The sequence below is a fragment of the Hyperolius riggenbachi genome, chromosome 1 (genome assembly GCF_040937935.1).
Source record: "Hyperolius riggenbachi isolate aHypRig1 chromosome 1, aHypRig1.pri, whole genome shotgun sequence".
In the NCBI taxonomy this organism is placed as follows: Eukaryota; Metazoa; Chordata; class Amphibia; order Anura; family Hyperoliidae; genus Hyperolius; species Hyperolius riggenbachi.
The window spans coordinates 35,985,762-36,057,850 of NC_090646.1; the positions used below are offsets into that span (position 1 = coordinate 35,985,762).

Sequence of the window (72,089 nt, forward strand, 5' to 3'; positions counted from 1 at the left end):
CTACGGGATAACGTGTCTGCCTTGATGTTTTTATTGCCCGGCTTATAGGTGACTAGCTGGATACCCGGCGTTGCCCGGGTATGTATTTGGCTGGAATTGGCCCCACCCCTTTTCCTAATCCTAACACGCAATTACTTAATTACTTAATGACCAAGTTTGTGAGCTTTGCGGTCTTTAGCATCAAAAATTTGCATTGAAATAAAATAAATCTGATTGGCTGTGGCTCCACCCCTTTTCTGAATGTGAACCCAAATCACCCAATGGCCAAGTGTACCAGGTACAGGTGATTAACAGTGCAAGAGGCTTGTGCCATTAACAGTGCAAGAATGGCAACAATTAAATATTATAATAATAATAATCCGAACATTTGTATAGCGCTTTTCTCCTGTCGGACTCAAAGCGCTCAAGAGCTGCAGCCACTGGGACGCGCTCAGGAGGCCACCCTGCAGTGTTAGGGAGTCTTGCCTCGAACTCCTTACTGAATAGGTACTTGACCTAGCCAGGATTCGAACCCTGGTCTCCCATGTCAAAGGCGGAACCCTTAACCAGTACACTATCCCCTTAAAAATCAATAGGTGGATTTTGATTGGCTTTTGTACGCTCCACCCACCTTTCTGAATAATAATCACAGTCACCCAGTGACCAACTGAGCAACGTTTGAGAACCCTACCATTAATAGTGTAAGAATGGCTGCAGTTTACATTTTCCCTATAAAATTTGTATTTTGCTCCACCCACTAATTTCCTAACATTGTTTGGGTATGTATTTGTCTGGTGTTGGCTCCGCCTACTTTTTCTAACCCTAACACACAATTACTCAATGACCAAGTTTGTGCGCTTTGTGGTTTTTGGCATCAATAATTTGCATTGAGATTAAACAAATCTGATTGGCTGTTTTTGGCACCACCCCTTTGTCTAAATTTGAACCCCAGTCACCCAATAACCAACTGTACCAGGTTTAAGGCTTGTGCCATTAACAGTGCAAGAATGGCAGCAATTACATATTCTCCTTGAAAATCAATAGGTGAATTTTGATTGTCTTGTTTAGGCTCCACCCACTTTCCTGAATATTAATCCCAGTCACCCAGTGACCAATTGTGCAAAGTTTGAGAACCCTACCATTAACAGTGTAAGAATGGCTGCAGTTTACATTTTCTTAGTGAAATGTGTATTTGTCTCCGCCCACTGATGACCCGGTATTGCCCGATTATGTATTTGGCTGGTGTTGGCTGTGCCCACTTTTCCTAACTCTAACACACAATTACTCAATTACTCAATGACCAAGTTTGTGAGCTTTGCGGTTTTTGGCATCCATAACCTGCATTAAAATGAAACAAATAAGATTGTCTGTTGGTGGCTCCACCCCCTTTTATCAATTTAAACCCCAGTCACCCAATGATCAACTGTACCAGGTTTGATGCTTGTGCCATTAACAGTGCAAAAATGGCAGCAATGAAATATTCCCCTGAAAAATCAATAGGTAATTTTTGATTGGCTTGTATAGGCTCCACCCACTTTTCTGAATATTAATCTCAGTCACCCTGTAATTAACTGTGCAAAGTTTGAGAACCCTACAATTAATAGTGTAAGGATGGCTGCAGTTTACATTTTCCCAGTAAAATTTGTACTTGTCTCCGCACACTTATGACCCCGTGTTGCCCGCTTATGTATTTGGCTGGTGTTGGCTGTGCCCACTTTTCTAACCCTCACACACAATTAATCAATTACTCAATTATCAAGTTTGTGAGCTTTGCGGTGTTTGTCATCAATAATTTGCATTGGAATGAAACAAATCTAATTGGCTGTTTGTGGCTCCACCCCCATTCTCAAATTGAACCCCAGTCACCCAATGATCAACTGTACCAGGTTTGAGGCTTGTGCCATTAACAGTGCAAGAATGGCAGCAATGTAAGTAATCCCCTTGAAAATCAATAGGTGAATTATGATTGGCTTTTATAGACTCCACCCACTTTTCTGAATATTAAACCTAGTCACCCAGTAACCAACTGTGCAAAGTTTGAGAACCCTACCATTAATAGTGTAAGAATGGCTGCTGTTTACATTTTCCCAGTAAAATTTGTATTTGTCTCCACCCACTTATGACCCGGCGTTGCCCGCTTATGTATTTGGCTGGTGTTGGCTGTGCCTACTTTTCTAACCCTAACACACAATTATTCAACTACCAACTTTGTTATCTTTGCGGTGTTTGGCATCAATAATTTGCATTGAAATGAAACAAATCTAATTGGCTGTTTGTGGCTCCACCCCCTTTCTGAAATTGAACCCTAGTCACCCAATGATCAACTGTACCAGGTTTGAGGCTTGTGCCATTAACAGTGCAAGAATGGCAGCAATGTAAATATTCCCCTTGAAAATCAATAGGTGAATTTTGATTGGCTTTTATAGACTTCACCCCCCTTTCTGAATATTAATCCCAGTCACCCAATGACCAACTGTGCAACATTTGAGAACCCTACCATTAACAGTGAAAGAATGGCTGTAGTTTACATTTTCCAGTGAAATTTGTATTTGTCTCCGCCCCTTTTTGGTTATGGGAATAAAAAGTATCCTATACTTTATTCCAGGTAATGCACTATGCGTGTGCCAAATTTCATTCAAATCCGTTCAGCTGTTTTTGCATGATCGAGTAACAAACATCCAAACATCCGAACATCCAAACATCTGTACTTTCCCATTTATTATATTAGTATGATTAGTAGGATGGGAAAGTTCGGATGTTTGGATGTTTGGATGTTTGTTACTCGATCACGCAAAAATGGCTGAACGGATTTGAATGAAATTTGGCACACACATAGTACATTACCTGGAATAAAGTATAGGATACCTTTTATTCCATAACCAAAAGGGGGGCGGAGACAAATACAAATTTCATTGGAAAATGTAAACTGCAGCCATTCTTTGTAATAAACATGGAGGAAGCAGCTGCGGGCAGTTTGGCATCCTCCGTAGCTGCTTCCATTCCTCTGCCTAGCATGTCACCCGTGCCTCCGGCGTCTAGCACGCCGAAGACGGGGTTGTCAGCCGCACATAGGGTTGCATTGCCGCGTGCGCGCGCGCACAGACAGGGCCTTTATGTAGGGAGGAGGCGCGTCAGCTGACCAGCTGGTCGGCTGACGTCAGAGGAGACCTTCGCCGCTCCTTATTGGCTCAGAGGAGTGGGCGTGCCAATTGGGTCTCCTCTGCTTCTTAAGCCTCTCGGCTTCACTTGCAAACTGTCTGCTGTTGCGAATACTTTGTGTTAGCGCTCAGACCTTAGATAGATCCGGTGTGCTTCGATCCGGGAGGAAACCAGGGATCTCACACTAGATAGGAATTATTGTTATATTACTCTTTATTGATATTTGTGTATGACTCTGGCTTGCCTCTGACCTCTCTCTCATTTACTCACTCTGTACTTCTGCACATCTGATCCTGTTGCCGACTTTGCCTGTATAACCACTTTCCTACTGGTATCTGATTCTGTACTGTGTCTACCTGTCTGTTGCCGACCCTTGCCTGTCTGACCTCGCCTCCCCACCAGAGAGCCATGATCTCTGGTGAGGGCCTCTGTACTGAATCAGTTGGGCCGAACGGTTCGCCGGCGAACGTGGTTCGCGCGAACGTAGGTGGTTCGCGTGCGGATACCGCACGCGAACCTTTTGCGGAAGAAGTTCGGTTTGCCCCATAATGCACTGAGGGTCAACTTTGACCCTCTACATCACAGTCAGCAGGCCCAGTGTAGCCAATTAGGCTACACTAGCCCCTGGAGCCCCACCCCCCCTTATATAAGGCAGGCAGCGGCGGCCATTACGGCCACTCGTGTGCCTGCATTAGTGAGAGTAGGGCGAGCTGCTGCAGTCTCTCATATAGGGAAAGATTAGTTAGGCTTAACTTCTTCCTGGCTGCATACCTGTTCTGTTCAGTGAGCCCTCAGCCCACTGCATACCTGTACTGTGATCCTGCCACTGCATACCTGTTCAGTGATCCTGCCACTGCATACCTGTTCAGTGATCCTGCCACTGCATACCTGTTCTGTTCAGTGAGCCCTCAGCCCACTGCATACCTGTACTGTGATCCTGCCACTCCATACCTGTTCAGTGATCCTGCCACTGCATACCTGTTCTGTTCAGTGAGCCCTCAGCCCACTGCATACCTGTACTGTGATCCTGCCACTGCATACCTGTTCAGTGATCCTGCCACTGCATACCTGTTCAGTGATCCTGCCACTGCATACCTGTTCTGTTTAGTGAGCCCTCAGCCCACTGCATACCTGTACTGTGATCCTGCCACTCCATACCTGTTCAGTGATCCTGCCACTGCATACCTGTTCTGTTCAGTGAGCCCTCAGCCCACTGCATACCTGTACTGTGATCCTGCCACTCCATACCTGTTCAGTGATCCTGCCACTGCATACCTGTTCAGTGATCCTGCCACTGCATACCTGTTCTGTGAACCCGCCACTGTATACCTGTTCTGTTCAGTGGACCCGCCACTGTATACCTGTTCTGTGAACCCGCCACTGTATACCTGTTCTGTTCAGTGGCTGCTGCCCGCCCCAAGACTAAGTCAGTCCCCGCACACACAGCATCTCTGCCTGCACGCCGTGTGACTGGCTGCCTGGCCTGCCCCAAAAAGACTAAGTCGCTCCCAGTCCCTCCACACAGCATGTCTGCCTGCAGGCCGCTTCACTACCTTCTCCGCCACCACCAACAGGGTCCGGGACTCCAGGCGGATTGCTGAATTTTTTAGGCCGCTGCTAGCAGCGGCCGCTGTAATAATTTTTATGGTGCGTGTACATGACTGCCTAATTTTTCTGGCTGCACTGAGGGCAGCTGCAACAACAAAAGAAAAGGCATGTACATGCGCCCATTCCCCTTCGTGATCATTACCTTGCCGTGGTGTAGGGGCTTGCGTATCACAATGAAGCAATGACCGGCGCCTAGATTAGTGTCTCGGGGGGCACACAAAAGATAATAAGGTCGTTGCTTCATTGTGGTCAGACCAAATTTGATCAGCTGGACAGTCACTGTTCTGTCATTCAGCTACATCAGCCAGGCCGACCATATGGGCTGTAAAGCCACCAAAACCTGCACTCTCGCCATGGTGCGCACCAGTCCAGCACGGCCGTCACTAGTACAAACAGCTGTTTGCGGTGCGTTACACGGTGAGTTTGGTGTGTCAGTGTGAAGCAGTACCTTAATTACACTACCTGATTGATGTATACACATGCAAGATGTTTTAAAGCACTTTAGGCCTGTCATTTAGCATTCAATGTGATTTCTGCCCTTAAAACGCTGCTTTGCGTCAAATCCAGATTTTTCCCGGGGACTTTTGGCGTGTATCCCACTCCGCCATGCCCCCCTCCAAGTGTTAGACCCCTTGAAACATCTTTTCCATCACTTTTGTGGCCAGCATAATTATTTTTTTTTTTTCAAAGTTCGCATCCCCATTGAAGTCTATTGCGGTTCGCGAACTTTAACGCGAACCAAACGTTCCGCGAAAGTTCGCGAACCCGGTTCGCGAACCTAAAATCGGAGGTTCGGCCCAACTCTAGTACTGATAGTACCCACCAGCTCCTCTGGTGAGGTTCAGCTGAATCTATCAAGTACTACTGTTGCACCAAGCACTACACATTGCATACCTTCTGCGTGTTGCTATACTTGCATTATTGGTGATTCTGCAGATCACTATATAATCAGGTATAGTGTCTGAATTATTAGTGATACTGCAGATCACTCAATAATCAGACATCTGTTTTGCTGACACCAATTGTTACAGAACAGCAGACCAAAATGTCTATGGAGACACTGTGCAGTCAGGTCAAACTCCTGACAACGGCCGTTAACAATTTAACCACCACGGTAAACACCCAACAGAGACAGATAGACCAGCTGTCTGAGACGGTGCGCACCTTACGAACTCCCAATGCACTAGTGTCATCCCCTATTGTTATGGAACCCCGGATATTCCTCCCTGAAAGGTTTTCAGGGCATAGGTCTGATTTCCGAAATTTTAAAAATCGCTGTCTCTCCTATTTTAAGTTACGGCCTGCCTCTTCAGGTTCAGAGAGTCAGAGAGTTACTTTTATTAAGACGTTATTATCTGGAGATTCACAGACATGGGCCTACAGGCTCCCCACTGGTCATGAGGCTCAAAATTCAGTGCAGGAATTTTTTAAAACTATTATATATGATAATCCCGATTTAGCAGAGAGGAAGTTAAAAACTCTCAGACAAGGGCATAATACTGTTGAAACATACTCTGCGGAATTTAGAAGGTGGGCGGTGTCAGCCAGATGGGGACAGTATGCTCTTTTAGATTGTTTTTTATCAGGATTATCTGACGCTGTTGCTGATCCTATGTTGAGTCACCCAGAACAAATATCGGTGGATGATGCAATTTCATTAGCTGTAAGGATAGATCGACGAGTTCGCTATCAAAGGCAAACTCGAGGTAGAGCGCCAGTGAGATCTAATCCTATTGCGTTCTCTGCTCCAGCTTCTTCTCTTCCTTAAGATGAGCCGATGCAAATCACACAATCTAAATTGACTGAGGCAGAGAAAACTAGGAGACGTACTGAGAGACTCTGTCTATACTGTGCTGAGAAGGGTCACATGGTACAGAATTGTACTCAGAAGGCGGAAAACTGTATCGCCTAGGTGTAGCTGGAGGTACTACCCTAGGCGAACCTATGTTACCTCTAAAAGAAAATCGGTTACTGCTCCCGTGCTCTATCACCTGGGAGGATCAAGTCTAAGCCACTCAGGCCTTTATAGACTCGGGTTCCGCAGCCAATTTTATGGACTATGATTTTGCTGTTAAGTTTGGTTTTCCCCTTGTTTCCTTGGGTTGTAGAATTTTCGTTACTGCAGTGGACGATTCACCACTGCAGGGGAAACAAACTCTATCACAGACTCCTGTATTGTTACGTCAGGTGGGGGCACTGCATAAGGAACAGATACAATTCTTTGTTCTCAAAATGGCTACTTCCACAGTGATCCTTGGTATGCCGTGGTTGCAAAAGCACTTCCCTCAGATCGACTGGAGTTCCAGACAGTTGCTGAGCTGGTCCTCCTTTTGCCATCATCATTGTATGGAGAAAGTCACGGTTTGCGCTACCAAGGTTCAAGTGGAAGGTTTGCCAGTGCAGTACTCTGATTTTGCTGATGTATTTTGTCCCAAAGCGGCAGACAAACTTTCTCCACATTGGAGTTTTGACTGCCTCATTGAGTTAAGATCAGGTTGTATGCCCCCTAGAGGTCATTTGTATAACCTTTCAGGGCCTGAAAAGCTTGCTATGCAGGAGTATATTAGGGAAAACTTGGCCAAGGGATTTATCCATCCTTCTAGGTCTCCGGCTGGATCAGGATTCTTTTTTGTACAGAAAAAGCACGGTGGTCTTCGGCCATGTATCGACTACAGGGAGTTGAATAAAATTACTGTAAAAAATCATTACCCTCTCCCCGTAGCCTCCCTGACGGTAAGCCCGACCTGAGCACGGGCTGTGATTTCTATGTGCACAGCGGTAAGCCCGTGCTCAGGTCGGGCTGTGAACATTCTGCCTTCTGCTGTGTTTACCTGGGTCCCATGCGCGATCAGCGCTGCCAGCGGGACCCAGGTTTCTCCCCTTTAACCTTTTTTTTAAGTTTTTCGGCCGCCGGGATCCCCAAATCCCCTCTATTCTTCCGGTCACCCAGCGGCCAATCAGTGTGCGGTGGCGGCGGGGCGTCGTGTCGTCACGTGGTGGGGGCGGGGCTAAATCTTAAAGTAGACCTGAAGATGTTCAGGTCTGAAAGTAATGTAAAGGAAAGTCGCCCTCTGTGTCTGTAAATATGTATGTATATGTATATATACATACACATACATATATATATATATATATATATATATATATATATATATATATATATATATATATATACTGGCTGGATGCCCGGCATTGCCCGGGTATGTGTTTGGCTGGTGTTGGCCACGCCCAGGGGCATACCTAGAAATCCCCGGGCCCCCCTGCAAAAAAAAATTCGGGCCCCCCACCACCTCCCTACAGCCCGCTCAGGGACTTTTGTGGGGAAGGAGGGGTTGCAGCATAAGAGGAGAGCATGGCCACAGATCGGTGGGGAGGGGGGACATTCTCCCCCTCCATCACCTCGGGCTCTCCTCTCTGCACTCCCCCTCCTGCAATTATTGGTGGCAGTGGGCAGCGGCGGTAGGCAGGCTGAACACATACCTCCTTCTCGCCGGAGGTCTTCCGATCACTAAGTGCTTCATAGAACTTCCTGTTTACACAGGCAGTTCTATGAAGCACTTAGTGATCGGAAGACCTTCGGCGAAAAGGAGGTATGTGTTCAGTCTGTCTGCCGCCGCTGCCCGCTGCCACCAATAATTGCAGGAGAGGGAGCGCAGAGAGGAGAGCCCGAGGTGAGGGAGCGGGGGAATGTCCCCCCTCCCCACCGATCTGCAACCCCTCCTGCCCCACATAAGTCCCTGAGCGGGCCCCAGGGGGGCCCCGGGCCCCCCGCGGTGACAGGGGTCTCATCCCCTATTGTTACGCCAGTGGCCCCATCCCCTTTTCCTAACCCTAACACACAATTACTTAATTACTTAATGACAATGTCTGTGAGCTTTGCGGTCCTTGACATCAATAATTTGCATTGAAATAAAATAAATCTGATTGGCTGTGGCTCCACCCCTTTTCTGAATTTCAACCCAAATCACCCAATGGCCAAGTGTACCAGGTACAGATGATTAACAGTGCAAGAGGCTTGTGCCATTAACAGTACAAGAATGGCAGACATTAAATATTCCCCTTAAAAATCAATAGGTGGATTTTGATTGGCTTTTGTACGCTCCACCCACTTTCTGAATACTAATCCCAGTCACCCAGTGACCAACTGTGCAAAGTTTGAGAACCCTACCATTAACAGTGTAAGAATGGCTGCAGTTTACATTTTCTCAGTGAAATGTGTATTTGTCTTTGCCCACTGATGACCCGGTATTGTCCGATTATGTATTTGGCTGGTGTTGGCTGTGCCCACTTTTCCTAACCCTAACACACAATTACTCAATTACTCAATGACCAAGTTTGTGAGCTTTGCGTTTTTGGCATCAATAACCTGCATTAAAATGAAACAAATAAGATTGGCTGTTTGTGGCTCCACCCCCTTTTATCAATTCAAACCCAAGTCACCCAATGATCAACTGTACCAGGTTTGAGGCTTGTGCCATTATCAGTGCAAGAATGGCAGCAATGAAATATTCCCCTGAAAAATCAATAGGTCATTTTTGATTGTTTTTTGTAGGCTCCACCCTCTTTTCTGAATATTAATCCCAGTCACTCAGTGACAAACTGTGCAAAGTTTGAGAACCCTACCATTAACAGTGTAAGAATGGCTGCAGTTTACATTTTCCCAGTAAATTTTGTATTTGTCTCCGCCCACTTATGACCCCCTGTTACCCGCTTATGTATTTGGCTGGTGTTGGCTATGCCCACTTTTAAAACCCTTACACACAATTAATCAATTACTCAATTACCAAGTTTGTGAGCTTTGCAGTGTTTGGCATCAATAATTTGCATCGGAATGAAACAAATCTAATTGGCTGTTTGTGGCTCCACCCCCTTCCTGAAATTAAACCCCAGTCACCCAATTATCAACTGTACCTGGTTTGAGGCGTGTGCCATTAACAGTGCATGAATGGCAGCAATGTAAATATTCCCCTTGAAAATCAATAGTTGAATTATGATTGGCCTTTGTAGGCTCCTCCCACCTTTTTTAATATTATTCCCAGTCACCCAGTAACCAACTGTGCAAAGTTTGAGAACCCTGCCATAAAAAGTGTAAGAATGGCTGCAGTTTACATTTGCCCAGTGAAATTTGTATTTGTCTCTGCCCCCTTTTTGGTTATGGGAATAAAAAGTATCCTATACTTTATTCCAGGTAATGTACTATGTGTGTGCCAAATTTCATTCAAATCCGTATAGCCGTTTTTGCGTGATCGAGTAACAACAAACATCCAAACATTTGAACTTTCCCATTTATTATACTAGCTGGATGCCCGGCATTGTATTTGGCTAGTGTTGGCTCTGCCCACTTTTCCTAACCCTAACCCTAACACACAATTACTTAATGCCCAACTATGTGAGCTTTGCGGTCTTTGGTATTAATAATTTGCAATGAAATAAAATTAATCTGATTGGATGTGGCTCCACCCCTTTTCTGAATTTGAACCCCAATCACCCAATGGCCAACTGTACCAGGTACAGGTGATTAACAGTGCAAGAAAGGCAGCAATTAAATATTCCCCTGAAAAATCAATAGGTGGATTTTGATTGGCTTTTATAGGCTCCACCCACTATTCTGAATATTAATCCCAGTCACCCCGTGACCAACTGTGCAAAGTTTGAGAACCCTACCATTAACAGTGTAAGAATGGCTGCTGTTTACATTTTCCCAGTAAAATTTGTATTTGTCTCCACCCACTTATGACCCAGCGTTGCCCGCTTATGTATTTGGCTGGTGTTGGCTGTGCCCACTTTTCTAACCTTAACGCAAAATTAATCAATTACCAAGTTTGTAATCTTTGTGGTGTTTGGCATCAATAATTTGCATTGAAATGAAACAAATCTAATTGGCTGTTTGTGGCTCCACCCCTTTTCTGAAATGTAACCCTAGTCACCCATTGTTCAGCTGTACCAGGTTTGAGGCTTGTGCCATTAACAGTGCAAGAATGGCAGCAATGTAAATATTCCCCTTGAAAGTCAATAGGTTAATTTTGATTGGCTTTTATAGACTCCACCCTCCTTTCTGAATACTAATCCCAGTCACCCAATGACCAACTGTGCAAAGTTTGAAAACCCTACCATTAACAGTGTAAGAATGGCTGCAGTATACATTTTCCAGTGAAATTTATATTTGTCTCCGCCCCCTTTATGGTTATGGGAATAAAAAGTATCCTATACTTTATTCCAGGTAATGTACTATGTGTGTGCCAAATTTCATTCAAATCCGTTCAGCCACTTTTGCGTGATCGAGTAACAAACATCCAAACACCCAAACATCCGAACTTTCCCACTTATTATATTAGTAGGATTAGTAGGATTAGTAGGATTGGATGGGAAAGTTCGGATGTTTGGATGTTTGTCACTCGATGACGCAAAAATCGCTGAATGGATTTGAATGAAATTTGGCACACACATAGTACATTTCCTGGAATTAAGTATAGGATACTTTGTCTTCCCATAACCAAAAAGTGGGCGGAGACGAATACAAATGTCACTGCTAAAATGTAAACTGCAGCCATTCTTACACTGTTAATGGTAGGGTTCTCAAACTTTGCACAGTTGGTCACTGGGTGACTGGGATTAATATTCAGAAAAGTGGGTTAAGCCTACCAAAGCCAATAAAAAATTACTGATTTTCAAGGGGAATATTTATATTGTTGCCCTTCTTGCACTGTTAATGGCACAAGCCTCAAACCTGGTACAGTTGATCATCGGGTGACTGGGGTTCAATTTCAGAATGGGGGGTGGAGCCACAAACAGCCAATCAGATTTGTTTCATTTCAATGCAAATTATTGATGCCAAACATTGCAAAGCTCACAAACTTGGTAATTGAGTAATTGATTAATTGTGTGTTGGGGTTAGGAAAAGTTGGCACAGCCAACACCAGCCAAATACATAATCGAGCAACGCGGGGTCATAAGTGGGCGGAGACAAATACAAATTTTTCTGGGAAAATGTAAACTGCAGCCATTCTTACACTGTTACTGGTATAGTTCTTAAACTTTGCACAGTTGGTTCTAAGTGACTGGGATTAATAGTCAGAAAAGTGGGTGGAGCCTACAAAAGCCAATGAAAAATTAACTATTGATTTTTCAGGGGAATATGTCATTGCTGCCATTGTTGCACTGTTAATGGCACAAGCCTCAAACCTGGTACAGTTGATCATTGGGTGACTGGGGTTTAAATTTATAAAATGGGGTGGAGCCACAAACAGCCATTATGATTTGTTTCATTGTAATGCAGGTTATTGATGCCAAAGACAGCAAAGCTCACAAACTTGGTCATTGAGTAGTTGGTTAATTGTGTGTTAGGGTTAGAAAAAGTGGGCGCAGCCAACACCTGCCAAATACCATATATACTCGCAAGCAAGCCGAATTTTGGACCCACAAAAAGTGAGTCAAAAGTTGGGGGGTCGGCTTGCTTGTGAGTGATGTGCCTGTCCCCCGCTCCCCCTGCCCTCTCCCACCCGCTCCCCCCGCTGCCGCTGCTATTTCCTTAGCTCCGTGGCTTCCTATTCCCTGTCCTGCTCGTAATTAAACAGCAGCTCGCCCCACAGTGGCTGCTGCGTGACGGAGGAAGTGCAGAGAGAGGTTCCCATAGTAACCAGGAAGCCGCTCTCTGCGACTTCCTCCGTCATCACGCAGCAGCCACCGTGGGGCAGAGCTGCTGTTAAGAGCAGGACAGGGGAATAGGAAGCCGCGGAGCTAAGGTAATAGCAGCGGCCGTGGGGGGAGCGAGGGGGGGGCTTAAACTCGCTATCCTGGGCACTATACTAGCTATCCTGGGCACGATACTAGCTATCCTGGGCACTATACTAGCTATCCTAGGCACAATACTAGCTATCCTGGGCACTATACTAGCTATCCTGGGCACGATACTAGCTATCCTGGGCACGATTTTAGCTATCCTGGGCACTATACTAGCTATCCTGGGCACTATACTAGCTATCCTGGGCACGATACTAGCTATCCTGGGCACGATACTAGCTATCCTGGGCACTATACTAGCTATCCTGGGCACGATACTAGCTATCCTGGGCACGATACTAGCTATGCTGGGCACTATACTAGCTATCCTAGACACGATACTAGCTATCCTGGGCACTGTACTAGCTATCCTGGGCACGATACTAGCTATCCTGGGCACTATACTAGCTATCCTGGGCACTATACTAGCTATCCTGGGCACGATACTAGCTATCCTAGACACTATACTAGCTATCCTTGGCACTTTACAAGCTATACTGGGCATGATACTAGCTATCCTGGGCACGATACTAGCTATCCTGGGCACTATACTAGCTATCTTGGGCACTATACTAGCTATCCTGGGCACGATACTAGCTATCCTAGACACTATACTAGCTATCCTTGGCACTTTACGAGCAATACTGGGCATGATACTAGCTATCCTGGGCACGATGCTAGCTATCCTGGGCACTATACTAGCTATCCTGGGCACTATACTAGCTATCCTGGGCACTACCCTGGGCATGATACTAGCTATCATGGGCATGATACTAGCTATCCTGGGCATGATACTAGCTATCCTGGGCACTATACTAGCTATCCTGGTCACTATACTAGCTATCCTGGGCACTTTACTAACTATACTGAGGCACTACGTTCCCATACTGGGCACTATACTAGCTATACTGGGACACACTGGGGGGGGGGGGATCATGCGGCCAGCATTTTCTACCCCCGGCTTATATGAGGGTCAATCATTTTTTGCTGTTTTTTCAGGCAAAAGTTGGGGGGTCGGCTTATATGCGGGTCGGCTTGCTTGCAAGTATATACGGTACATTATGCAGGAGAACAGAGGTGCCAAAAGGATAAAAGGAAGCTAAATGAGCTTAAAAAACAAATTCTTGGTAAATAGAGGAGGTAGTGGTGGACTTACCTCCTCCAAGTAGACACACAACGACTGTAGTAAACACAGTCAATATATTTTATTTATGAACTCCAAATATGCAACGCGTTTCGCAGGTTTGATCCCGCTTCATCAGGCAATAACAACGGAGCAATAGCATATGTGGTCAGTAGAAGAGCCAGGCACCTCTTGCCAAATACATAATCGGGCAATGCTGGGTCATCAGTAGGCGGAGACAAGCAAATTTCACTGAGAAAATGTAAACTTCAGCAATTCTTACACTGTTAAAGCGGACCCAAACCAAACATTTTTTTAATTAAAAACATTTAGTTGCACCACTTTGACACATACAAAGATAAATAAACACTCCTTCAAGCCTATGAGCATTTCAGTGCATGCTTTTCACCCTTCTCTTTTCATAACTAGGATTATACTGGGGGCAGCCATTAGCAATTCCTCCATTGCCGGACACCTTCTACTCCACCAGTTTGCCGGAAAAATCCCGGCAATTTGAAAGGAAGGGAGGGGTTCCTCCAATAAATGTAAAATATGTTATATTTGTCATCAGGCAGCTGAAAAAGGATGCTATTTATTGTTATAATTTAGATAATAGATTTTATTTCTGAAATCTTGTATTTGTAATTTGTGTCCACTTTAATGGTAGGGTTCTCAAACGTTGCACAATTGGTCACTGGGTGACTGGGATTAATATTCAGAAAAGTAGGTGGAGCCTACAAAAGCCCAATGAAAATTCACCTATTGATTTTCAAGGGGAATATTTAATTGCTGCGATTCTTGAACTGTTAATGGCACAATATATTTGCACTGTTAATCACCTGTATCTGGTACAGTTGGCCATTGAGTGATTGGGGTTCAAATTCAGAAAAAGGGTGGAGCCACATTCAATCAGATGTATTTTATTTTAATGCAAATTATTGATGCCAAAGACCACAAAGCTCACAAACTTGGTCATTAAGTAATTGAGTAATTGTGTGTTAGGGTTAGGAAAAGTGGGCAGAGCCAACACCGGCCAAATACATACCCGGGCAACGCCGGGTGTCCAGCTAGTTAAATAATTAATGCAGCAACAGTTACCCCAGACATCAGAAAATAAACGCAATGTGGGCAACATTTCAGCAGAAAATAATGCAGTGGGCAACATTTCAGCAGAAAATAACGCAATGTGGGCAACATTTCACCAGAAAATAAATGCAGTAGGCAACATTTCAGCAGAAAATAAATGCAGTGGGCCACATTTCAGCAGAAAATAAACGCAGTGGGCCACATTTCAGCAGAAAACAAAAACGCATTTCAGCAGAAAATAAACGCATTGAGCCACATTTCAGCAGAAAATAAACACAGTGGGCTACATTTCACCAGATAATATATGCAGTGGGCAACATTTCACCAGAAATTAAACACAATGGGCAACATTTCAGCAGAACATAATGCAGTGGGCAACATTTCAGCAGAAAAGAAAGGCAGGGGGCCACATTTCACCAGAAAATAATGCAATGTGGGCCACATTTCAGCAGAAAATAATGCAATGTGGGCCACATTTCAGCAGAAAATAATGCAATGTGGGCCACATTTCACCCGAAAATAATGCAATGTGGGCAACATTTCACCAGAAAATAAACGCAATGTGGGCCATATTTCACCTGCAAAAAAAGGAATTTACTCATCTGACAGAAGTCTCTTCACCTGGTCGGCCTCTGGCTGCATGCTCTCCGGACGATCCTCCTGCAGTCTCCCGTGCTGACAGGTAGAGAGCAGGGCAATGGGAAGATGGCACCCGAAGCCCTGTACTGGAGACACAAAGTCTCAAGTACAGGGCTTTGGACGCCATCTTCCCGTAGCCCTGCTCTGCCTGCCAGAAGACTATGCAGGCTGGAGCGGGGCTTCGGGCTATGAACTGGCTCGGGGCAGGAAGTCACACAGCGTGCAAGCAGAGATGCTGTGTGTGGGGACTGACTTAGTCTTCTGGCAAGCCTGACCATGCTTTGCAGACCACATGGTCAGATGGATCCTTGACCCAACGCTGTGTGCCCGAGATGACACCACTTGGCTTTTTAACATCACGGTACAGTTTGGGTATCGCCTTATTTGAGAAATAATTGCGGCCTGGTATCATCCACTGCAGTGTGGGGCTTTGCTTTTGTGTGCTGCTTTTCCTCAGGTGGTCATCCCATTGCAGTTTGTGCTTTGCCATCATGTGCCTTCATAAGGAAATCTGAAAATATATGTAGCAATCTGCGCCTAATTAATAGTCAGCAGGTAATGTGGACCAGGCAATCCTCAAAAACCTACAATATAGAAATATAAAAAATGTCCACAGCGCTAAAAGATAATTCCTCTTTATTGATCCACAGTATAGTAAAACAATGATCTTCGATCCTAGGCTAAAATAAAGCACCTTCCCCTTTAATTCACATGCATTCAAGACATACAACACTCACTCAGCCTCACTGCAGTGAGCCCGTGCTCAAAAAATTGTCAAAAGTAGGGATCCTATTAAAGAATCAAAAAATCAAGTTTTCAAAAATAATTTCCCATATATAAACTACTTGATGCTATATAAATGTGCACAATAAGAATAGGGCTTATTACAGAACTTCTTAGGGTTCAATGGATACTATGTATCGCTCCTTAACTATGTATTCCACAGTTCATATGCCAGTAAAGCAAAAGAGGACCCACTGTCCAATCCTTAGTCAGTGTGTAGAGACCTCAAATCCGCATACGTTACCCTCCTGTAGTTCGGGCAAAGTCACAGCTGCACATCCTGCCCCAATCTGACCCGCTCTGGCCAGACTCGTGGGTGCGGAGAGGCTGGCGTGTACAATGGTGTCGGTGCTGAGTCCACTGGACAAGTTCCCGTATGTCCTATAGGTCGAAAATTGATGCGCTACACATCGGTGGAATGATTTCCAGTGACTAGAGTTGGGCCGAACGGTTCGCCGGCGAACGGTTCCAGGCGAACTTCGGTGGTTCGCGTTCGCCTCCCGCAGGCGAACGTTTGCGGAAGTTCGCTTCGCCCAGTTCGCTTTATAAAGCAAAATTTTTCCCCTCCATTTCACTGTCAGCAGACATGTTATTGTCAAACACACTGCTTTCAGTGCTAGAGATTCCGCCCACCCTCCCTTCAAGCTAGGTCCTTTATACCATTTGACTCAGTTGTCTGCCTACACTAATTAATTATGGGACAGCTGCTACACACTCTGCTAAGGAGATTTTCCCTCCTCCCTCCACCCTCCAACCCATTCCCTCCTACCGGAGGGAGGAGGGTCTCTTCTGGCAGGGAATGATACTATTTTAAAAGCCAGTATACATCATACCATAGCTGGGAATCGAACCAAGATCTCACTGTGTAGTGGACACGTCACCCTAAGCACTGTACCACTACAGTAGTAAGTGAAGCTAGCCGAAAATGTACCATTAATGCTCAATGCAATAGAACCATTAGGTTGCTTAAAGGAGAACTGTAGTGAGAGGTATATGGAGGCTGCCATATTGATTTCCTTTTAAGCTATACCAGTTGCCTGGCAGCCCTGCTGATCTATTTGGCTGCAGTAATAATAATAATCCAAACATTTGTATAGCGCTTTTCTCCTGTCGGACTCAAAGCGCTCAAGAGCTGCAGCCACAGGGATGCGCACAAGAGGCCACCCTGCAGTGTTAGGGAGTCTTGCCTTGAACTCCTTACTGAATAGGTACTTGACCTAGGCCTTAACCAGTACACTATCCAGCCACTGTAGTGTGAATCACACCAGAAACAAGCATGCAGCTAATCTTGTCAGATCTTACAAAAATGTCAAACACCAGATCTGCTGCATGCTTGTTCAGGGTCTAGGGCTAAAAGTATTGGAGGCAGAGGATCTGCAGGATAGCCAGGTAACTGGTATTGCTTAAAAGGAAATCAATATGGTAGCCTCCATATACCTTTCACTACAGTTCTCCTTTAAAGGGAACCTTAACTGAGAGTGATATGGATGTTTCCTGTAAACAATACCAGTTGCCTGGCAGTCCAGCTGATCTTTGTGACTGCAATAGTGGCAGAATCACACCCTGAAACACCCTGGCTAAAAGTATCAGTTGGTATAGTGGTTAGTTATTTTAAAAGCCAGTATACATCATACCATAGCTGGGAATCGAACCCAGATCTCACTGTGTGTTGGACACGTCACCCTAAGCACTGTACCACTACAGTAGTAAGTGAAGCTAGCCTAAAATGTACCATTAATGCTCAATGCAATAGAACCATTAGGTTGCTTAAAGGAGAACTGTAGTGAGAGGTATATGGAGGCTACCATATTGATTTCCTTTTAAGCAATACCAGTTACCTGGCTATCCTGCAGATCCTCTGCCTCCAATACTTTTAGCCCTAGACCCTGAACAAGCATGCAGCAGATCTGGTGTTTGACATTTTTGTAAGATCTGACAAGATTAGCTGCATGCTTGTTTCTGGTGTGATTCACACTACAGTGGCTGGATAGTGTACTGGTTAAGGCCTCTGCCTTTGACATGGGAGACCAGGGTTCAAATCCTGGCTAGGTCAAGTACCTATTCAGTAAGGAGTTCAAGGCAAGACTCCCTAACACTGCAGGGTGGCCTCTTGAGCGCATCCCTGTGGCTGCAGCTCTTGAGCGCTTTGAGTCCGACAGGAGAAAAGCGCTATACAAATGTTTGGATTATTATTATTACTGCAGCCAAATAGATCAGCAGGGCTGCCAGGCAACTGGTATAGCTTAAAAGGAAATCAATATGGCAGCCTCCATATACCTCTCACTACAGTTCTCCTTTAAGCAACCTAATGGTTCTATTGCATTGAGCATTAATGGTACATTTTCGGCTAGCTTCACTTACTACTGTAGTGGTACAGTGCTTAGGGTGACGTGTCCACTACACAGTGAGATCTGGGTTCGATTCCCAGCTATGGTATGATGTATACTGGCTTTTAAAATAGTATCATTCCCTGCCAGAAGAGACCCTCCTCCCTCCGGTAGGAGGGAATAGGTTGGAGGGTTGGAGGGTGGAGGGAGGAATTAAAATCTCCCTAGCAGAGTGTGTACCAGCTGTCCCATAACTAATTAGTGTAGGTAGGCAAATGGTACTATAAAGGACCTTGCTTGGAGGAGGGAGGGTGGGCGGGTCCTCCAGCAGTGATGTGTATTCAACTCAGTTAGGTGTGGCTCCAGGCATTAGATCTTTTGAAACATGTTTTCTGTCATTTTTGCAGTTAATAGAATTTTTTAAAACTTTGAAAGTTCGCCTCCCCATTGAAGTCTATTGCGGTTCGCGAACTTTTTAGCGAACCGAACCTTTCGCGGAAGTTCGCGAACAGAGTTCGCGAACCTAAAATCGGAGGTTCGGCCCATCTCTACCAGTGACGTCACTGTTACGTTCGGCGTGAGGATGCTAACGTTTCAAAGGGGTCGGATTGAGGCAGGACGTGCAGCCGTGACTTTGCCCGAACTACAGGAGGATAACGCATGCGGATTTGAGGTCTCTACACAGTGACTAAGGATTGGACAGTCGGTCCTTTATTGCTTTACTGGCATATGAACTGTGGAATACATAGTTAAGGAGCGATACATAAGAATCGAAGATCATTGTTTTACTATATATAGGATCGAAGATCATTGTTTTACTATGTTGTGGATCAATAAAGAGGAATTATCTTTTAGCGCTGTGGACATTTTTTATATTTTTTTATATGTCTTCATAAGGAAGTTGTCCCTACACGGGTCTTGGTCTTTCCATGGCTCAATTTTTGGTGGCAGAGAGTACAGATGGCATTGCTCTCATCTGAGGCAGACACACGAAAAAATTTCCACACCGCTGAGCCAAGTGGTGATGGCACTTTGGTGGTAGCGGCCGACTGAGTGTTAAGTGGGATGCCAGAATCAGAGCAGGAGGAGGAAGATATGTCATGCTTCCATGTGGAAGCTGAGGAAGATGAGGTGTTCTGTGTTAAATAGTCAACTACGTCCTGACAATCATGGGGGTTAATGGCACGCGCCTTCTGAACATTGTACTTTGGTCCAGGGCCGCATGAAATCACAACGGCAAGACTTTAAACAAACCTGTCGGGTGTCTTGCATCTGCCTCTGCCTGTTTTGCCCATATTGTGGGTAGGGGGGGGGGGGGGGGTATGAAGTGAAAGGACTTGACTAATACAGTGTGCAGTCACACAGGTGCAGTGAACAGGTATGCAGTGACTGGTGGTATATAACACTGTGTGCGCTCACATAGGTAGGAACATAAAAGAGGTAGGTATGCAGTGATTGTTTTTACAAATGTGCAGCGGTCACACACACACACACACAGGTCCTGTAAACAGGTACAATGACTTTGAAAGAAAATAAAGCAGAGGGACACCAAGAGCCCCAATAGTGTAATGCGTCTTGGGGACAACAAATAAATGAGAAGTTAAAATGATACTTACAAACCAGGGTTACCAATAGGCAACCACTGTATAGGCAGGTGGGGAGAACAATCCGGACCCCACTCAGGAATAAAAAGTTGCTCTCTGTAGACAGGAAAATAGGGTAATAACCCTCCACCCAGGATGGACTCAATATAGTGTACAGGATACAGAGGCGCCAAAAGAATAAAAGGTAATTAAATGAACTTAAAAAACCAACTGGTTAAACAGAGGAGGCAGCGGTGGTCTTACCCCCTCCAAACAGACACAGGCAAGGACTGCGATTCAGACAGTCAACAATTTATTCGGAACTCCAAAAAACAATGCTATTACAGTGACTGGTGGTATTAAATATCACACTGCCTGCGCTCACGTAGGTAGGTGGGTGCACTGAACAATGGGTAGGTATATGCAGTGATGGGCATGACACATATGCAGCTGTCTCACACACGTACCGTGAACAGATACAGTGACTGGTGGTATTAAATATCACACTGCCTGCGCTCACATAGGTAGGTGGGTGAACTGAACAACAGGTAGGTATATTCAGTGCTGCTGGGTATTACAAATGTGCACCTATCACACACACACATGTACCGTGAACAGATGCAATGACTGGTGGTATTAACAATGCGTGCGCTCACGTAGGTAGGTAGGTAGGTGCACTGAACAGTGAACAGGTCCAGTGATTGGGATTACAAATGTGCAGCTGCCTGTCACACACGCAGGTAGTCACTGAATGTGCTGGGCGTGGCAATAGCACAGTAGGAATTACCACCAAGGGGCCAAAGGCCAGTTGCGACTGACTGACAGGGCTGTATATAATGCAAGTGGGCCACACACAAAAAAAAATAGATCACATGAACAAGATTAGCTCTTAAAAGAGCAGTTGAGGGGTGTTTTTTTTAGCAATAAGAATCAGCAAGGAACAAGCTAACAAGCCTACAAGAGCCTAACTAAGCTTTCCCTATATCTCTCTCTGCAGCAGCTCTCCCTTCTCTAATTACTGCAGGCACACAAGTGAGTGAAATGGCTGTCTCTGCCTGCCTTTTATAAGGGCGAGGTGGGGCTCCAGGAGAGAGTGTAGCCTGATTGGCTACAATGTGCCTGCTGGCTGTGATGTAGAGGGTCAAAGTTGACCCTAATGATGTACTATGGGGGCGAATCGAACTTCCAGAAAAGTTCACGGTTCTCCGCGATCAAGAACCTCGGAAGTTCACCGGGAACCGTTCACCGGCAAACTGTTCGGGCCATCTCTATTGTTCATATGTTTCTACCAGCTTATTGTGCTCCTCTGAAAGCACAGCTCGTCTGTCCTCATGGGCCCACATGCAAATAGCATTTTCTCCTGGGTTCTCTCCCAAATGATATATTCAAACTTGTCAATAAAATGCCCTTTAATCACCAGCAATCAAGAAAATACTTAAAGGGACTCCGAGCAGTACAGAAACTATGGAAAGATGCATATCATTTTAAAGCTCTCTTTCTCCTCTTTCCAATGATATATAAATCGCTGCCCTACGCCTTTTAGTTTTCGCTATTTTCGCGATTGAAATTGCCGCGGATGTGATTTCGATCGCGAAAATAGAGAAAACTAAAAGGTGTAGGGTGACGATTTAGGGGTCGTCAGAAAGAGGAGAAAGAGGGCTTTAAAATGATATCCATCTTTCCATAGTTACATTGTATTACACAGGGCGACTTTTCCCTAAAGTCAGCAGCTCCATTCTGCTGAGAAAGTCGCCCTGTGTAATACAATATAACTATGGAAAGATGGATATCATTTTAAAGCTCTCTTTCTCCTCTTTCTGACGACACCTAAATCGTCACCCTACGCCTTTTAGTTTTCTCTATTTTCACGATCGAAATTGCGGCCGCAGCAATTTCAATCGCGAAAATAGCGAAAACTAAAAGGTGTAGGGTGGCGGTTTATATATCATTAGAAAGAGGAGAAAAAGAGCTTTAAAATGATATGCATCTTTCCATAGTTTTTGCACTGCTCGGAGTCCCTTTAAAATAGTTTTGACAGTACTTTTTCACCTACTTTTTCGTACTTTGTCAACTGCAAAGTGCTGAAAAGTTATTCTCAACACAAGTTATAAAATGATCTCCTAGGAAAATACGCAGGAGAAAAATGTAATTGCATATGGCCCATTGTGAGAGACTCTGTTTCCAAAGAACTACGCAGTACACTCCGAACCACGTGGCGTTGATTGACAGCGCCGCTCACACAGGTGCAGTACAGGCCGACCTCCAGGTCGACCTCACGTCATCGCTGGGGACCGGGAAGCTTCACAGGCGGAGCTGCAGCGAGGGACATGCTGGGAGCTTGAGGCTGGAGGAAGCCTCGGGTAAGTAGCACTTTTTTTCCCTATAATCGCCTGATGACTCCTTTAATAAAGTGCTGGGGCAATCCCTGATTAGAGATGGCCCGAACTGTTCACATGCAAACTTATTTGCACAAACAACGGTGGTTCGCCTTCGTGATCGAACGTGAACTTTATGCAATTTCGACCCGCCCCCTATACTACATCACTGTGCTAAATTTTGACCCTCTACATCACAGTCAGCAGACACATGGAAGCCAATCAGGTTAAACACCCTCCTGGAGCGCCCCCCCCCCCCCCAATAGGCCATTTTTAGGCTTATTAGCTTGCTCCTTGCTGATACTTATTGCTAAGAAGCACCCCAAAACAGCTCTTTTGAGAGCTAATGTTCTTGTGTTGTGTGGCCCACTGACACTCGCATATACAGCTCTGTCAGTCGCAGCTGGCCCTTGCTAATTGCAATATTGTGCCAGGCCCAGCACATTCAGTGCCTACATTTTCACTGCACCTGTGTGTGTGACAGCTGCACATTTGTAATACCAGTCCGTGCATACCTGTTCATGATCACTGCACCTGCATGACAGCACACAGTGTTATATACCAGTCACTTCATACCTGTTCAGTGTACCTGTGTGTGTGACAGCTGCACATTTGTAATACCAGTCCGTGCATATCTGTTCATGGTACCTGTGTGTGACAGCTGCACATTTGTAATACCAGGCCGTGCATACCTGTTCACGGTACCTGTGTGTGTGAAAGCTGCACATTGTATTGATACCAGTCTGTGCATACCTGTTCACTGCAAAACAGGCACAGCGAAACATGTTATGCACTTAGCGCTGTGTGGATTGCATACATGACATCTACTCTTTTCTCCCGACCACCCTGGTGACATTTGGGTCTGGTAACTATAACATGATCCATGGCTGTACAAACTGGCACAATTCTGATGATAGCATGAAAGTTGCAAGCCACTCTCTGGCATAAGGCACCATCTGGGACTGTGTTTGAGTCCCACTGCATGCTCCCTTGGCCTTTATATGAGTATTTGTGTCCTGATGACATTGGCTCTGCATGAAGGGCAACTGTATGTCTCTTCAAGTTCGTTGCTTCCCGCAATTTGTGACTGGGATTGACCACTATATGTACGCAAACTGCTATTTATGTCGCCTTATGCCACTGGCCTTATGTGCAAAGAAACTGTGCTTCCTGCTATTCTTGCTTTGGCTGCTACAATCTGCGATTGGGATTGAACTGTGCATGAAGTGGAGATTTCAAGCCTCATGAAAGAGATATGTACGGAGTAACATCCATGCTTTACTAACCAACTTGCAAGCTTTAATTATGGCTATGTCTTCATCTATCCACTCATAAGGCTCAATATCGTGTGGGGCATGCTTCATGTCTATTCCCTGTCAATCTCTGCCTTATAACAACCACCAGATGGTTTCTGATACCTGCCAGGATCTTTAAAAGTGCACTTTAATACCAGAACTCGGTCTCAGGGGGAGGACTGCAGCCTCCATAGGTCTTCTGTGAGGGGAGTTTTTTCTAAGGGTGGTGTCTTGTTGTGATGGTCCGTTTTTAATGGGTGTGTATTTATAGCGAGTGTTTGTTATATTTGTGTATTATATATGTATTTTTGAAACCCTAAACATTTTCCTTTTGATATAAGCAAGAATAAAATTTAAAGTTTTTTTGCATGCACCCAAGAGCCAATTGTTTTCCTTGTGCATTTATATATAGTATTTGTTGGCATGGTGCATGCATACAACATTCTTTTGGTTTGTTGATTCCACATATGATATATGGTTTATTTATTTGTTTGGCTCTCCCACATGGTCTTCCTTTCTTCCTATTAACCTTAATACCTGTTCACTGTACCTGTGTGACTGCACATTGCATTAGTCATGTCAGTGCATACCTTGCACTTCATCCCCCCCCCCCCAATATGGACAAATCCGGCAAAGGCAGAGCCTGAGGCAGGCTACCCGGCAGGTCTGTTTGAGGTTGTGCTGTCATGATTTCGTGTGGCCCTGGACCAAAGTACAGTGTTCAGAAGGCACATGCCATCAACCCCAAAGATTATCAGGACATAGTTGACTATTTAACACAGAAAACCTCTTCTTACTCAGCTTCCACACAGAACCGTGCCATATCTTCCTCCTCCTGCTCCGATTCTGGCACCCCACTTAACACTCAGTCCGCTGCCACCACCAAAGTGCCATCATCCCAGGGCTCAGAGGTGTGGACATTTTTTTGTGTGTCTGCCTCAGATGAGAGCAATGCCATCTGTACTCTCTGCCACCGAAAATTGAGCCGTGGAAAGACCAAGACCCGCATAGGGACAACTTCCTTACGAAGGCACATGATGACAAAGCACAAACTGCAATGGGATGACCACCTGAGGGAAAGCAGCACACAAAAGCAAAGTCACACACCGCAGTGGAAGATACCAGGCCGCAACTATTTCACAAAAAAGGTGATACCCAAACTGTACCGCGATGTTGAAAGGCAAGTGGTGTCATCTCTGGCACACAACATTGGGTCAACGGTCCATGATCTGACCACATTGCTAGCAGCGGCCACTAATGAAAACAATTACAATTTTTGCTTGTGCGTGTACATGCCTGCCTAATTTTTCTGGCTGCACTGTGGCTGCAACAACAAAACAAAAGGCATGTACATGTGTCAATTCCCCTTTGTGATCGTTACCATGCCATGGTGAAGGGACCTGCGTATCACAAGGAAGCAATGACCGCTGGCTATATGAGTGTGTTGGGGGGGCACACCTGAAACAAGATAATAAGGTAATTGCTTCCTTGTGGACAGACCAAATTTGATCAGCTGGGCAGTCACTGTTGTTCTGTCATTGAGCTACCACAGCCCGGCGACCATATGGGCTTGAAAACCTCTATCGCCTGCACTCTCGCCATGGTGCACACCAGTCCAGCACGGCCGTCACTACACAAACAGCTGTGTGTGGTGCGTTACACAGTGAGTTTGGTGTGTCAGTGTGAAGCAGTACACTAATTACACTACCTGATTGATGTATACACATGCAAGATGTTTTAAATCCCTTTATTCCTCCAATTTAGCATTGCAATGTGATTTATGCCCTTAAAATGCAACTGTGCGTCAAATCCTGATTTTTCCCCAGGACTTTTGACGTGTATCCCACTCCACCTAGGTCCTGGGCTGAGCTAGTTCTACCTTCTCCGGCAGTGACATCCTGCTTTGCTGCTGTGGCTTAGACTTGACCCAGCTCCTTTTAGAAGGAGGTAAGCCAAGTAGGGATGAGGAATTCTTTGTGTCAGAGGTTGCTCCATGGTTCAAAGTGGACTGATACTCTGTGTATGTGTCTGCCATAGCTGAAGAGAGTAGAGTTGAGCCGAAATTTTCGTAATTTCGCGCTACTATAATTACGCATGCGAAATTTGCGATTACGATGCGAAATTACGGTAGCGTAATTGCCATTAAAATCGTAATTGAAAATACCGTAAGTGTAATTTTCAACGCGTAATTTCGCGTTTCGTTCATACTGTAATTTCGCATTAAACCATACCGTAATTTTGCGTTAAACCATAACGCTCCCGTATAATATAAAAAAGCCGCCGACTTTAAGGGTTAATAGCAAAGCCCCCTTAAATGCTAAGAGCCTCAAATTTGAAGAATATATTAAGGAGATCAGAAGGAATAAGAGGAAAAAAATTTTTTTGCAAAAAGACCTTATAGTTTTTCAGAAAATCGATGTTAAAGTTTCAAAGGAAAAATGTATACATTTAAAAACCCGCTGACTTTAACAGTTAATAGCAAAGCCTGCTTAAAGTTTAGGAACACCAGATTCCCAGGGTATATTAAGGGGATCAGTGGGAATAAGAGGATTTTTTTTTTCAAAAAGACCTTATAGTTTTTGAGAAAATCGATTTTTAAGTTTCTAGGGGAAAAATGTCTTTTAAATGCGGAAAATGTCAGTTTTTTTTGCACAGGTAACAATAGTGTATTATTTTCATAGATTCCCCCAAGTGGGAAGAGTTTTACTTACTTCGTTCTGAGTGTGGGAAATATATAAAAAAACGACGTGGGGTCCCCCCTCCCAGACCTCTTTAACCCCTTGTCCCCCATGCAGGCTGGCATAGCCAGAATGCGGAGCACCGGCCGCGTGGGGCTCTGCACCCTGACTACACCAGCCCGCATGGTCCATGGATTGGGGGGTCTCGGAAGGGGAGGGGCAGCCAAGCTTTCCACTCCCCCTCCGAGCCCTTGTCCAATCCAAGGACAAGGGGCTATTCTCCACCTCCGATGGGTGGTGGAGGCCGCGATTATCTGGGGGGGGTTCATGGTGGTATCTGGGAGTCCCCTTTAAAAAGGGGTCCCCCAGATGCCCACCCCCTCCCAGGAGAAATGAGTATAGAGGTACTTGTACCCCTTACCCATTTCCTTTAAGAGTTAAAAGTAAATAAACACACAAACACTTAGAAAAAGTATTTTAATTGAACAAAAAACATAAACACGAAAAAAGTCCTTTAATATTCTTAATTAACCATTAATACTTACCTGTCCCTTTAAATAAATGATCCCTCGAAATAGCCTCGGAAATGTTCTATCAGTTACAATGTAACAAAGTTATTACAATGTAACAACTTTGTTACATTGTAACTACGCCGCACCCGACGTCACTCGCCACTCAGCCGCCGCATACACTTACGCGTCCGTGCAAGACACTAAGTCCCCGCCGCCTCCCGCTGTCCACCCCGCCCACATCTGTCACCCACATGTGGGTGACATGTGGGTGACATGTGGGTGACATGTGGGAGAGGCAGGGAGGGCAGCGGAGCGTCCTGCACTTTATGTGGCTAAAAATAGAAGTAGCACAGCTACGTATACAACATACACCACACTTGCAGCCACGCCCTCACAATTTTGGATTACTTTTGATCATAAAAATAGCATCAAAAGATTGCATCCGATGAAAAAAATTGTGCCGTTAATGGGTACCTTAAAATATATCACAAAACTCATACCTAGTGTGCTAGCAAACTCTGTACCCTCATAGTCTTTTCAAGTAATAAATGCTAGATTATATAACCCACATAAAAAGTTAATCTATACATACATAGATACATAAATTGTATCCATAAATATATTGATACACTAGCTAATTGCCCGACGTTGCCTGGTTATGTCTTTGGCTGGTGTTGGCTCCGCCCACTTTTTGTAACCCTAACACACAATTACTCAATCACCTAGTTTGTGAGCTTTGCGGTCTTTGGCATCAATAATTTGCATTGAAATTATCAAAAAAATCTGATTGGCTCTTTGTGGCTCCACCCCCTTTTCTGAATCTGAACCCCAGTCACCCAATGACCAACTGTACCTGGTTTGATTTTTGTGCCATTAACAGTGCAAGAATGGCAGCAATTAATTATTCCCCTTGAAAGTTAATAGGTAAATTTTGATTGGCTTTTGTAGGCTCTACCCACTTTTCTGAACATTGATCCCAGTCACCCAGTGACAAACTGTGCAAAGTTTTAGATCCCTACCATTAATAGTGTAAGAATGGCTGCTGTTTACATTTTCCCAGTGAAATTTGTATTTGTCTACACCCACTAATGACCCGGCATTGCCCGGGTAAGTGTTTGACTGGTGTTTGCTGTGGCCACTTTTTCTAACCCTACCACAATTACTCAATTACTCAATGACCAAGTTTGTGAGCTTTGTGGTCTTTGGCATCAATAACTTACTTTGAAATGAAACAACTCTGATTGGCTGTTTGTGGCTCCACCCCTTTGTCTGAATTTGAACCCTAGTCACCCAATGACCAACTGTACCCGGTTTGAGGCTTGTGCCATTAACTGTGCAAGAATGGCAGCAATGAAATCTTTCCCCTTGAAAATCAATAGTTGAATTGTGATTGGCTTTTGTAGGCTCCACCCACTTTTCTGAATATTAATCCCAGTCACCCAGTGACCAACTGTTCAAAGTTTGAGAACTCTACCATTAACTGTGTAAGAATGGCTGCAGTTTACATTTTTCAAGTGAAATTTGTATTTGTCTCCGCCCACTGATGACCCGGCATTGCCTGGTTATGTATTTGGCTGGTGTTGGCTATGGCCCCTTTTTCTAACCCTAACACACCATTACTCAATGACCACGTTTGTAAGCTTTGCAATCTTTGTTATCAATAATTTTCATTGAAATGAAACAAATCTGATTGGCTGTTTGTGGCTCCACCTCATTTTCTGAATTTGAAACCCAGTCACCCAAAGACCAACTATACACTTTAACTGGGGACTACCTGTACCAGGTTTGAGGTTTGTGCAGTTAACAGTGCAAGAATGACAGCAATTAAATATTTCCCTTGAAAATCAATAAGTGAATTTTGATTGGTTATGTAGGCTCCACCCACTTTTCAGAATATTAATCCTAGTCACCCAGTGACAAACTGTGCAAAGTTTGAAAACCCTACCATTAACAGTGTAAGAATGGCTGCAGTTTACATTTCCCAGTAAAAATTTGTATTTCTCTCCGCTCACTTTTTGGTTATGGGAATAAAAAGTATCCTATATGTTATTCCAGGTAATGTACTATGTGTGTGCCAAATTTCATTCAAATCTGTTCAGCCATTTTTGTGTGAACGAGTAACAAACATCCAAACATCCAAACTTTCCCATGTATAATATTAGTAGGATTAGTAGGATATATTTTATTCTAATACTCTATAGAATTTTTTTAAGACTTGCATTATACAATTAGTATCTATTGCATAAGACTATCTTGCTTTATTTTCAAGCAAACCTATTTTTGTGTTAAGATCGGGTCTACACAAAATTATGTAACATTTTGGAAAAAAAATACAGCCGAGAAGTCCAACACTTGATGACATAATAGCAAAGACCGCTACAGCCACCATGTATTTCCCTTTAGTGCTCAGATAGGCCGGGATCATGGCAATCCAGACACTGCAGAACACCAGCATGCTGAACGTGATGTACTTGGCCTCATTAAAGCTGTCTGGTAATGTCCTGACTAAAAATGCTATAATGAAACTAACAGCTGCCAGAATCCCCAAATATCCCAGGACAGAGTAAAACGCAATGGTTGACCCTTCATTACACTGAATGACAATTATGTCCTGAAAAGTGTGAGTATCTTCTTCCTGGAATGGAGGACAAGTAGACAACCAAATGGCACAGATTTTTATTTGCACAATTGAACACACAGATATTACAGAATTGGATAATTTGGTTCCCATCCATTTGTTCCAGGAATTCCCAGGCTTGGTGGCTTTAAAAGCAACACAGACAATGATACTTTTAGCAAGTAGAGAAGAAATGGCTACTGAAAAGATGACACCAAAAGTTGTCACACGCAGCCTGCAGGTTACATCTGATGGGCGACCGAGGAACAAGAAGACACAGAGGAAGCTCAGCATGATGGAGACCAAGAGAAGATAGCTCAGGTTCCTGTTATTAGCCTTAACAATAGGCGTGTCGTTGTAATGCACAAACATCCCCAATATCAAACAAGTCAGAAGACAAAACAAAACTGAGCTAGATGAATATACTGCAGCAATTGTATCATCAGTGTAGGAGAGAAATACCACCAGTTTTGGAACACAGAGATCCTTCTTCTCATTTGACCATTCTTCATATCGACATTTCATGCAATTTTCACTGTCTGCAGGCAGATATAAGAAAGCATAATCAACATATGAATTCTAAGGAAATAATTATGTCTTCATAGTAATTATTAGCATACAGGAAGCCCTGGAAGGCATGCATGAAAAAAGGCGCCTGGAAAAAAGGGCCCGGCTGAATAACGAAATGGCGCCATTGGATAACAACATCTTAATAATGATAAACATCGTTGTCGAACTTGGTTAACGATAAATTTGGTTTTTAAAACAGACGGGGGATAGCAACGAAAAGATATTAACGTTAAAAATCATTACATAATTCAACAATACAGCTTAAACCAACCCTACTCTCACACAGAACCCTCCCCTGGTGGTGCCTAAAACTAACCACTCCCCTGGTGGTGCCTAACCCTAACCACCCCCCTACTGGTGACTAACCCTAACCACCCCCCTACTGGTGCCTAACCCTTACCATCCCCCTACTGGTGCCTAACCCTAACCAGCCCCCAGTGGTGCCTAACCCTAGCCACCCCCCTAGTGGTGCCTAACCCTAACCACCACCCCCTGGCATTACCTAAAACTAACCGCCGCTCAGGTGGTGCCTAACACTAACCACTCTCCCTGGTGGTGCCTAACCCTAACCACTCTCCCTGGTGGTGCCTAACCTTAACCACTCCCTCAGCAGAAACACCCTTTTACACATAGAAATGATACTGTAAGGAACTCACCTGTCAGCGGTTCCAGCGCCTGCGGCTCAGAGAGCGGAGGGCGGCTGTGACCTTCCGCATTAGGCGGCATCCCAGACACCCCTGTGGTGGTGAGTGGGACTGCGTGCCTCCTCTGTGTCCCTGGGCGGGCGTGCACGGCTTGGATCCACTATTATACTCTCCGACATCTGAGGATTTAGTGCCAGCTGACATGTTGTCAGCTGGCACTCTCATTGGTTGCTTTGGGTTGGGCCGGTCCTGGTTGGGGTTTTCTGGATATAAACCCCTGTCTCGCTCTCATTCACTGCCCGTGATAGCAATCAGTATGCTGGTGCTGGGCATTCTGATACTCTGTATTATTATTGTATGTGCTTAGTCTAGTTAGTTCTTTGAGATATATATATAAATAAATATATATATATATATATATATATATATATATATATATATATATATATATACAGTATATATATATATATATATATATATATATATATATATATATATATATATATATATACTCCAGTTAGTCCAGTATTCTGATTTATTGTGTATGATCTTTGCTTGTCTTTTGACCCTGATTCTGTCTCAACCCTTTGTACCTTAGTCATCATCTGATCACTAGTGTATGACCTCAGCTTGTTAAATGACTCAACCTTTTGTCTCATCCTATTGTACCGCAGCCTCTGATCTCACATGTATGACCCTAGTAACGATTGTGGAAATCTCTCCGTGATCAGCGCACAGGACGTGCGCTGACACTGCAGAAATCCTCCACAAGCGTATAATTTGATGGAACCCAGCAAAAGGTGCAACGCACCTGTAGAGGGAAATTCCTGTCAGCAGGTGGCGCTGTGGAGTGCAGAGGAACAGCTCCTCTGCCCTGCCACAGACGCCAGACAGGAATTGCACGAAGGGAAGAAACGCAGGGCAAGATAGCCCTGAAAGAGAGAGATCAAAGCGACAGAGGGTATGTGTGTCCACCAATCTAGTCGCCACCCTGCGATGGCGGACACACAAACGGAGGAAACCAAGTGAGAACGCAATCGCAAGAGAAGCGATTGCGAAAGAGAATGAGCACAGGGACAGAATGTATGTATGTGCCCCAATCTAGTCGCCAACCCGCGACGGTGCACACACAACAGCAGAAACGATGTATGAACGCAATCGCGAGAGAGGCAATTGCCAGAGGTGACACAAGGCTTAAGCAAGACAGGGCATAAGAGTAGCAAAGGCACAGTAATCATACAATGAGAAGATAAGGAAAATAACGAACGCTAACTAAACGCGAACAACGCACTCATTCGCAACAGTGCACGCGTTTATGCGCGGTTTCCGCGTGTTAAGCACAACAGAGACAAGCACGCCTAACTAACCACCGACAGACAAACATGAAACCGAGGACGCGAGCGCTTGCTTAACGGTTACCTCACCGAGCCTCCAGCAAGCGTTCGTAGCAGACAAGACAGATACACGAAAACAGGAATAAGTGAGAGATACAATCCACCGCTCTTTCCGTCAGAGCACGTGCGACCCAAGTATAGCAAGAGAGTTGCAGACCAGAAGGATCCACAGCCGCTATTGCTAGAGGCTAGTGTGATCCAAGCACGACAGACAGACAGAACAGGCAATACAAAATAATACAATCCTGACTGCTCTAGCAAGGATGCCTAGTGCAGTCCCAGGAATTACTCTAAGCTAATCTTCAAACGATAAGCATGGCTGACACTCCAGGAGTGTTACACAGGACTAACCCTTGTGACCAGCGAAGATCTGTGATATCACATGGTATTTATAGAGCAAGCCTACAAAGGATGTGGCTAGGCAATTTGCATGACAAAACGTATGCAAATTCCTCAGCAGCAAGCTGCAAAACTGACAAAAGGTCTCTCTTCCAGAGAACTGCAGAATGCAGACCTGAACAGTGGTCAAAAAGCTGCCTGTGCAGGCAGCTGAGCGGATCATTACACCTAGCTTATGCTTTGACTACGATTTATTTGAGCCTCAGTATATACGCCTCATACCAAGCGTGATACAATCACTACACTTATGGAGACGTTGCAACGTCAGGTTATGTTCCTCACCGGGGCTGTGAATCAGCTCACTCAGACAGTAGCTGCTCAGCAGAAACATCTGAATCAGTTGGCTAATGCACCACCACGTGCTGAGGCTTCTCCAGCTCCTAATGAGCAACCTGCGCCTCCTCCTATTCCTATACACCATGCTTTCATGCAGCCCAAGATGCCCCTTCTCCGGTTCTCGGGCAAGTTTTAGTAACTTTATGAACAGTTGCTTGACATATTTTGAAGTTTGGCCTAGGTCGTCAGGGTCTGAATTGAGGGATTTATGACAGGGTCATCATTCAGCGGAAGAATACTGTAATGATCGGTGGTACTCTGCTGGTCAGAGTGAGCTCAACAGACTAGTTAGCAATACAACATATATAAGTACAGCAATAAGTCAGTATTTTAATAAAGGTGTGATCACACGTGTTTGGGTGCACAGTAGTTCAGGAGTACTCCTATGTGATAGCCCCTGGCTGTTTCGGCTATCACAAGTAAGTGATAGCCCCTGTCTGTGGGGTCTATCACTTATAACAAGAGTGGTCATTCAGGCAAGGTCAGTAACGGATCGGTCAGAAGTCGGTACTAAATCAGCAATCAGAGTCATAGTCAGAGTATAGCCAAGGTTGGCAACAATCAGATATGCAGAGGTACAGAATCAGAGCGCGAGAGCAGAATCGAGGTTGGGCCGAGGTCGGCAACTAGACAGAAGACTGAGTACAGAATCGTGAGGCAAAAGGATAAACGGAGTTCAGGCAAGGTTTATACACATAGAGGCAATAATAGCAATTATAATTATGACTATCAAACAATTCCTATCTTGTGTGAAATCCCCGGTTTCCTCCCGGATCAAAGCACACCGGAACTATCTAAGGTCTGAGAGCTTGGACCTTATACAAGCTTAATTATGGTGATACTTATGCTGGAAACACATCAAATACTAATTCTATAATCAATATACCTCTGATTTATGTAAATCTCTCCTCAGACATATCTCTTCAATAACTATTGAATGTATCTAGATAGTTTTGTCACTGCTCTGATTTATGTCACGGTAATTATAATGCATTTATGTAACCCAGCTGAATTACCAAACCTTCTAAAATGACATGATTTGTTACTTGTTTAAAAATTTAATAAAAATTCTCTCTTAAAAAAAAAAAAGGTCTGAGAGCTTAACCGCAAAGTTTCAGCAACAGCAGACAATGATGCACTGACCGCTACGGTCTTAAATACACAAGGTGTACCTGCGGCTCCACCCACTAGCCTCAGCCAATGAGATAGCGAAGGATCAGACTGAGTTGTCAGCTGACCGGCCGGTCAGCTGACTCTCCTCCTCAGCGCATAAAGGTCCTGTCTCTGTGTGCGCGCATGCACCCTTCTGTTCTGATGTGACCTGAAGAGACCTGACCTGGTGTGACGCGATGCCGAGGAGGCGGCAGTGGCATCCACCGTGACATCAGACGCGAGAGCATCAGGCCACGCCCCTCTCCGCTGCAGAGGTAATTTTCCAACTACTGACAAATACGCTGCTGAATTTTGACCGTGGTCAGTCTCTACTAATTGGGGTCAGGCAGCTCTGTTGGACCAATTTCTATTTGGTCTTTCCGATACAATCAATGATATCCTGGTCAGTCACCCCGATCCTAAGACTTTTGAGGACGCCATAACTCTAGCTATTCGAGTGGACAGGCGGGTTAGACACCGATGTCAGGGTAGATCTCACTTGCTCTCAGTGGCTTCTCCTCCCTCTGGCAGTAATAGTTCACATTCAGGAGAAGAACCAATGCAAATAGGATTTTCTAAACTTTCGCCTTCAGAAAAACTCAGACGGTGCAGCAAAGGTTTATGTCTATATTGTGGGGTTAAAGGGAATTTTGCTAAAGACTGTCCTGCAAGGAAAAGGCCAGAAAACTCCAGCGCCTAAGTGAGGCTGGGGAACCTCATTTGGGCGATCTGATCCTTACCCTAAAAGTAAAAAAGATACTGTTACCGGTAACAATTTATTGAAATACCAAAATGTTTCATTGTCAGACATTCATTGATTCGGGGTCAGCGGGTAATTTCCTTGACTCCTCTTTGGCCGCTGAGCTTGACATTCCCGCCTTGACTATGCAGGCCAAAATCTATGTGACAGCCATTGATGACTCACCTCTTCAGGCCAATCGACCAAATTCCAACACGCCTGAGATTTATTTGCAGGTAGAAGCAATGCATCTTGAAAAAATGCAGCTCTACATGCTCAGAATGCTGTCCAGTTCTTTGGTTCTGGGTCTTCCGTGGCTACAGGTACATAATCCGCACAACGATTGGTGTACTGGTCAATTGACTAACTGGTCATTGTTTTGTGAAAAACACTGTCTTAAATTCCTCCCTTTGCCAACTACTGAAATAAAGATGGAAAATATCCCTTCTTGCTATGCAGAATTTTAGGATGTTTTCTCCTTGCAGGATGCTGATAAACTCCCTCCTCACAGGTCTTATGATTGCCCTATAGACCTGCTGCCTTGTACGAAATCCTCCACGAGGGCATTTGTATAACCTTTCAGTCCCAGAAACTCTGGCTATGAAAGAGTACATTAAGGAGAATCTGAGCAAGGGCTTCATCTGTCCTTCTTCTTCTCCTGCTGGAGCTGGATTCTTTTTTGTACAGAAGAAGGATGGAGGATTATGTCCCTGTATTGATTATAGGGGTCTTAACAAGATTATAGTAAAACATACATATCCACTGCCACTCATTGATGACTTATTTGCTTAAGTAAGAGGGGTTCAAGTGTTCTCCAAATTAGACTTAAGAGCGGCTTACAATTTGATCAGAATATGTGAGGGTGACGAATGGAAGACAGCTTTTAATACAAAGGATGGGCATTTTGAGTATTTAGTCATGCCCTTTGGACTTTGTAACGCTCCGGCTGTCTTCCAGGACTTTGTGAATGATGTTTTTAGAGATTTCTTAGGTCAATTTGTGGTCATTTATTTAGATGACATCCTAATTTAATCTGCTTCACTTACTGAACATCGGGAACATGTCAAAGCCGTACTGCAGAAGCTGAGGGAGAACTCGCTTTTTATGCCAAGTTGGAAAAATGTTTCTTTAAAACTAATCAAGTTTCATTCCCGGGTTACATCATCTCTGACTCTGGTCTTGCCATGGATCCTGTTAAATTATCTCCTGTGTTAAATTGGCCCCAACCCACTGGGCTTAAAGCCCTCCAGCGATTCCTCGGTTTCACTAATTTTTATCGGAAATGTATTAAGAATTTCTCCACTCTGATTGTCCCTTTGACAATATGTAACTAGGAAAGACGCAGATCCTGTTCACTGGCCTTCCCAGGCTTGCCATGCTTTTGAAGCTTTAAAGAGACTCCGTAACAAAAATTGCATCCTGTTTTTTATCATCCTACAAGTTCCAAAAGCTATTCTAATGTGTTCTGGCTTACTGCAGCACTTTCTACTATCACTGTCTCTGTAATAAATCAATGTATCTTTCCCCTATCAGACTTGTCGGCCTGTGTCTGGAAGGCTGCCAAGTTCTTCAGTGTTGTGGTTCTGCTATGAACTCCCCCTTCCAGGCCCCTCTATGCACACTGCCTGTGTGTTATTTAGATTAGAGCAGCTTCTCTCTTCTCTCTTATTTTTTACAAGCTGGATAAATCGTCCTCTGAGCTGGCTGGGCTTTCACATACTGAAGAATTACAGACAAGGGCAAAGCTGTTTGCAGGAAGAAACGAGCAGCCTGAAACTTCAGTGCATGAGAACTGCAGGGGGAAAGAAACACACAAATGATCTCTTGAGATTCAAAAGGAATGCTGTATACAGCCTGCTTGTGTATGGATGTATTTTCTATGTGTGGACATACTGTACATCAACCTACTTCCGGTTTTGGTGGCCATTTTGCTTGTTTATAAACAAACTTCTTAAAACTGTTTTTAACCACTTTTAATGCGAAGAGGAGCGGCGAAATTGTGACAGAGGGTAATAGGAGATGTCCCCTAACGCACTGGTATGTTTACTTTTGTGCGATTTTAACAATACAGATTCTCTTTAAAGAATGCCTTTTGTTCTGCTCCCGTCCTAGCTCATCCTGATGTTCTTCGACCCTTTGTTGTTGAAGTAGATGCTTCTGAAATTGGCGGAGCAGTTCTCTTGCAGTACTCAGGCTGCCATGAACGTCTTCATCCTTGTGCTTTTTTTTCCAGCAAGTTTTCTTCTGCTGAACGAAACTATGACATTGGCAATAGAGAACATTTGGCAGGTAAAATGGCATTCAGAGAATTGAGACACTGGTTGTAAGGGTCCTTGCATCCAGTTACAGTTTTTACAGATCACAAAAACTTGGAGTACATTGAGAGTGCTAAGAGACTTAACCCAAGACAAACTCATTGGGCCTTGTTCTTTACCCAGTTTAATTTCACAATAACCTATAAACCAGGTTAAAAAAACATTAAAGAGACTCCGTAACAAAAATTTCATCCGGTTTTCTTCCATCCTACAAGTTCCAAAATCTGTTCTAAGGTGTTCTGGCTTACTGCAGCACGTTCTACTATCACCATCTCTGTAATAAATCAACTTATCTCTCTCTTGTCAGACTTGTCAGCCTGTGTCTGGAAGGCTGCCAAGTTCTTCAGTGTTGTGGTTCTGTGATGCATCTCCCCCCTCCAGGCCCCTCTCTGCACACTGCCTGTGTGTTATTTAGATTAGAGCAGCTTCTCTCTGCTCTATTATCTTTTACAAGCTGAATAAATCCTCCTCTGAGCTGGCTGGGCTTTCACATACTGAGGAATTACATACAGGCAGAGCTGTCTGCACTCTGCAGGAAGAAACAGTGGAAGATAGCTGCAGGGGGAAAGAAACACACAAATGATCTCTTGAGATTAAAAAGGAAGGCTGTATACAGCCTGCTTGTGTATGGATGTATTTTCTATGTGTGGACATACTGTACATCAACCTACTTCCTGTCTTGGTGGCCATTTTGTTTGTTTATAAACAAACTTTTTAAAACTGTTTTTAACCACTTTTAATGCGGCGGGGAGCGGCAAAATTGTGACAGAGGGTAATAGGAGATGTCCCCTAACGCACTGGTATGTTTACTTTTGTGCGATTTTAACAATACAGATTCTCTTTAAGGCAGATGCCTTGTCCCGGTGCTTTGAAACTGAATCCACTCAACCAGCGTCTCCAGAATCCATTGTACCACTGTGTTGTTACAGCCCTGACTGATACACAGTTATTACCTGACCTTTCAGCGCAACTGGCACCCTGCCAGGATGATTCTACCCCCAAGGAAACCACCGGGTTTGCTATTTGTTCCTTTTAATCTTCGTCTGCAGATTTTGCAACAGTTTCATGACTCAAAAGTGTCAGGTCACCCTGGTGAAAGTAAAACTCTGAATTTGTTGTCCCATCATGTCTGGTGGCCGTCTCTGAATACTGATTGTAAGGTCTTTGTCAAATTTTGTCCAGTCTGTGCCCGAAATAAAACCTCTCATGTTCCTCCCAGAGGTACTCTTCAGCCACTGCCTATTCCTGATAAACCATGGACCCATATCTCCATGGATTTTATTGTTGATTTGCCATGCGCTGAGGGAAATACCGTCATTTGGGTAGTGGTTGATAGATTTAGCAAGATGGCTAATTTTGTTTCTTTGAGTAAATTACCTTCTGCCAAATGTCTAGCTGATTTATTTATTAAACACATCTTTCATTTGCATGGTATTCTTGAGAACATTGTCTCTGACAGAGGAGTCCAGTTTATTTCACAATTTTGGTGAGCCTTTTCTTCATGTCTTGGAATATCTTTGTCATTTTCCTCTGGATTTCATCTAGAAACTAATGGTCAGACAGAGAGAACAAATCAATCCCTGGAGCAATATCTCCGATGTTTTGTGTCCGATTGTCAGGAACAGTGGTCCGATTTTCTGCCTTTTGCAGAGTTTGCATTCAATAATCTTGTCAGTTCATTGACCAAAATGTCTCCTTTTCAAATTGTCACAGGTCAGAACCCCAAGTTCTCGTCTCTTTCCAGTCCAGCATCTAGGTTTCCACTTTTGGAAGACTGGTTGTCGCATATGATGTCTTTGTGGGATCAGGTTCAAAGAAATTTAAAAGATGAAGTCAGACAGCAGAAAGAATTTGCTGATAGACATCAGTCTCCTGAATTTGAATTCTCTCCTGGTGACTTAGTTTGGGTATCTACTTGCAACATTTCTTTACAACAGCCTTCTTCCAAGTTGGGCCATTGGGCGTTATCCAGTGGCAGAAAAGATCAATGATGTCACTTATAGAGTAACCCTGCCTCATTCTATTTGTGGGGTTAATTCTTTCCATGTGTCTTTGTTGAAACTTGCTGTTAACACCTTTCAGGCTGGTTCTTCACCACCTCCAGTTATCATTGATGGGGAACCAGAGTAGGAGACCAAAAGAATTCTTGACTCCCGTAAAGTATGTAATTTTTTACAGTTTCTCATTGATTGGAAGGGGTATGGTCCTGAGGAAAGATGTTGGGTTCCGGCACGGCAGGTGCACGCGGATGAATTGCTCAAAGAATTTCATAAGAATTATTCTGATAAACCTAGGTTGGAGTGTCCAGAGACCACTCCTTAGGGGGAGAGGGCAATGTAAGGAACTCACCTGTCAGAGGTTCCAGTGCCTGCGGCTCAGAGAGTGGAGCGCAGCCGCGAACTTCCGCATCCGGAGGCATCCCCGGCACCCCTGTTGCGGTGAGCGGGAGTGCGTGGCTCCCCTGTGTCCCTGGGTGGGCGCGCGCGGCTCGGAGCCACTATTATACCCTCCAATATTGGAGGATTTAGTGTCAGCTGACATGTCAGCTGGCACTCCGATTGGTTGCTCTGGGTTGGGCCGGTCCTGGTTGGGGTTTTCTGGATATAAACCCCTGTCTCGCTCTCATTCACTGCCCGTGATAGTAATCAGTATGCTGGTGCTGGGCATTCTGATACTCTGTATTATTATTGTATGTGCTTAGTCTAGTTAGTTCTTTGAGCTATATATATATATATATATATATATATATATATATATATATATATATATATATATATATATATATATATATATATATATATATATATATATATGTATATATATACTCCAGTTAGTCCAGTATTCTGATTTATTGTGTATGATCTTTGCTTGTCTTTTGACCCTGATTCTGTCTCAACCCTTTGTACCTTAGCCATCATCTGATCACTAGTGTATGACCTCAGCTTGTTAAACAACTCAGCCTTTTGTCTCAACCTATTGTACCACAGACATCTGATATTCTGTGTATGATCTCAGCCTGATAAACGACTTAGCCCTTGTCTCATTCTACTGTACCGCAGCCTCTGATTTCACGTGTATGACCCTAGCTTACGTTTTGACTACGATTTATCTGAGCCTCAGTATATACGCCTCATACCAAGCGTGATAGATACTATATTTGATATCGAAAAATCTGTACATATAAACAAAAAAAATGACAAAAACTACAGTACAATGTTGCAAGTTTGTAAAACAATAACATACTTCAAAAACTGTAATGTTCCAGTGTTGTTAATATTTATTGGGTGCCTTTTTTTCTGCATTTTTCGCCATATTAACAATACTTGCATTAGAGTCTATGGTGGAGCCCTTTTCGTCCACTAGCCGCCAGCACCCTTTTTTCCTGCTACCCCTGGATCTTTCATTTAGATATATGGGAACAATCCAATTTTGCTAATTGCTCTGGCATTAAGTCCACCTATGGAAAAAATTATTAGTGTTGTTTGGATACCCCCAATCATGGATTTGAATTAATCCGGCCATGGCAGTCCCAAAATCCCAATAAGATGTGATTGTGATCCGGATTTGAAACTGACTTACAAATTCAACTCAGATTTTATCCATGATTGCCTGTAAAATCCGTGATCATGGGGGTGATCACAGATTAGACTTTAACATTATTCGCAAAGCCCCCATACAGGCTACAATTATCAAATTTGCATAGATTAAAAAGGTGATCAGTGGCTACAACACTAAAAAAAAATTCAAAAAGACTTAATAGTTTTTGAGAAAATCGATTTTAAAATTTAAAATGAAAAAACGTATTCATGATTAAAAACCGCCAAAACCTGCCAACTTTAGCGGTTAATAACAAAGCCCCCTTACTTGCTAAAAACACCAAATTTGCAGGCTATGTTAAGTAGGACAGTGGGAACAAGAGGAAATGTTTTTTTTTTTTTCAAAAAGACCTTATAGTTTTTGAGAAAAACGATTGTAAAGGTTCAAAGGCAGTTACAAAGTGTGAGGAAACGCGGAAAAGCCGCCGCTAGCGCTCAGAGTGAGGCAGCTGTTTCCGCATCTGACATGGCGACACAACGCGGAGAAACCGCCGCATGCCGCATGGGCAGAGTGGTGGGGTCCGCATTGGATGCGGAAGTTTGTCCGCATGGCAATACTACTAACGCGGTGGTTGAACGCGGGGAAGCTGCCGCTTGCTTGGAGAGCAGCGCGGCGGCTCCCGTGTCTGAAACAGATACATTGCAAAACATGTCTGGTGTGGCTGGGACTACTAGTCCACACAGGTTCAGATGGACGCGTGCGCGCGCTGAGAGGCAGAGCTTATATGACAGTCAGAGGAGAGTCAGCTGACCCAGCTGGTCAGCTGACACTTTCACCACCTTTCATTGGTCCAGCAGTATCTCTTACTGCCTTGCACCTGCACCCCAGGTGCAGTCCTTAAAGTATTATTGTTGCATAACACTCTCATTACTCAGGTGTCCAGAGGTTAGCGTTATATCTGATTATCGGTGATACTGTGATACTGCAGATCATCAATAATCGGATATAAATCTGTATTCTCGGTGATACTGCAGATCACCGGTAATCAGATCCTCTCTGTGTTACACCGATCGTTACAGAACGCCAGACCAAACTATCATGGACGCACGCACTGACCGCCTGGGCGCACTTGCCACTTCGGTGGATAACATCAATCAAGTGCTGGGCAATCATCAAGCGTTAATTGATGCCCTATCAGGGTCTGTGCAAACCCTCCAGTCGGCAGTGGATGAAGTGCGATCCCCTCCTAGCACAGACATACGTATGCCTGTACCTGAAAGATTTTCTGGCCACAGATCTGACTTCCAAAATTTTAGGAGTAGAGTGTTATCATACTTTGAGTTGAGACCCCGATCTTCAGGAACTATGGCCCAAAGGGTCACATTCATCAAGACATTGTTATCGGGCGACTCACAGACTTGGGCGTACAGTTTGCCCGCCGGAGATTTAGCCCTCACCTCGGTAGACGAGTTCTTTAAAGCTATGGCAGTAATTTATGACGACCCAGACATTGCCTCGACTTCTGAGTGGAAGCTCAAACTTTTGCGTCAAGGCAAGGGTCTGGTCGAGGATTATGCTGCAGAATTTAGGAGGTGGTCAGTTTCAGCTAGGTGGGACACTTATGCTCTTTTGGACTGCTTCTTGTCAGGGTTATCTGATGAGGTCTCTGATCCCATGTTGAGTCAGCCCGAGCCCAGAACCCTTGATGAAGCCATTTCATCAGCCATTCGTATTGACCGCAGGTTACGCTACCAGAGGCAGACTCGGGATAGTAACCGTGTAAAATTGATATCCTATGCTGCACCTCCTGTAACTCCATCTCCTCCTCTATCTCGCCCCCACCCGAGCCAATGCAAATTGGTCGGTCGAGGCTATCCCAAGTAGAGCAAAGACACAGGATGTCTGAGCAGTTGTGTCTTTACTGCGCAGAGGGGGGTCATAGGATACGTAATTGTCCTAATAAGTCGGGAAACGCTATCGCCTAGGAGTTGTAGGGGGTAACACCCTAGGCGCACGACTCTTACCCCTAGAGGATAAACGGTTACTTCTTCCCTGTACAGTCACATGGGAAGATAAAACTGAGATTTCTGAGGCTTTTATTGACTCAGGCTCTGCAGCTAATTTTATGGACTTTGAATTTGCTAAAAACTTGGGTATTCTCTTCACCCCGGTAAAACCACCCGTTCAGGTTACAGCAGTAGATGATTCCCCTCTGCAGAATAATCACCCTCTGTCTCAGACACCTGAGGTGGAAGTCACTATAGGGGTGTTGCATAGGGAGAGACTGCAGTTTTTTGTTTTGCACATGACATCCTCCACTATCATCTTAGGGATGCACTGGTTGCACCTTCACTCCTCACAGATCGATTGGGCCACCGGTCAGCTAACTAGCTGGTCAGATCATTGTGTTCAGCAGTGTTTAGGGGAGGTGACATTAGGCCAAACCAGGGTTCATTTGGAGGGTGTACCCGTGCAGTATTCCGAGTATTCTGATGTGTTCTGTCCCAAAGCTGCAGATAAGTTACCTCCACATTGCCCTTTCGATTGCCCCATCGATCTCCGATCTGGTTGTATGCCTCCCAGGAGCCATCTTTATAATTTGTCTGGGCCAGAGAAAGTGGCCATGCAGGAATACATCCGTGAAAACTTAGCCAAAGGATTAATTCGCCCGTCCCGGTCGCCCGTTGGCGCAGGTTTCTTTTTTGTTAAGAAAAAAGACGGTGGCCTGCGTCCCTGCATAGATTACCGGGGTTTTAATAAAATCACAGTGAAGAATCGCTATCCTTTGCCCATGATAGACGACTTATTCACGCAGGTTACTGACGCTAAGATTTTTTCAAAACGGGGTGCATCCAACCTGGTGCGGATTAGAGAGGGCGATGAGTGGAAGATGGCCTTTAACACGCCCGACGGGCATTACGAGTACTTAGTGATGCCCTTCGGGCTGTGTAACGCCCCAGCTGTCTTCCAAGAACTAATTAATGAGGTATTCAGAGAGGTGTTGGGCACATTCGTCCTGGTCTACCTGGATGACATCCTTATTTTCTCTAACAACCTCTCCGAGCACAGATCCCATGTCAAGTTTGTGCTGAATAAATTAAGGCAAAACATGCTTTATGTGAAACTGGAAAAATGCACCTTTGAGGTCACATCTGTCGCCTTCCTGGGGTACATAATTTCCACCTCGGGCCTGTCTATGGATCCTGCCAAGGTCTCTGCTGTACTGGAATGGCCTCAGCCAGTGGGGTTGAAATCTCTTCAGAGATTTTTAAGCTTTGCGAATTACTATAGAAGGTTCATAAAGGGGTACTCCACTGTCATCGCACCCCTCACCAGTCTCACAAAAAAAGGGGCAGATACTACCAACTGGCCTCCAGAAGCCCTTCGTGCATTTTCCACTCTGAAAGATTTGTTTTGCTCTGAACCTATCCTGAGACACGTTGACACATCCTATCCCTTTATTGTCGAGGTGGACACCTCGGAGGTCGGGGTGGGGGCTGTGCTGTCTCAGCGGTCAGGGTTGCAGGGTAGATTACACCCATGTGCCTACTTCTCTCGCAGGTTCTCTCCGGCAGAGAGAAACTACGACATAGGTAACAGGGAGCTCCTGGCCATTAAATTGGCCTTTGAAGAATGGCGTCATTGGTTGGAAGGAGCAGAGCATACGATTACAGTTTACACTGATCACAAAAATTTGGAATACATCGGAAGGGCAAAAAGATTAAGTCCCCGTCAGGCTCGATGGTTGTTGTTTTTCTCGAGATTCAGATTTATAATTACGTACACTCCAGGCAGCAAAAACGTTAAGGCAGAAACCCTGTCCAGATGCTTTGAACCGGAGACAGCACAGCCCTCTGCCCCAGAGACAATTGTCCCACAGAAACTGGTGTTAGCAGCAACAGAGACTTGGAAGGACTGGGCGGTGACTTTAGGTCCCTTTCAGCAGGATGTCCCTGAGGGAAAGCCTGAGGGGATAATGTTTGTGCCACTGCCATTCCGCCTTCAGATTTTGCAGATGTTCCACTCACACAAAAATGCGGGACACCCTGGGGCCTCCAGAACTCAGGATCTTGTGTCTAGGTGTGCATGGTGGCCTTCCCTGGCAACGGATTGCAAGGAATATGTCAGAGAGTGTGCGGTGTGTGCTAAAAGTAAGCCCTCCCGGCTGGCACCTGTAGGAACGTTGCAGCCCTTGCCCACCCCGAGTGAACCGTGGACCCACTTGTCCATGGATTTTGTGGGGGAGCTTCCCCGGTCTGAGGGCATGTCGGTCATTTGGGTGGTGGTCGACCGCTTTAGTAAGATGACCCATTTTGTGCCCTTGAAAGGATTCCCCTCGGCCCAGGAGTTGGCCGATTTGTTCATTATCCACGTTTTCTGGTTGCATGGCATTCCGGAAAACATAGTGTCAGATCGGGGAGTCCAATTCGTTTCTAGATTCTGAAGGGCATTTTGTCACCAAATGGGCATGGAACTGTCATTCTCGTCGGGCTACCACCCACAGACCAACGGTCAGACTGAGAGAGTCAATCAATCGTTGGAACAGTTTTTAAGGTGTTACGTTGCAGAAGCGCAAAATGATTGGGTCAGGTTTTTGCCCTTCGCAGAGTTTGCGCACAATAATTTGAAAAGCTCCTCCTCGGGATTCTGTCCATTTCAGGTTGTGACTGGGAAATTGCCTAAATTCTCCCCATTGCCAGTCGCCTCCACTCCGTTTCCAGCTCTGGAAGCCTGGCAAAGGTCATTTAGAGAGACATGGGAGATCGTAAAGAATAATCTGGAGAAGGCGTTTTAAAGTCAAAAGGGTCAAGCTGACAAAAAACGTTCCTTAGAGTGAAAGTTTCAACCTGGAGACTTGGTCTGGGTGTCCACACGTCACTTGACCCTGAAACAGCCCTCAGCCAAGCTGGGTCCCAGGTTTGTGGGTCCATTCCCAGTGACTAGGAAGATCAACAATGTTACTTATGCCATTGATCTTCCTGTCAGCATGCGTGGTGTGAGATCTTTTCATGTATCCCTGCTCAAGCCAGCAGTCCATGTGGGTCCCACTCCTCCTCCTGTGATGGTAGATGACCAACCTGAGTACGAAGTAGAGAAGGTTTTAGACTCACGTATAGTTCAGAACTCAGTGCAGTATCTGGTTCATTGGAAAGGGTATGGTATTGAGGAGAGAACATGGGTACCTGAATGTCGTATGCATGCGGACAAGTTGTGAAGGGAGTTTAACGCATTGCATCCTGAGAAGCCTGGTGGGAGCTGTCCGGAGTCCACTCTTCAGGGGGGGTACTGTGAGGAAACGCGGAAAAGCCGCCGCTAGCGCTCAGAGTGAGGCAGCTGTTTCCGCATCTGACATGGCGACACAACGCGGAGAAACTGCCGCATGCCGCATGGGCAGAGCGGTGGGGTCCGCATTGGAATGCGGAAGTTTGTCCGCATGGCAATACTACTAACGCGGTGGTTGAATGCGGGGAAGCCGCCGCTTGCTTGGAGAGCAGCGCGGCGGCTCCCGCGTCTGAAACAGATACATTGCAAAACATGTCTGGTGTGGCTGGGACGACTAGTCCACACAGGTTCAGATGGACGCGTGCGCGCGCTGAGAGGCAGAGCTTATATGACAGTCAGAGGAGAGTCAGCTGACCCAGCTGGTCAGCTGACACTTTCACCACCTTTTATTGGTCCAGCACTTAGGGGTGGCGCTGGAGAGCGCTATGGTATATATACTAGGTGCTGGTCATTCTCCTGGTGTCTGGCGTTGCGATCACTTCATGGTAGCACTCAGACCTTGTCAGTATCTTTGTTCTAGTTCAGTTCCAAAGGTGTTGACGGCAAAGGATCTCACACCTTAGCGTTAGGAAGTTCTGTTTATCTGCACTATTATCTAGACTAGTCCTCAGGTGTTGACGGCCAAGGATCTCACACCTTAGTCTAGGAATTGTTAATTATCTGTTATGACCTTTTGCTTGCCTGACCATTCTCCTGATCTCTGATTCTGTACCTTGCTATTCTGATACTCTGTTGCCAAACTCTGCTCGTCCTTAGACTCCGCTCCTGTCTCCTGTATCTGTACCTTATCTGTCTGTGTATTAATGACCCAGCCTGCCCGACCTCGAGAACTATCTTCTCTGCTGGGAGATAGTTCACTGTACTAGTGAGTGACACTTCACCATTGGTGTCACTCATCCTCAGTCCTTCCCCCTTGCAGCCTGGCTCCGCCCCTTGGGGAGCATCAGGCCATAGGAAGGAATCTGTACTCTGAGCAGTATCTCTTACTGCCTTGCACCTGTACCCCAGGTGCAGTCCTCAAAGTATTACTGTTGCATAACACTCTTATCACTCAGGTGTCCAGAGGTTAGCGTTATATCTGATTATCGGTGATACTGCAGATCATCAATAATCGGGTATAAATCTGTATTCTCGGTGATACTGCAGATCACCGGTAATCAGATCCTCTCTGTGTTACACCGATCGTTACACAAAGGAAAAAAGTATACATGTAAATACGGTTAATACATTAAATGTCATTACCACATTTAAATGTATACTATTTTCTTTTGAACCTTTAAAATCGATTTTCTCAAAAACTATAAGGCCTTAAAAAAAAAAAAAAAAAAAAAAAATCCTCTTGTTCCCACTGTTCTACTCAACATATCCTGCAAATTTGGTGTTATTAGCACATAAGGGGGCTTTGCTATTAACCACTAAAGCCACGGGTTTATCTTTTTTCGTGAGCACGTGCTGAGTCACGGACTGAACATGTGGAATATTGGCTGAATCTGTGATTGAATTCCGTGAACGATTTCCAATCACGGATTCGGATCACGATGTCGGATAGTAAAAAAAATGTTTGTGAATCATGGCTATGCTGTGATCACGGATTGTACCCGAGCAATTATATTCTGTAATGTATCCATTCATTTCATTAGTCCAAGAGAATGCTATAAAATGAATTAATGCTCATAGCATTAGGTTCTTATGTACTCATAAGTCTGGGAAAGGTGGACAGTATATTAATAGCTGTGATCAGCATGCTAATTGCCTTGTGCCCTCGTTATTTCATCAGGAGCCCCAGTGGCAAAATGTCAACTTATAGCTATTAGCTGCTAATCAGGGCTATTAATGTTGACATCTATGGCAGTGCCCAAACTTGCCCAGTGAATTCAGCACCTGATAAATTAAGGGGCGCTTGGTAGCCACAGTTATGGTATATACTCGTATACAAGTCGGCCTCCTGTATAAATTGACTCCAATATTCAAACCTATCACACTAAAAAATGAACACACAATAAATCATTTTGCATGGGGGCTTTTTTGCTACACGCAGCTAGCACTTTGCTAGCTGTGTGTGCACACCGATTGCCGACGCTACCCGCCGATTCGCCGCTACCCGCCGCGCCGCCGCTCCCCAGACCCCATGCGCTGCCTGGCCAATCAGTGCCAAGCAGCGCTGAGGGGTGGATCGGGACTCCCTTTAACGTCACGACGTCGATGCCGTCGGTGATGTCATCCCGCCTGTCGCCATGGCGACGGGGGAAGCCCTTATGGAAATCCCGTTCAGAACGGGATTTCCGGATGGGCTTGATCGCCGGAGGCGATCGGAGGGGGCGGGGGGATGCCGCTGCACAGCGTTTATCATGTAGCAAGCCCTAGGGTCGCTACATGATTTAAAGAAAAAAAATATAAAAAAAAACTGCTGCGCTGCCCCCTGGCGGTTTTTAATAGACAGCCAGGAGGGTTAAGTTCAATGAAATACAAATGTTTTCAAAATTCTGTTTTGCTTTGCATTTTACATAGCATCTCAATGTTTATGGAATTTGGGGGGTTTCTTACATACACGTTACTAGTGTAACTACACAAACACTGCTGAATCTGAAATACTCCTCTGGCTACAACAATAACAGTTGCATAACTCAGGTAAGAATAGAAAGTGTACCAGTTGTGTTGGAGATGTGGCCATCAGGACACGGGACACACTCATAGCAGCAAATGTGCATTGAAGATCCAGACATTTTTCTACTCCCAGGCAAGCAGGGGTCATTGCATAGAGATACTGGGGGCTGAAATCACACACACAAATACAAGTTCAAACACTTTATTGTCATTTTCAACACTGCATTTTTTGTCTCTCAATTCCTATTGCTATATTTATGTATTTATTTAAGTATTTATATAGCGCCAACATATTACGCAGCTCTGTACAGAGTATATTTTCTTGTCACTAATGGTCCCTCATAGAGATGGCGTGAACGGTTCGCTGGCGAACTTGTTCATGCGAACCCCGGGGGTTTGCGTTCGCGTCGAAACATGGACACATAGCGAGTTTGACCCGCCCCCTATACTACATCATTGGGCTAAACTTTGACCCTCTACATTACAGTCAGCAGACACATGATAGCCAATCAGGCTGCACTCCCTCCTGGACCCCCTCCCCCTTATAAAAGGCAGCAGTGTCAGCCATTTTCTCACTATGTCTGCTCCCTGATTTAGTGAGAGAAGGGAGAGGTTGCTGCAGAGATAGGGAATGCATTACTTAGGTCTTGTTAGCTTGCTCCTTGCTGATATTTGTTGCTGAAAAGCACCACAAAAAAAGCTCTTTTGAGAGCTACTGTTCTTGTGATGTGTTTTTTTTGTGTGTGTGTGCCACTGACACTGCATATACAGCCCTGTCTGTCGTAGCTGGCCCTTGCTAATTGCTATACTGTGCCAGACCCAGCACAGTCAGTGTATACTTTTCACTGCATCTGTGTGACTGCACATTGTATTATACCAGCAGTCAGTGTATACCTTTCACTGCATCTGTGTGACTGCACATTGTATTATACCAGCAGTTAGTGTATACCTTTCACTGCATCTGTGTGACTGCACATTGTATTATACCAGCAGTCAGTACCTTTCACTGTATCTGTATAACTGCACAATATATTATACCAGCAGTCAGTGTATACCTTTCACTGCATCTGTGTGACTGAACATTGTATTATATCAGCAGTCAGTGTATACCTTTCACTGCATCTGTGTGACTGCACATTGTATTATACCAGCAGTCAGTATCTTTCACTGCATCTGTGTGACTGCACATTGTATTTTACCAGCAGAGCAGTCAGTGCATACCGTTCACTGAATCTGTGACTGCACATTGTATTAGTCAAGTCAGTGCATACCTTTCACTTCATCCCCCCTTTCCCCCCAATATGGACAAAACAACAGGCAGAGGCAGAGGCAAAGCCAGAGGCAAAGCCAGAGGCTGGCCACCCGGCAGGTCTGTTGAAGGTCATGTTGACGTGACTTTATGCGGCCCTCGACCAAAGTACAGTGTTCAGAAGGCATGTGTCATCAACTCCCAAGATTGTCAGGATGTAGTTGACTATTTAACACAGAACACCTCATCTTCCTCAGCTTCCGCAAGGAACCGTGACATATCTTCCTCCTCCTGCTCTGATCCTGGCACCCCACTTAACACTCAGCCGGCAGCCACCACTGCTACTACTAGCACCACATCCACTCCATTTGACAGTTCCCAGGAGTTATTTGATGGGGAATGAACTGATTCACAGCCATTATTGTTACAAGATGCAGGCGCTAAGCATGTTACACCACCTCATATGTCTGAGTTAGGTGTCAATATGGACGTAAGGTGTAAGGATGATACCTGTTGTTGGTGCAGTTTTGAAGGTGTCTGATACAAGCGAAGCTGTAGAGGATGATTATGATGATGATACTGCCATGGATATCACTTGGGTTCCCAATAGACAAGATGAACAGGGGGACAGTTCAGAGGGGGAGTCAGAGAGGAGTAGGAAAGAAGCAGGGGGAGTTCATTGTCAGAAACAGCTTGTGGCGGTGTCCGGCGGCATGTATTGCCACCTATGGATAGCCAGCCAACATGCCCTTCAAAGTCAGCTGCTGCTGCCACCACCAAAGTGCAATCATCCCAGGGCTCAGCGGTGTGGACATTTTTTTGTGTGTCTGCCTCAGATGACAGCGATGCCATCTGTACTCTCTGCCACCAAAAAATGAGTAGTGAAAAGACCAAGACCCGCGTAGGGACAACTGTCTTATGAAGGCACATGATGAAAAAGCACAAACAGTAATGGGATGACCACCTGAGGAAAAGCAGCACACAAACGCAAAGCCACCCTCCACCTTCTCTTCCTCCTTCAGGTGCAGCATCTTCAGCCGCTTTCTCCCTTGCACCTTCACAGCCACCCTCCTCCACTCCGCCTCTGCCCTTGAGCGGTTCCTGCTCCTCTGCCCACAGCAGCCAGGTGTCCGTTACGGAAATCTTTGAGTGGAAGAAGCCAATGTCTGCCAGTCACCCCCTTGCTCGGTGTCTGACAGCTGGCGTGGCGGAACTGTTAGCTGGTCAGCTGTTACCATACCAGCTTGTGGTTAAACAGCAGCAGAAAAAGTTCCGTTACCCCCTGAGATCTCTTAACCCTAACAAAAAGAACATCAGACCACAAAAGGATAGGGGACAAAAGTCAGACACAGATAATTCAGATACAGAGGGCGGATCAGGAGCAGGATGCGGAGTAGCAAGCAACTACACAGGTGGCAGTGCATCTTGTTCTCCCTCAGCCTGTGGTTCTTTTTTAGACCACAGAAGCCTCTAGGGGATGCCAGTAGTGAGCCCCTGGAGGCAATGGAGGTGGTTGGACCCACCACAGAGAGCTTGCAAGTGATTAATCTCATGGGCTGTCAGTTATCTCCCACAGTTATATCACTGTTGGGTAAAGGCCTTGGGTTCTGTCCTACACAGAACCTAAGCAAATTTGACTTTATAGTGGATTTGCAATTATTTTGCCGTAAGACGCTATTCAGGTCCTTCCATGGTGGTCAACCACCTGTCCAACAAGATGACATCCCCTCTGACTTTACGGATGAGGATTTAGCTGCACTACAGGATTTATAGGATCTTTACAAGGAGGAAGATATGGAGGAGGTAAGTACATCAGCCATGCCCATATCGCCCGAGGGGGGATTACACCATACTGGGCCTCTGATTCCCCCATACACTCACCTTAACCTCCCTGCCGGTTATCCCGAGCTCAGCTCGGGGTAACCCGCGCAGGAGGATTTCTCAGGCCCCACTGGGCCGATTTTCACAATTTTTTTTTATTGCACGCAGCTAGCACTGTGCTAGCTGCGTGCATATCTCGATCGCCGCCGCTCGCCGACAATTCGCCGCTACCCTCCAGACCCCTTGCGAAGCCTGGCCAATCAGTGCCAGGCAGCGCTGAGGGGTGGATCGGGATTCCCTCTGACGTCCCAACGTCAATGACGTCGGTGACGTCATCGCGATCGTCACCATGGCAACGGGGGAAGCCGAGCAGGAAATCCCATTCTGAACGGATTTCCTGCTTGCAAAGATCGCCGGTGGCGATCGGAGTAGGTAGGGGGATGCCGCTTGTCAGCGGCTATCATGTAGCTAGCGCTAGGCTAGCTACATGAATTACATTTTTTTTTTTTTTAAAAGTGCTGCGCTGCCCCCTTGCCGACGTAATTGAAATGGCAAGGGGGTTAATACACAATTCCGGGGTAAATCTAGGATATTCCCACCGTTGACTATGAATGTGGGATTAAAATCCTTCATGAGAGCCGTAGAGTGGGACATCATGCAGCTTGACGTCTCTGGGTTGGCGACCTCCAACCTGACTAATGAAGAAATTGAGGTCTTTAAATGGCTACAGGGACACATTGACTGGACCATAAAGCCATCCGATAAGGGTGGCAATGTGGTCCTGATGACAACATTTGACTATCGTAAAATGTGCCTTGATCTTTTGAGTCGTCCGGGGTGCTATTCGAGGGTCTCCCCATCCAGGCTTACACATGCAATGGTTGAACTTGAGGTGCTTGTCGATGGGGCTATTGAAGATGGTATTTAAAGGTGGTGGACCCCATTGTCCCAACTTTCTATACATTACCTAAAATACACAAACACCTACCCGATCCACCGGGGAGACCTATTGTGTCAAGTAGAGGTGCTTTTACAGAAAAAGTGAGCATGTACATTGACTAGCACCTCCAGTCCCATGTGCCGAGCCTTCCGTCCTATATCAAGGACACCACACAACTTTTGCATGTGATCGACGGAATATGTGTACCACCAGGTACTCTACTCGTGTCCCTGGATGTGGAGGCCCTCTATACTAGCATCCTGCATGACAGAGGGATCGAGGCAGTGGGCACATTCTTGAGTGAAAGTGCTCGCACAGAGACACGACACAACAATTTCTTGCTGGGCCTTCTGAGACTGTTGCTTTAATATCTTGGGCACAACTTGTGCTCCATCTTATGCTTTCCTGTACCTGTGGGAGTGGGAACTTTCCGTCTTTTCAGACGAGGCACTTGCAACATACCTGTGCCACGTTTTGTCGTGGCACAGGTACATCGATGATGTCATCGTACTATGGACAGGTACCGACAGTGAGTTGGCTGAATTTGTGTGCAAGCTTAATGACAATGTTCATAACTTGTCTTTTACCATGACCTGTAACTATAAATCGATCCCTTTTCTAGATATACGGATTTCCATTGACGACGATGGGCAGTTCACTGACCTATATAGAAAAGAGGCCGCTACTAATGCCTTGCTATATGCAACGAGTTTCCACCCTTTTCACACCATTAGGGATATCCCTTCTGGGAAATATATGAGGGTCAGGAGGAATTGTTCCTCCGAGGCTGACTTTTGAGCCCAAGCAAATAATCCACGCACTCATTTTCGTGAGAAGGGCTATCCCGATGGGATACTCCCAAGAGCATTTAACAAGGTGAGAAAGAGGGATCGATCTAGTCTCTTAAGCCAACATCCTCAGCGACAGACCTCTCAGCAGAGATCTGAGTTATGTTTTGTGACCAGTTATTGTGTCGAACATTCCAGCCTTAGGCACATTCTGCAGAAACATTGGTATCTACTCCAGAATGATCCAGTTATAGGTCACATTATTCCAAAACGGACGTGCGTCACGTTCAGAAGGGCAAAATCGTTACGCGACACACTGGTACATAGTCAATTTGGGGGAGTAATTCTGCGACGTCACTGCATAGTTTTGGGCATGTACACGTGTGGTGGCTGTCCATATTGTCGCTACATGAGAGTGGGGAGATCTGTTCCTTTACCTAACCGTAGTATCCATACATTAAAAACACTATGTGAATTGCCAGACTGAATTGGTAGTTTATCTATTACTTTGCCCTTGTGGGGATTTTTATATAGGTAAAACTAAGAGACCCCTATGGAGGCAGATATCAGAACATATACAAAATATTGGTAACAAGGAGTCCCTTACTCCCATTGCCCCACATGTGAGACAGTGCCATATATGTACTAGCAAAGGTTTATGTTTTGTAGGGTTGGATAGAATTTGTGGCAACATACGGGGGGGGACAACTTTGATCATTTGCTTCGTCAACGAGAAACAAGATGGATTTATAACCTTAAAGCGTGCCAGTCTCCAGGTTTGAATGAGGTGTTTAGCTTTGTTCAATTTTTACCTCTGTAGTACGGGGATGATGGCCTGCTGGTTACTCACCCCTGCTCCCCTAGGGTTTACACCCTTTCCGTTGGGGCGTACTCTCGCTTTCGAGCTTGGACGCACTGCTCTCTTCCTGCTAACATATGATGGGCTCTTGGTTGGCTTTTTACACATGCCCGTATCGCCTTGTGCTTTTTGGGTATGTGCACCCCACTGTTTTCTCACCTGTTTAGTGCACTCCCTGGGAGCAATAAAGATTGTGCCCATTTAAACCTCTTTCTTCATATATATTAAGATATATACAGTTGCTAATGACAGCATTGAGTCTGCGCTATTGTTTGTATGAATGATGGGTTGTGTGGAACTGCTGGGCTGACGTAGTTCAGTGGGGTGTCGTTTCAAAGACCGGTGTGACGTGGGAGCTACACCTTCCCTGGTGGACCACAGGCATCACTTCCGGTCCGGAGGTGCACTTCAGCAGCACTCTGGTTGGCCGAACCAGCTTATTTGAATCACTGTAGGGACTTGGAAGACACACCTTCTGATGACGCTGTGAGAAAAGTGAAACATGTAAAGGCCATGTCTGCAGGAGATGCCATCAACCCCCGCGGCCCCCAGCACGCCCCCCCCTTCTTGCTCAATCGGAGCAGGGATCCCCACACATGGACTACATCTGGTATCATCACCTGGGATGGTTACTGGCTTGGACAGTATGCCATCTTGACATCACACAGGAGCTGCAGCTTCAGACACACATGTTGCCCAGACCCAGACGAAGCTGCGCATCAGAGGCAGCGAATCGTGATGGCGAATGCGGGGCACGCTGCACCATTGCCTTGATCATTTTTCTCCCCGGTAAGCTATACTATCCTCACTGGTTTTACACTTATCTTTTCACTTTGGCACGATCCTTTTCTGCTATTTCCAGTGTTTCCACTGGTTTCTCCTAGTTATCTTCTTACACTTGTTGGCAATACATTGTCTTGTGGATGGTCTTTTTATATATTGTTTTCATCCATCCTCCGTGGTTTTACTATCTGCACTACCTGTCATGACATATCACTATTTGTAGACTTACCTGGGATGTTTTTTTGTTCCATCCAAATGATCTTATCCTTCTTGAATGTGAAAATACGCTATCTATATCACATCACTGTTTTACAGGGCAATGTATTTACTAGTGGTTAGTGTGAAATTATTGGTATATTATTACAGAGTGCCCCTCAGATTATGTTTTTAAGTGTTTTTATTGGTTTTGTACTCAATAAAGATGATTTATACTTTTGAATATATTGGTTGAGTGGTGCGATTTTTCAGGAACTTCTTGTTCTTTTTGATACATACATGTTGATTGGTTCCTTTCTGCACACTCCCGGCTATATATTAGAATATAGATTATTGATCTTTTCAGATTTTGCTATAAATTGATGGTGCTTGCCCATTTTTTTGTTTGGATTTTTTTGCTTGAATACACAAACTGTCAGCAACACTGGACACCTGTTAGACGTGTAAAACTCTGGAATATTCCTACTGGTCACGTCATTGTGCTGCCACATCTAGAACTCTCAAGCTTCTGTCTGGGTGAAGACTACAGAGTGGTGAGATATTGTGGAACTGCACTTTATGTTACAACCAGTGCTGCTGTAATGAGTATGGTGGATACGCTATGCTATGCTTATGCATACTAACAACTCAACTTGCTGCCTCGCTTCCCAAGTTCAGACTGGGTGGCTAGGTGCCAATTAGATTGCTTTTGTTGTGGACAGTCCCGCTTCCCATAGGCCTCATCCATTTAGTGTGAGCTCACCTTCAAAATAGATCTGGCCAGTTGGATGTTTGGGTGGTGGTGTTGTGTGGGTCTGCGTGAGGAGATGGCCACCTCCATGTTATTTTTAAATTGTTCACGGTTGTCTTACTAGATTTATAAATATATTTGTACTTTTTTTAATGATTGTAGTTAATCACTATTTATCTAGATAGTACCGTGAGCACCAGTAGGTCATTTTCCTCTACGCTTTACTGTGTAGTTTATATTGTGGACTCTGAGGCCTTCCGAAAATTTCTGGCAATTGGGACACCACAGTGGAAGGTACCAGAGCAAAATTATTTTTCTAAAAAGGCAATACCCAAACTGCACCGTGAAGTTGAAAGGCAAGTGGTGTCATCTCTGGCACATAGCATTGGGTCAAGGGTAGTGTTGGGCGAACAGTGTTCGCCACTGTTCGGGTTCTGCAGAACATCACCCTGTTCGGGTGATGTTCGAGTTCGGCCGAACACCTGACGGTGCTCGGCCAAACCGTTCGGCCACATGGCCGAACTAAGAGCGCATGGCCGGTTCCTTGCGGTTCCGCAAGGAACCGTGACATATCTTCCTCCTCCTGCTCTGATCCTGGCACCCCACTTAACACTCAGCCGGCAGCCACCACTGCTACTACTAGCACCACATCCACTCCATTTGACAGTTCCCAGGAGTTATTTGATGGGGAATGAACTGATTCACAGCCATTATTGTTACAAGATGCAGGCGCTAAGCATGTTACACCACCTCATATGTCTGAGTTAGGTGTCAATATGGACGTAAGGTGTAAGGATGATACCTGTTGTTGGTGCAGTTTTGAAGGTGTCTGATACAAGCGAAGCTGTAGAGGATGATTATGATGATGATACTGCCATGGATATCACTTGGGTTCCCAATAGACAAGATGAACAGGGGGACAGTTCAGAGGGGGAGTCAGAGAGGAGTAGGAAAGAAGCAGGGGGAGTTCATTGTCAGAAACAGCTTGTGGCGGTGTCCGGCGGCATGTATTGCCACCTATGGATAGCCAGCCAACATGCCCTTCAAAGTCAGCTGCTGCTGCCACCACCAAAGTGCAATCATCCCAGGGCTCAGCGGTGTGGACATTTTTTTGTGTGTCTGCCTCAGATGACAGCGATGCCATCTGTACTCTCTGCCACCAAAAAATGAGTAGTGAAAAGACCAAGACCCGCGTAGGGACAACTGTCTTATGAAGGCACATGATGAAAAAGCACAAACAGTAATGGGATGACCACCTGAGGAAAAGCAGCACACAAACGCAAAGCCACCCTCCACCTCCTCTTCCTCCTTCAGGTGCAGCATCTTCAGCCGCTTTCTCCCTTGCACCTTCACAGCCACCCTCCTCCACTCCGCCTCTGCCCTTGAGCGGTTCCTGCTCCTCTGCCCACAGCAGCCAGGTGTCCGTTAAGGAAATCTTTGAGTGGAAGAAGCCAATGTCTGCCAGTCACCCCCTTGCTCGGTGTCTGACAGCTGGCGTGGCGGAACTGTTAGCTGGTCAGCTGTTACCATACCAGCTTGTGGTTAAACAGCAGCAGAAAAAGTTCCGTTACCCCCTGAGATCTCTTAACCCTAACAAAAAGAACATCAGACCACAAAAGGATAGGGGACAAAAGTCAGACACAGATAATTCAGATACAGAGGGCGGATCAGGAGCAGGATGCGGAGTAGCAAGCAACTACACAGGTGGCAGTGCATCTTGTTCTCCCTCAGCCTGTGGTTCTTTTTTAGACCACAGAAGCCTCTAGGGGATGCCAGTAGTGAGCCCCTGGAGGCAATGGAGGTGGTTGGACCCACCACAGAGAGCTTGCAAGTGATTAATCTCATGGGCTGTCAGTTATCTCCCACAGTTATATCACTGTTGGGTAAAGGCCTTGGGTTCTGTCCTACACAGAACCTAAGCAAATTTGACTTTATAGTGGATTTGCAATTATTTTGCCGTAAGACGCTATTCAGGTCCTTCCATGGTGGTCAACCACCTGTCCAACAAGATGACATCCCCTCTGACTTTACGGATGAGGATTTAGCTGCACTACAGGATTTAGAGGATCTTTACAAGGAGGAAGATATGGAGGAGGTAAGTACATCAGCCATGCCCATATCGCCCGAGGGGGGATTACACCATACTGGGCCTCTGATTCCCCCATACACTCACCTTAACCTCCCTGCCGGTTATCCCGAGCTCAGCTCGGGGTAACCCGCGCAGGAGGATTTCTCAGGCCCCACTGGGCCGATTTTCACAATTTTTTTTTATTGCACGCAGCTAGCACTGTGCTAGCTGCGTGCATATCTCGATCGCCGCCGCTCGCCGACGATTCGCCGCTACCCTCCAGACCCCTTGCGAAGCCTGGCCAATCAGTGCCAGGCAGCGCTGAGGGGTGGATCGGGATTCCCTCTGACGTCCCAACGTCAATGACGTCGGTGACGTCATCGCGATCGTCACCATGGCAACGGGGGAAGCCGAGCAGGAAATCCCATTCTGAACGGATTTCCTGCTTGCAAAGATCGCCGGTGGCGATCGGAGTAGGTAGGGGGATGCCGCTTGTCAGCGGCTATCATGTAGCTAGCGCTAGGCTAGCTACATGAATTACATTTTTTTTTTTAAAAAAGTGCTGCGCTGCCCCCTTGCCGACGTAATTGAAATGGCAAGGGGGTTAATACACAATTCCGGGGTAAATCTAGGATATTCCCACCGTTGACTATGAATGTGGGATTAAAATCCTTCATGAGAGCCGTAGAGTGGGACATCATGCAGCTTGACGTCTCTGGGTTGGCGACCTCCAACCTGACTAATGAAGAAATTGAGGTCTTTAAATGGCTACAGGGACACATTGACTGGACCATAAAGCCATCCGATAAGGGTGGCAATGTGGTCCTGATGACAACATTTGACTATCGTAAAATGTGCCTTGATCTTTTGAGTCGTCCGGGGTGCTATTCAAGGGTCTCCCCATCCAGGCTTACACATGCAATGGTTGAACTTGAGGTGCTTGTCGATGGGGCTATTGAAGATGGTATTTAAAGGTGGTGGACCCCATTGTCCCAACTTTCTATACATTACCTAAAATACACAAACACCTACCCGATCCACCGGGGAGACCTATTGTGTCAAGTAGAGGTGCTTTTACAGAAAAAGTGAGCATGTACATTGACTAGCACCTCCAGTCCCATGTGCCGAGCCTTCCGTCCTATATCAAGGACACCACACAACTTTTGCATGTGATCGACGGAATATGTGTACCACCAGGTACTCTACTCGTGTCCCTGGATGTGGAGGCCCTCTATACTAGCATCCTGCATGACAGAGGGATCGAGGCAGTGGGCACATTCTTGAGTGAAAGTGCTCGCACAGAGACACAACACAACAATTTCTTGCTGGGCCTTCTGAGACTGTTGCTTTAATATCTTGGGCACAACTTGTGCTCCATCTTATGCTTTCCTGTACCTGGGGGAGTGGGAACTTTCCGTCTTTTCAGACGAGGCACTTGCAACATACCTGTGCCACGTTTTGTCGTGGCACAGGTACATCGATGATGTCATCGTACTATGGACAGGTACCGACAGTGAGTTGGCTGAATTTGTGTGCAAGCTTAATGACAATGTTCATAACTTGTCTTTTACCATGACCTGTAACTATAAATCGATCCCTTTTCTAGATATACGGATTTCCATTGACGACGATGGGCAGTTCACTGACCTATATAGAAAAGAGGCCGCTACTAATGCCTTGCTATATGCAACGAGTTTCCACCCTTTTCACACCATTAGGGATATCCCTTCTGGGAAATATATGAGGGTCAGGAGGAATTGTTCCTCCGAGGCTGACTTTTGAGCCCAAGCAGATAATCCACGCACTCATTTTCGTGAGAAGGGCTATCCCGATGGGATACTCCCAAGAGCATTTAACAAGGTGAGAAAGAGGGATCGATCTAGTCTCTTAAGCCAACATCCTCAGCGACAGACCTCTCAGCAGAGATCTGAGTTATGTTTTGTGACCAGTTATTGTGTCGAACATTCCAGCCTTAGGCACATTCTGCAGAAACATTGGTATCTACTCCAGAATGATCCAGTTATAGGTCACATTATTCCAAAACGGACGTGCGTCACGTTCAGAAGGGCAAAATCGTTACGCGACACACTGGTACATAGTCAATTTGGGGGAGTAATTCTGCGACGTCACTGCATAGTTTTGGGCATGTACACGTGTGGTGGCTGTCCATATTGTCGCTACATGAGAGTGGGGAGATCTGTTCCTTTACCTAACCGTAGTATCCATACATTAAAAACACTATGTGAATTGCCAGACTGAATTGGTAGTTTATCTATTACTTTGCCCTTGTGGGGATTTTTATATAGGTAAAACTAAGAGACCCCTATGGAGGCGGATATCAGAACATATACAAAATATTGGTAACAAGGAGTCCCTTACTCCCATTGCCCCACATGTGAGACAGTGCCATATATGTACTAGCAAAGGTTTATGTTTTGTAGGGTTGGATAGAATTTGTGGCAACATACGGGGGGGGACAACTTTGATCATTTGCTTCGTCAACGAGAAACAAGATGGATTTATAACCTTAAAGCGTGCCAGTCTCCAGGTTTGAATGAGGTGTTTAGCTTTGTTCAATTTTTACCTCTGTAGTACGGGGATGATGGCCTGCTGGTTACTCACCCCTGCTCCCCTAGGGTTTACACCCTTTCCGTTGGGGCGTACTCTCGCTTTCGAGCTTGGACGCACTGCTCTCTTCCTGCTAACATATGATGGGCTCTTGGTTGGCTTTTTACACATGCCCGTATCGCCTTGTGCTTTTTGGGTATGTGCACCCCACTGTTTTCTCACCTGTTTAGTGCACTCCCTGGGAGCAATAAAGATTGTGCCCATTTAAACCTCTTTCTTCATATATATTAAGATATATACAGTTGCTAATGACAGCATTGAGTCTGCGCTATTGTTTGTATGAATGATGGGTTGTGTGGAACTGCTGGGCTGACGTAGTTCAGTGGGGTGTCGTTTCAAAGACCGGTGTGACGTGGGAGCTACACCTTCCCTGGTGGACCACAGGCATCACTTCCGGTCCGGAGGTGCACTTCAGCAGCACTCTGGTTGGCCGAACCAGCTTATTTGAATCACTGTAGGGACTTGGAAGACACACCTTCTGATGACGCTGTGAGAAAAGTGAAACATGTAAAGGCCATGTCTGCAGGAGATGCCATCAACCCCCGCGGCCCCCAGCACGCCCCCCCCTTCTTGCTCAATCGGAGCAGGGATCCCCACACATGGACTACATCTGGTATCATCACCTGGGATGGTTACTGGCTTGGACAGTATGCCATCTTGACATCACACAGGAGCTGCAGCTTCAGACACACATGTTGCCCAGACCCAGACGAAGCTGCGCATCAGAGGCAGCGAATCGTGATGGCGAATGCGGGGCACGCTGCACCATTGCCTTGATCATTTTTCTCCCCGGTAAGCTATACTATCCTCACTGGTTTTACACTTATCTTTTCACTTTGGCACGATCCTTTTCTGCTATTTCCAGTGTTTCCACTGGTTTCTCCTAGTTATCTTCTTACACTTGTTGGCAATACATTGTCTTGTGGATGGTCTTTTTATATATTGTTTTCATCCATCCTCCGTGGTTTTACTATCTGCACTACCTGTCATGACATATCACTATTTGTAGACTTACCTGGGATGTTTTTTTGTTCCATCCAAATGATCTTATCCTTCTTGAATGTGAAAATACGCTATCTATATCACATCACTGTTTTACAGGGCAATGTATTTACTAGTGGTTAGTGTGAAATTATTGGTATATTATTACAGAGTGCCCCTCAGATTATGTTTTTAAGTGTTTTTATTGGTTTTGTACTCAATAAAGATGATTTATACTTTTGAATATATTGGTTGAGTGGTGCGATTTTTCAGGAACTTCTTGTTCTTTTTGATACATACATGTTGATTGGTTCCTTTCTGCACACTCCCGACTATATATTAGAATATAGATTATTGATCTTTTCAGATTTTGCTATAAATTGATGGTGCTTGCCCATTTTTTTGTTTGGATTTTTTTGCTTGAATACACAAACTGTCAGCAACACTGGACACCTGTTAGACGTGTAAAACTCTGGAATATTCCTACTGGTCACGTCATTGTGCTGCCACATCTAGAACTCTCAAGCTTCTGTCTGGGTGAAGACTACAGAGTGGTGAGATATTGTGGAACTGCACTTTATGTTACAACCAGTGCTGCTGTAATGAGTATGGTGGATACGCTATGCTATGCTTATGCATACTAACAACTCAACTTGCTGCCTCGCTTCCCAAGTTCAGACTGGGTGGCTAGGTGCCAATTAGATTGCTTTTGTTGTGGACAGTCCCGCTTCCCATAGGCCTCATCCATTTAGTGTGAGCTCACCTTCAAAATAGATCTGGCCAGTTGGATGTTTGGGTGGTGGTGTTGTGTGGGTCTGCGTGAGGAGATGGCCACCTCCATGTTATTTTTAAATTGTTCACGGTTGTCTTACTAGATTTATAAATATATTTGTACTTTTTTTAATGATTGTAGTTAATCACTATTTATCTAGATAGTACCGTGAGCACCAGTAGGTCATTTTCCTCTACGCTTTACTGTGTAGTTTATATTGTGGACTCTGAGGCCTTCCGAAAATTTCTGGCAATTGGGACACCACAGTGGAAGGTACCAGAGCAAAATTATTTTTCTAAAAAGGCAATACCCAAACTGCACCGTGAAGTTGAAAGGCAAGTGGTGTCATCTCTGGCACATAGCATTGGGTCAAGGGTAGTGTTGGGCGAACAGTGTTCGCCACTGTTCGGGTTCTGCAGAACATCACCCTGTTCGGGTGATGTTCGAGTTCGGCCGAACACCTGACGGTGCTCGGCCAAACCGTTCGGCCACATGGCCGAACTAAGAGCGCATGGCCGAACGTTCCCCGAACGTTCGGCTAGCGCTGTGATTGGCCGAACGGGTCACGTGGTTCGGGCCCGAACGCGCTCTGATTGGCCGAACGGTCACGTGGTTCGGGTAAATAAATACCCGAACCACGTCATATCTCCGCCATTTGTCTGTGGGGTTAGCTTTGGGTAGGCAGGCAGGGTAGTTCGCTCTCCAGCCACGCTAGCCAGGGTCCCCCCCAGTCATTGTGTGTCGCTGCTGGGAACAGTAGTACACCGCTCGCTCAGCCACACTATATATAGCATTGTTTACTGCCACTGTGTACCTCGCTCAGCCACGCTATATATATAGCATTGTGTTTTCTGACACTCTGTGTACACGGCTTAGCCTGACTAATATAGCATTGTGTGTACTGCCACTGTGCACCTCGCTCAGCCACGCTATATATAGCATTGTGTTTTCTGACACTCTGTGTACACGGCTTAGCCTGACTATATAGCATTGTGTGTACTGCCACTGTGCACCTCGCTCAGCCACGCTATATATAGCATTGTGTGTACTGCCACTGTTCACCTCGCTCAGCCACGCTATATATAGCATTGTGTGTACTGCCACTGTGCACCTCGCTCAGCCACGCTATATATAGCATTGTGTGTACTGCCACTGTGCACCTCGCTCAGCCACGCTATATATAGCATTGTGTGTACTGCCACTGTGCACCTCGCTCAGCCACGCTATATATATAGCATTGTGTTTTCTGACACTCTGTGTACACGGCTTAGCCTGACTAATATAGCATTGTGTGTACTGCCACTGTGCACCTCGCTCAGCCACGCTATATATAGCATTGTGTGTACTGCCACTGTGCACCTCGCTCAGCCACGCTATATATAGTATTGTGTGTACTGCCACTGTGCACCTCGCTCAGCCACGCTATATATAGCATTGTGTGTACTGCCACTGTGCACCTCGCTCAGCCACGCTATATATATAGCATTGTGTTTTCTGACACTCTGTGTACACGGCTTAGCCTGACTAATATAGCATTGTGTGTACTGCCACTGTGCACCTCGCTCAGCCACGCTATATATAGCATTGTGTGTACTGCCACTGTGCACCTCGCTCAGCCACGCTATATATAGCATTGTGTGTACTGCCACTGTGCACCTCGCTCAGCCACGCTATATATAGCATTGTGTTTTCTGACACTCTGTGTACACGGCTTAGCCTGACTAATATAGCATTGTGTGTACTGCCACTGTGCACCTCGCTCAGCCACGCTATATATAGCATTGTGTTTTCTGACACTCTGTGTACACGGCTTAGCCTGGCTCTATAGCATTGTGTGTACTGCCACTGTGCACCTCGCTCAGCCACGCTATATATAGCATTGTGTTTACTGCCACTCTGTGTACACCGCTCAGCCAGACTATATACCGTTGTTTACTGACACTCTGTGTACACCGCTCAGCCAGACTATATACCATTGTTTACTGACACTCTGTGTACACGGCTCAGCCTGACTATAAAGCATTGTGTGTACTGCCACTGTGCACCTCGCTCAGCCACACTATATATAGCATTGTGTTTTCTGACACTCTGTGTACACGGCTTAGCCTGACTATATAGCATTGTGTGTACTGCCACTGTGCACCTCGCTCAGCCACGCTATATATAGCATTGTGTTTACTGCCACTCTGTGTACACCGCTCAGCCAGACTATATACCGTTGTTTACTGACACTCTGTGTACACCGCTCAGCCAGACTATATACCATTGTTTACTGACACTCTGTGTACACGGCTTAGCCTGACTAATATAGCATTGTGTGTACTGCCACTGTGCACCTCGCTCAGCCACGCTATATATAGCATTGTGTTTTCTGACACTCTGTGTACACGGCTTAGCCAGACTATATAGCATTGTGTGTACTGCCACTCTGTGTACACCGCTCAGCCAGACTATATAGCATTGTGTTTACTTCCACTCTGTGTCTGCTGGGCCTGGGAACAGTAGTACACCGCTCACCCGCCACTGTATAGCATTGTGCTCTGTGTCGCTGCTGGGAATAGTGGTACTGTATAGCATTTCTGTACTGCCACTGTACTGCTGCCAGTCAGCGTGTACTGTAAGGATAAGTGAAATGAGGAAGAAATCCGGTGAAAGAGGAAGGGGCAAGGGAAGAGGTGTTTCCCCTGACGGTTCACGTACAGGCCACAGGGGAGCACCCAAGAAAACCCACTCAATACCGCCCATGTTGTCCAGGACAACAACCCTCACAAATCCAAAAGAACAGGACCAGATAATTACTTGGATGACCTCTCAAGCGTCCAGCAGTGGGTTAAGCAGCACCAGCACATCACGCACGAGGTCCGAGTACTCAGCCAGTTACAAGGAGCCAGTGGGCACAAAGCTGACACAACCGGCAGCGACACCACGCACACAACTGCCAGATAACCAGTCCTATGAATTACCTCAGGACACAATGGGGTATTCGCAGGAGCTATTCCCAGCCCAACAAACTTCCACCTATGAAAGGTCAATGGAGGAACAGCCAGAAATGTTGTGCCCGGATTCACAACCATTAACTGTGGGAAATGCACCGCGCACTGAAATACAAGGCGAGTCCGAGGAGGACTCGGAAACCCAAATCCCAGAGCAAGTTGGGCAGGAGGGGTTGCAATTGCAGGAGGTCGGCCGACAAGATCTGGAAGACGACGTTGGAGTGAGCTGCGCAGAGGTTGTTCTGGGGAGCTCTACTCCACGGCGGCGGCCCCCCACAATGACATATGACGAGTTTGAGGAGATGGAAGAGGAGGGTATGGACAATGTGGACAGAGACCCAGATTTTATTTGTGAACGAGAACATCGCCGTCGTAGCAGCAGCACAGATGAGTCTGTTGAAGAACCCACTGCTGCACGAGTTCGCCTTGTGCCACAAGGTAGGCGGCGCGCAATTTCAGGCACCACAAGCGTGGAAGTTAGAGTGAGAGGCAAAAGAGGAGGAAACAGAAATCGCCAGCAAGGAGGCAGGTGCTCCAAAGTCTGGGCTTTCTTTGAAGACTGCACTGAGGATGTTACCATGGCGATTTGCAAGGTGTGCAAGACTCGCCTGAGCAGGGGGAAAAGTATTAACAACCTCTCCACCACCAGCATGAGCCGCCACATGCTATCCCAACATCCCACTCTGTGGGCAAACGCGGCAGGACAGGGTACCAGCAACACTGCCTCCCTTGGGTTCACCAGACTCACCACCAGACCCGCCTCAGCAGCAGCAGTAGCCCAGCCATTGCGTGGTTCACAACATTCACAAACATCAGACGACGCTGACACTGTCACTTTCCGGAGTAGTGCTCTTGAGGTCTCCCAGTGTTCATCAAACACAACAACCAACAGCCCTTCCGTGTGCAGCGCTACGGTTCAGTTGTCTGTGTCGGAGATGTTTGAGCGCAAGAGGAAATCTCCAGCAAATGACCCCCGGGCCGTGGCAGTAACAGCCAGCATAGCCAAGCTTCTGGCCTGCGAAATGCTGACATATCGAGTGGTGGAGACAAACAGCTTCAAGGGCATGATGTCAGTGGCCATCCCACGTTACGTGGTTCCCAGCCGCTACCACTTTGCGCGCTCTGCAGTGCCTGAGTTGCATGAGCACGTGGTCAGCAAAATAACCCGAAGCTTGAAGAATGCCGTTGCCTGCAAGGTTCACCTCACCACTGACACTTGGACGAGTGCGTTCGGCCAGGGTCGATACATCTCCCTTACCGCGCACTGGGTGAACCTTGTGGAGCCTGGCAGCGATTCCTCACCTGCTACGGCGCGGGTGTTGCCCACGCCGCAAACAGCTGCACCGCCGTCCCTCCCACTGGATAACAACAGCAGCACCTACCTCTCTGACTCCTTCTCCTCCAACGCATCTCAAAGCTGTACCTCATCCGGAAACGCTAACCCAGCAGCAGTAGGATCGTGGAAGCAGTGCAGCACAGCTGTTGGCATGCGTCAGCAAGCGTTGCTGAAGCTGATCTGCCTTGGGGATAAGCAGCACACAGGGGAGGAAATTTGGAAGGGAATAAAGGAACAGACGGATTTGTGGCTGGCACCGCTGGACTTGAAACCGGGCATGGTTGTGTGTGATAATGGGAGTAATCTCATTCGCGCTTTAAGGTTGGCTAAGCTGACACACATCCCTTGCCTGGCGCACGTGATGAACCTAGTAGTTCAGCGGTTCCTGAGGACATACCCAGGCGTGGCCGATCTTCTGTTGAAGGTGCGTCGAGTGGCCAAACATTGTAGAAATTCCAGTACTGCTTCGGGGGCACTCGCCAAGATGCAGGAGCGCTTCAATCTCCCCCACCATCGCTTGCTGTGTGATGTCCCTACGCGCTGGAATTCTACGCTGCACATGCTAGCACGCTTTTGTGAGCAGAAGAGTGCAGTGGTCCAGTACATGACGGCGCAGTACCGAGGCGCATCCGGACAGCTGCCAAGCTTCTGTGGATCCGATTGGGCCAACATGTTGGACCTCTGCCAAGTCCTCCAAAATTTTGAGCAATCCACGTTGCTTGTGAGCAGTGACAACTCTTCAGTCAGCATTACCATACCACTGCTGTGTTTACTGAAGAGGTCAATGTTGAAAATCAAGGAAACAGCTGTCATGATGCAACTGGGGGAATCTGAAGGAGAAAACGATCAGCGTGATGGTACCAACATCAGGCCATCCGCCTCAGGGAAAGCTGGCCCCAGCAGCTATGACGAAGAAGAGGAGGAGGAACAGCTGGAGTTGGAGCAGGAATTTCATGCCACCACTGACGAGGGCCAGAGCGGTGCACGTTGGACTTCCACAATTCAACGCGAATGGTCAGCAGAAGCAGACCAGGAGGAAGGTGACGACTATGATGCATCACAACAACTATCACAACGCTCACAAGAGGATGATGAGGATTCTGGTAGGACTCTGGCACACATGGCTCAATTCATGCTAGACTGCATTGAACGTGACCCACGCATTGTGTGCATTCTGGACAACACCAATTACTGGGTTTATACCCTTCTGGATCCACGGTACAAACACAATGTTCCAAAACTGCTTGAAGAAAGAGTCAGACAGGTCAAAATGGAAGAATACCAGCAGGCCCTTGTGGAGACTTTAGAGAGGAGATTGACATCCTCCCCCTCCTCTAGCCAGTTGTACGCAGACAGACTGACTTCCGCAAACCCAGGACGACCAGGAGGGCAGCAAACAACGCAAGCCGCAGCTAGTGCCCAAAAGGGAACGGTATCGGCAGTGTCCTTGGAGTGGGAAAATTTTCTGACACCCATGCAGCAGCAGCCCACTGAACAGCAAGCGTGCAGATCCACCTCCAACACCGATCGCCTGGAGAAGATGGTCAAGGACTACATGTCAGATGACGTAGCTGTGTCGAACAATCCATCTGCACCCTTCAACTATTGGGTATCGAAGCTAGACACCTGGCACGAACTGGCAATGTACGCAATAGAGGTGCTGGCTTGCCCGGCAGCCAGCGTTATGTCGGAACGTTGTTTCAGTGCTGCCGGAGGCATCTTCACAGATCGGCGTATCCGCCTCACCACAGAAAATGCAGACCGTCTGACTCAAATTAAAATGAATCAATCCTGGATTGGAAATGACTACGCAACACTCCAGGACCCCAACCAAGTAACATGACCAATGAACATCTGGGATGGTGTAGCATTTCCGGTCCCTGTTTATTGAACCTCTCATCTGTATTACATTTATGACTGCATGGCGGCAAAAAGCATTGCTGCTATATCCGCACGCTTTTTGTCCTCATGCAAGGCCTAGGTTGTTGTGTCTCAAAAACCGTGGCCTTCTCCTCCTGCGCCTGCTCCTGTTCCATCACGTCTGCTGCTGCTGGGTTAGCGTTGCCGCGTGGTCCCTGTTTATTGAACCACTTATCTTTATTACATTTATGACTGCATGGCGGTACAAAGCATGCTATCCGCACGCTTCTTGCCCTCATGCAAGGCCTGGGTTGTTGTGTCTCACAAAGCGTGCTTTCGTGCTTTGTAAAGCCTCCTTACATGCTACATACCCCAAATTTACAGGGTATGTGCACATTGGGAGTGGGTACAAGAGGAAAAAAAAATTAGCAAAAAGAGCTTATAGTTTTTGAGAAAATCGATTTTAAAGTTTCAAAGGTAAAACTGTCTTTTAAATGCGGGAAATGTCTGTTTTCTTTGCACAGGTAACATGCTTTTTGTCGCATGCAGTCATAAATGTAATACATATAAGAGGTTCCAGGAAAAGGGACCGGTAACGCTAACCCAGCAGCAGCACACGTGATGGAACAGGAGGAGGGTGGCGCAGGAGGAGAAGGCCACGCTTTGAGACACAACAACCCAGGCCTTGCATGAGGACAAGAAGCGTGCGGATAGCAATTTGCATTTTGTCACCATGCAGTCATAAATGTAATACAGATGAGAGGTTCAATAAACAGGGACCGGAAACGCTAACCCATCACAGATGTTCATTGTTCATGTTACTTGGTTGGGGTCCGGGAGTGTTGGGTAGTCGTTTCCAATCCAGGATTGATTCATTTTAATTTGAGTCAGACGGTCTGCATTTTCTGTGGAGAGGCGGATACGCCGATCTGTGACGATGCCTCCGGCAGCACTGAAACAGAGTTCCGACATAACGCTGGCTGCTGGGCAAGCCAGCACCTCTATTGCGTACATTGCCAGTTTGTGCCAGGTGTCTAGCTTCGATACCCAATAGTTGAAGGGTGCAGATGGATTGTTCAACACAGCTATACCATCTGACATGTAGTCCTTGACCATCTTCTCCAGGCGATCGGTGTTGGAGGTGGATCTGCACGCTTGCTGTTCTGTGTGCTGCTGCATGGGTGTCAGAAAATGTTCCCACTCCAAGGACACTGCCGATACCATTCCCTTTTGGGCACTAGCTGCGGCTTGTGTTGTTTGCTGCCCTCCTGGTCGTCCTGGGTTTGCGGAAGTCAGTCTGTCGGCGTACAACTGGCTAGAGGAGGGGGAGGATGTCAATCTCCTCTCTAAAGTCTCCACAAGGGCCTGCTGGTATTCTTCCATTTTGACCTGTCTGACTCTTTCTTCAAGCAGTTTTGGAACATTGTGTTTGTACCGTGGATCCAGAAGGGTATAAACCCAGTAATTGGTGTTGTCCAGAATGCGCACAATGCGTGGGTCGTGTTCAATGCAGTCCTAGGCCGAAGAGGTCATAGCCTAGGGTCACAAAAACCTGTTTATTTGGGCAATTTCAATGGTAGTGATGCTGACGTACATAAATCTCAGCCATGGCCGTTAGCAATGTCTGAATTTCACGAAATGTCTCATGCAGGTAGAAGACATATTGTTAGACTTGTATTCCAAAGATGGGGTCCCTACATCTCTGCAAACCAGAGTTACAGCGGTCCAAAATTGGTAAAATCCCCCATAGGCTTTCATTGCCTCCCTATTTCACTTTCCAAAATCTCATATCTTTTCAAAGGGCAATTGCTCAGCAGTGGCAAATTTTCTAGCATTGTAGGGACCCTTAGGGGGAACATGACTGGTGAGTTTCGGGCCCCTAGGCCGAAGAGGTCATAGCCTAGGGTCACAAAAACCTGTTTATTTGGGCAATTTCAATGGTAGTGATGCTGACGTACATAAATCTCAGCCATGGCCGTTAGCAACGTCTGAATTTCACGAAATGTCTCATGCAGGTAGAAGACATATTGTTAGACTTGGATTCCAAAGATGGGGTCCCTACATCTCTGCAAACCAGAGTTACAGGGGTCCAAAATTGGTAAAATCCCCCATAGGCTTTCATTGCCTCCCTATTTCACTTTCCAAAATCTCACATCTTTTCAAAGGGCAATTGCTCAGCAGTGGCAAATTTTCTAGCATTGTAGGGGCCCTTAGGGGGAACATGACTGGTGAGTTTCGGGCCCCTAGGCCGAAGAGGTCATAGCCTAGGGTCACAAAAACCTGTTTATTTGGGCTATTTCAATGGTAGTGATGCTGACGTACATAAATCTCAGCCATGGCCGTTAGCAACGTCTGAATTTCACGAAATGTCTCATGCAGGTAGAAGACATATTGTTAGACTTGGATTCCAAAGATGGGGTCCCTACATCTCTGCAAACCAGAGTTACAGCGGTCCAAAATTGGTAAAATCCCCCATAGGATTTCATTGCCTCCCTATTTCACTTTCCAAAATCTCATATCTTTTCAAAGGGCAATTGCTCAGCAGTGGCAAATTTTCTAGCATTGTAGGGACCCTTAGGGGGAACATGACTGGTGAGTTTCGGGCCCCTAGGCCGAAGAGGTCATAGCCTAGGGTCACAAAAACCTGTTTATTTGGGCTATTTCAATGGTAGTGATGCTGACGTACATAAATCTCAGCCATGGCCGTTAGCAACGTCTGAATTTCACGAAATGTCTCATGCAGGTAGAAGACATATTGTTAGACTTGGATTCCAAAGATGGGGTCCCTACATCTCTGCAAACCAGAGTTACAGGGGTCCAAAATTGGTAAAATCCCCCATAGGCTTTCATTGCCTCCCTATTTCACTTTCCAAAATCTCACATCTTTTCAAAGGGCAATGGCTCAGCAGTACCAAATTTTCTAGCATTGTAGGGACTCTTAGGGCGATCATGACTGGTGAGTTTTGCCACTGCTGAGCCATTGCCCTTTGAAATGGTGTGAGATTTTGGAACGGTAAATAGTAGGCCCAATGAAAGCCTATGGGGGATTTTACCAATTTTGGAGCCCTGTAACTCTGGTTTGCAGAGATGTAGAGACCCCATCTTTGGAATCCAAGTCTAACAATATGTCTTCTACCTGCATGAGACATTTTGTGAGATTCAGACGTTGCTAACTGCCATTGCTGAGATTTATGTACATCAGCATCACTACCATTGAAATTGCACAAATAAACAGGTTTTTGTGACCCTAGGCTATGACCTCTTCGGCCTAGGACTGCATTGAACATGACCCACGCATTGTGCGCATTCTGGACAACACCAATTACTGGGTTTATACCCTTCTGGATCCACGGTACAAACACAATGTTCCAAAACTGCTTGAAGAAAGAGTCAGACAGGTCAAAATGGAAGAATACCAGCAGGCCCTTGTGGAGACTTTAGAGAGGAGATTGACATCCTCTCCCTCCTCTAGCCAGTTGTACGCCGACAGACTGACTTCCGCAAACCCAGGACGACCAGGAGGGCAGCAAACAACACAAGCCGCAGCTA

General features: G+C 45.8%; 1 protein-coding gene across 1 annotated transcript; it reads right to left on the reverse strand.

The window, feature by feature from the left end:
- Positions 1-29,174: 29,174 nt before the first annotated feature.
- On the reverse strand, positions 29,175-30,839 carry LOC137546432 (vomeronasal type-2 receptor 26-like). Its single transcript, XM_068268937.1, has 2 exons — positions 30,770-30,839; positions 29,175-30,082 (listed from the first exon to the last, which is right to left on the reverse strand). Exons 1-2 carry the CDS (start codon positions 30,837-30,839, stop codon positions 29,175-29,177), a joined length of 978 nt encoding a protein of 325 aa, XP_068125038.1.
- Between the last annotated feature and the right edge of the window lie 41,250 nt (positions 30,840-72,089).

What these genes read in the sequence shown, in the direction of transcription:
- LOC137546432 (XM_068268937.1), bottom strand. Translation starts at nt 30,839, where the DNA reads ATGCCGCCTAATGCGGAAGGTCACAGCCGCCCTCCGCTCTCTGAGCCG. An exon ending in GGCGCTGGAACCGCTGACAG is followed by an intron (nt 30,083 to 30,769) that starts GTGAGTTCCTTA and finishes ATCTGCCTGCAG; the next exon opens with ACAGTGAAAATTGCATGAAA.